Source organism: Akebia trifoliata, chromosome 9 (genome assembly GCF_017979445.1).
Source record: "Akebia trifoliata isolate Shusen 1 chromosome 9, ASM1797944v1, whole genome shotgun sequence".
Classification (NCBI taxonomy): Eukaryota; Viridiplantae; Streptophyta; class Magnoliopsida; order Ranunculales; family Lardizabalaceae; genus Akebia; species Akebia trifoliata.
The window spans coordinates 3,699,040-3,771,128 of NC_141383.1; the positions used below are offsets into that span (position 1 = coordinate 3,699,040).

At 32.8% G+C, this 72,089-nt stretch overlaps 2 protein-coding genes and 2 non-coding genes across 6 annotated transcripts; 2 read left to right on the forward strand and 2 right to left on the reverse strand.

Moving 5' to 3' along the window:
- The first annotated feature begins 11,880 nt into the window (after positions 1-11,880).
- LOC147394112 (PROTEIN TARGETING TO STARCH (PTST)) lies at positions 11,881-23,597 on the forward strand. 3 transcript variants are annotated; one of them, XM_086453740.1, is made up of 9 exons: positions 11,881-12,035; positions 14,123-14,165; positions 14,762-15,071; positions 19,671-19,760; positions 20,755-20,823; positions 21,499-21,604; positions 22,339-22,427; positions 22,639-22,751; positions 23,305-23,597. In XM_086453740.1, exons 2-9 carry the CDS (start codon positions 14,137-14,139, stop codon positions 23,405-23,407), a joined length of 909 nt encoding a protein of 302 aa, XP_086309866.1. In that variant the 5' UTR covers positions 11,881-12,035; positions 14,123-14,136; the 3' UTR covers positions 23,408-23,597. The 3 variants fall into 3 exon arrangements, with proteins under 3 accessions (XP_086309866.1, XP_086309868.1, XP_086309865.1); XM_086453742.1 differs by having other exon boundaries at positions 11,892-12,035; positions 14,101-14,165; XM_086453739.1 differs by having other exon boundaries at positions 11,898-12,086.
- A 23,867-nt stretch (positions 23,598-47,464) lies between these two features.
- Positions 47,465-47,573, reverse strand: LOC147394113 (small nucleolar RNA snoR97). The gene has a single exon (XR_015181888.1). It is a non-coding gene; the product is annotated as a small nucleolar RNA snoR97 (small nucleolar RNA).
- A 182-nt stretch (positions 47,574-47,755) lies between these two features.
- Positions 47,756-47,871, reverse strand: LOC147394114 (small nucleolar RNA Z278). The gene has a single exon (XR_015181895.1). It is a non-coding gene; the product is annotated as a small nucleolar RNA Z278 (small nucleolar RNA).
- Positions 47,872-54,822: 6,951 nt separating this feature from the next.
- On the forward strand, positions 54,823-55,929 carry LOC147394115 (uncharacterized protein At4g22758-like). Its single transcript, XM_086454558.1, has 2 exons — positions 54,823-55,486; positions 55,588-55,929. The coding sequence occupies exons 1-2, from the start codon at positions 55,252-55,254 to the stop codon at positions 55,773-55,775; spliced, it is 423 nt and encodes a 140-aa protein (XP_086310684.1). The 5' UTR covers positions 54,823-55,251; the 3' UTR covers positions 55,776-55,929.
- Positions 55,930-72,089: the final 16,160 nt, after the last annotated feature.

A 72,089-nucleotide genomic window follows, 5' to 3' on the forward strand; every position in this document is an offset into this window, starting at 1 on the left:
AACTGTTATAGATTGTCGTTGAAAAACAACTCTCTGAATTAAATGACAGCTATGAATAGTTATTTTTTCCAACAGACAAAAACTTGTTTTTGCTGATGAATTTTGCTAGTCGTTTTCCAAAGACGACTACATTTTTAACGATGGTATTTGCGGCGTAAGCAACCGTCGTTTTTGTGAAAAACGATTGCCTAGAGTTGTCGTTTTTGCTCACTTGTATCCGAACCAGATAACTCCTTTGTCTTGTGAGCTAAGTTTCGAACATCATCTAGAATTAAGATGCAAGAGGTATCTCCTAGAGCTTCTTTACAACACCTTAGAACTCATTTCTAGATATACTTAATATGACAAGAATGCAAAAGGTAGAGAAAGATCTTTCTTTCCGAACTATGGACCTAGATAAATTACAAATGACCATAGAAATTGAGTGATTAAAGAGAATTCAGGTTGATAACCCTAAATGTGGGTTGACATAGATGATGATGATTGTAATAGAGAATCACTACAAACAAGCTGTGATAAGTTGAACACGTCTTACCTAGCCTTCAAATCAAGAAGAGAAATATAGATCCATTTGTAAAATCATTGTCGGTTGGCCTGTGGTCCACAATTTCTATGCATGATAACAAGCTTGATTATTCTTGTAATTTTCCCTAAATCAATAGCGTTGGGAGCATTTGTGGTTGCAAGAAGATAAATTTTATGTTCATTATGTCTATTCCCTGTAATGTATAAGGCTCAAGTAAAAATTTGTATCTACAAAAGTTCATAATATACTTCATACTTGTTTGTTTGAACCAACACTCCAATAATGAGAGCATATGTGCCCCTTTCCTTTGTTGTTTAGTAGGGCCAAAAATATAAAAAGAGCGTATCGAAATCACTCAATCACACATAAGATGTTGGAAAAATCTACAGAATTTTCCAGGTTTTTGTGATCAAATGGGTCTATTTGAGCTACAATTTAAGTGGGTCCCACACTTTGTTTGGGGTGGGACCACTCGGAAACTTATTCTTCTATTTGAAGAGAATAATTTCATTTATTTAGTTGTCAAAGATCCTTTTTGAATGAATGAGAAATCGACTCCAAACAACTCCTACTAGCCATGATTTTTTATATGTGGTTTGTAGAACTATTAAGTTTGTTAGTGAAACTCTTTAGTCACACATCGGATAGGAATAAGAAATTTATTTAGTTCTTATATAGAACTTCTCATATCACTTAACTAAATATGAGATAGAGATTTGGATAAGTCCACTTATGCCTATGGGCTCAAGAAGGATTTATTCTATTGGTCCAAAAAATCTTTAATGTGTGTACGAGCACACGATATGCCCGTAAGGGGGTGCAAATTTTGACAATTTGACTTCATGTGGGTGTGCATGATAGGCCATTTTACTGATTTAAGTGTTGGGCTTGAGGTTAGGCTTCATTCAGATTTTCTTTTAAAGGGACGCACCCCTTAATTCTATCACATTTTTCATGGGTGCTTATTCGTCCAAGAAGACACCTATTTTCTTTTGGCTTTTGGGTTATTTTCTAAAAGACACTTTTCCTTTTTCAAGAAACATCATGTCTCTTAGAATCCTTGTATTTTCAAGAGATACCATGGCTCTTCTTTTTCTATAAATAGGTTATTTCGACCTGGATATTTTCATTAAAAAATTTCTCTTCTCTCTTGTTTTAACTTGCATTTTGAATTTTTCGTCTGCATTTTTTAACAATACAAACTTAGTATTTGGTTCGCTAGACATGTAGATTGAAGTACTGCCTCTGCACGTGTGATCGTTGTATCCTGGGAGACAATTGTTCATTGATCCGAGGGCACCAAATTATAAGAACAAAATTGTCCTTAAGGACATTGTGTTCATCACAAGCCTCGATCAATCTTTATTTTGTTCGCTTCTTGGGTATCTACCGATTAACATAAGATAGTAGCAATCCAATACAAAATGAAAAAAAAAAAATTGTGATTGCATATCTTGAGTTGATTGTGAGCATTCAAAATGCTTTAGAGGCGCCACCTATTGCACACACACACAAAAAGAAGAAGAAATATCCCATTGGTGTTTATTTTGCAAGTCTTTTTGTAGTGATTAATTTGAAGGTATAAAACCAAAATATATTACCTCAACTTGTTCTTACAAAAAGGGGAGTGTTTTTTAATGGTAAAATACATACATGTTATTTCACTATATATTCTAAATAAGATGCATGGATTGCCTAAGTCTATGGCTAACCATATAATCTTGGTAGAAAACTAGAAGCAACATTTGATATTTTGAAAAACCTTGATTACTTGATGCAAGAATGCCTAATCCATACTTTCAAGACCAAGTCAAACTCTTGATGAATCCTAATATTTTCTCAAAGTGAGTTTTGCAAAGAGGACCACGTTCTCTCCAAGATTAGTTATGATACCTTATTATCATGGGTAGAACGTCACTTCGCCATCAACTGAAAATTGACCAGCCAAAGCATCAAGCATATGGTTGAGTTGAACCAAATAATTTCCACCCCAGAAAGTTAGTTCTTAATGTGGGTTTGTTTAGAGAATACAAGAACTGAATAAAAAAGTTAGTATTAGAATAGTTACAAAAATGCCATTTAACTTAAATCAATTCATACAAGCTCTAAAGTGGTGAGTGAGGTGTGAGCCAATTGAATTACTGCTAGGTGGCTAAGTCCAATGAGTACTTTGATGCAACTTAAATGCTCTAAATATTGAAAATATCATACCTTCGGATAAAGCACCATGGTTTTGAATATGGAGAAAAGGTTTATAACTATGATGACAAGATAAAAAATTTGTAATGTACTCTGTAACAGTATAGCCATCATGACAAGAAAATAAACTGGAGTGAACTCATTGTTTTGTAGGTACAAAAAATTTGATGTTCTCCCCCTAAAAATGCCCTACAGCACTCAGGCCCATTAACCTACAGGCGAAGCTATTGGTAGACCATAGACCTAAACTCAAACCATTAACTTAATTTGTGACTTTTACTTATTAGATTTTAAATTTTCATCATTGATTCTTTGACATAATCTAATAATATTTTGTTATTCAAATCTAATATCTGACTTCTAGCCCCAGTTTACAAGTTGAAAAATCGTGAACCGTCCATTTTTTGTAAACCATTTTTGATAGGGTTAGAAGTTTTGGAATGGGCTGATTTTTGGTGATGATGATCTCCTCACCGTAGAGATCATCCTCACCAAAAATCAGCCCATTCCAAGACCTCTAACCCATGTTTTGAAAAATGTGTTTGCCAAACTGTTGGCCATTGAACGCTACCCTATATATATATATATATAGGGTCGGGTTCCTACGACACACATATAGACAACGTGTTTGTCTTATATGGGCAAAAATGTTTGGAATGGGCTGATTTTTTGTGAGGATGATCTCTGTGATGAGGGGATCATCTTGGCAAAAAATCATCCCATTCCATAACTTGTAACCCCATGAAAATTGATTTACAAAAATTGGACAGTCTATAATTTTTCAACAAAAATTGGATGGTCTAGAAATTTCATAATGAGCTGATTTTGGGCAAGGATGATCTACTCACCACAGAGATCATCCTCACAAAAAATCAGCCCATTCCAAACATTTTTGCCCATATAAGACAAAACACGTTGTCTATATGTATGTTGAAATGGTTGTCGTTTGAACCTGACCCATATATATATAGGATAGCGTTATTACGACCCCTATTACGACTCACATTGCGACACACCGTTTGTCTTATATGGGTAAAAATGTTTGGAATGGGCTGATTTTTTGTGAGGATGATCTCTGTGATGAGGGGATTATCCTGGCAAAAAATCATCCAATTCCAAAACTTCTAACCCCATCAAAATTGATTTACAAAAATTGGACGGTCTAAAAATTTTTAACTTGTAAACATGGAGCTAGAAGTTTCATAATGAGCTGATTTTTGGCAAGGATGATCTCCTCACCATAAAGATCATCCTCACAAAAAATCAGCCCATTCCAAACATTTTTGCCCATATAAGACAAAACGGTATATATATATATATATATATTGTTTATAGATCTCTCAAGAGGTGATATAAATATCATGAAGTTAGTGGGCTAATTGAGTGTGTACGAGCCCCAATGCATGTTTGGACAATTTAAACTTGTGATGTTAATGAAAAAGCAAATTTACAAAAAAAAAAAAAAAAAAAAAAAAGTACAAACAAATCTCTTTTGTTGGGTAAGCAATTAACGCTACAAGTAATGAAGCAATATTTACATTTCATAGATTCATTTTTTTTAAAGAATCACTAAATAATTTTTGAAGATTCATCCAAAAAAACAATCCCCCCGCCCCCCCCAAAAAAAAAAAAAAAAAAAAAAAAATTGATCACTACCCTTACAAGTACAAACAAAACACACTACCCTAAACAAAACTAAAACTCAAGTAAAAAAAGTGAAATGATTCAAAATCACAAGCCTTCGACTATGAAATGTAACTATTGCTTGTGATTTTAAATAAGCTCATTTAGAGTATACTCATATACTCAAAAAGAATAAACTTAGATTACATTATCACATATTGTTCACCAAGCCAAATAAAAATATGGGCAATACATATTTAAAATAAATTTGAAAAAAAAAACCCCTTAGAAGTCCACACATAAAAATTGGGGTGGGGGGACCCCAAAAGTTGTAACATCTTAAATCTACTTCAAAAAAAAAAGTGTAGAGAGAAAGGACTTGACCAACATTGAACAAGAAACCAAAATAACTATCTAGAAAGCCAAAAGAATCTTTATTGTTTCTTATTTGATTTATTTAGAGATGTATAGTAGACCAGAAACTAGAAGTTAAAACACAAATAGAGCACATAATAATGATTACACAAAAGAAAATATTAAATTTCTATTTAATAGATAACAATAAAGATTTCAAAGTATAATGCATTCTCTAATCCAATCTAAAGAGTTCAAAATATTAGTAAATTTAATACTAACAGGTGATAGAGAACATCAAATATGAAAGTCACGAAGAGAATAAAGGATCCTTACTTCGAATCGATGAACATGACTTGTAAAGAGAAGGAAGAAGATAACATAAGAATGGGTTAATTTTTTCAAGGTGAAATCCTTTTTCTCAAACAAATAAGGTGAAACCCTTCTTCTCAAATGATGAATACGAACCAGATTACCCTAATTTAACTCAATTAAGATCACATGGTTAATGAGTTATCCAGGGAGGTTTACAACTTGTATATATTCTCCTGTGTTCATATTTTTTTCTCCACAAAGAGGAGTCGAAGAGATGTAAATGGGTGAAATTGAATGATTGAAGAGGAGATTGTAAATTTCCTATGGTATAAAAGACGTAAATAGGAAAGAAAGTAGAAGAGCAATATTTATGTATTTTTTGTCATTCATGTACAATATGTATTTATACAAGAAAAGGAAAATAAAACTATGCCTAAATAATAGCAAGTTTCCCAAATTAATGGCTTAATTTAGGGAAAGTAATCTAGACAATAAAATAAAATAAATACAAAAAGTCAAATAAGAATCAAGGAAAATAAGGAACTAATTAGTTGTAATCTTGATTCTCAACACTCCCCCTCAAGTTAGAATAGATGTTGATCATTCATAACTTGCTGATGAGATTTGAAAATTGTTGCACACCCAATGATTTGGTGAAGATATCTGCAGGTTGTCTGGATGTTAATATATGGTAGGTCTTGACCACCCCAACTTGAACCTTTTCTTGAACAAGGTGAAAATCAATTTCTATATGTTTTGTCTGTTCATGGAAAACTGGATTAGAACCTATGTGTAAGGTGGCCTGATTATCACAGAACAACTTAACCTGTTGTGAATGATTTACGCCAAGGTCATGCAAAATGTTTTGGAGCCAAGTAACCTCACAACAAACAGTTGTCATGGAACGATATTTAGCCTCTACATTTGAGCGAAATACAGTGGCTTACTTCTTAGTCTTCCAAGAAATGAGGGAACACCCTATGAAAACACAATAACCAGTGGTTGACTTTTGTGTGTCTCGACATCGAGCCTAGTTCGCATCATAAAAGGCTTTCAACTATAATGAACTTGCGGATGAGAAAAAGATACCTTGTCCAAGTGTACTCTTGATGTAGCGTAGAACTCGTTGTGTCGCTTCTAGGTATGGAACTCGAGGCTTGTCCATAAATTGATTGAGGATGTGAACAGCGTAAACCAAGTCTGGCCTTGTGATAGTCAAATAAATCAATCGCCCAACAAGTCTTCAATAAGATGAAGGGTTTTCAATGCAATTACCCTCGTCCTTGCTGAGAGATAAATTTTGCTCCATTGGAGAATTTGCAGGCTTTGCTTCCAAGTATCCCTTGTCTTCTAATATTTCCTTTGTGAAATAGCAATTCCTCCTTTGGATCGTGATATCTCTATGCCTAGAAAATATTTCAAGTTACCAAGATCTTTGAGTTTGAATTGTTGCATGAGATAAGCTTTAATTCCATAAATTTCTTGGAGATTGTTGCCTGCCAAAATGATGTCATCCACCTAGACAAGAAGAGCAATAAAGGAAGAACCATGGTGTTAGGTGAATAAGAAGTGATCTGATTTGGATTGTATAAAGTGTAGAAGAGTGAGAACTTTGGACAGCTTGATGAACCATTGACAGGAGACTTGCTTGAGCCCATACAAAAATTTGTGAAGCTTGCAAACATATGTCTTCCCCTTTCGTCCAAAACCAGGAGGCAATGACATATAAACTTCTTCCTTCAAATCACCATGTAAGAAAGCATTATTAACATTCAGCTGCCGAAGGTACCAATTCTTGGAAGAGGCAACATCAAATAGAAAACGAACAATGACAAGCTTGGCAACGGGAGCAAAAGTCTCACGATAATCAAAACCTTCAATTTGACTATAACCTTTAGCAACCAAACGTGTTTTATAACGCTCAATAGTACCATCAGGATTGAATTTGATCTTATATACCCATTTTCAACGTACGTTTTTTGTGTGGAGGCAATGGTTGAAGAGACTAAGTACCATTATCATTGAGAACACAAAGTTCTTCTTCCATGGCAAGATGCCATTTAGGGTCTTGGATGGCCTGGACAAAAGAGGTGGGTGGCTCTTTGACAGTTGAAATAGAGGTAGTAAAAGCACGATGGATAGAAGAAAGCCTATCATAAGTAAGGACATGAGAAATACTTTGGAAGCAGCCAACACCGAATGAGATGATGGAAGAGAGCGAGCAGGCAAAGAAGCTTTTACATGATACTATTGAAGATAGTTGGGTGGTCATGTAGTTCGTTGGATTCGAGTATCGGTGTAGGAGAAGTAAGTGGGTGGATAGGCAGAGTCACAGCAAGAGTGTCTAAGGCCGTAACATTTGAAAAGAGGATGTGATTGGTCATCATGACGAGGGGAAAGTGGTGTGGCAGCGGTGAGAACCAGGTTTGGTGGCACCACAACAGGGTAAGTCAGGTGTTGCGGCGTGGGGTATTAGATGTGAAAAAAATGATCAGATGGTGGCGTTGTGGTGGGTAAAGGTGAAGCCACAAAGGAAAGATTGGGTTGGCTGGCGTCGTGGTGGGCAGAATCAGGTTGGCTGGTGCTGCGACGGGGAAAGGTGGCACCGCGGTGGGAAAAACAATAGGGGTAGAAGCATAAGGAAAAATGGTTTCGTGAAAAATGACATCTCGGGAAATGAAAATTTTCCTGGTGACTAGATCATAGATGCAATATCCTTTGGTACCGTAAAGATAACCAAGAAAAATGCAACAAAGAGAGTGATAATCAAATTTACTTGGTCTGTGGTGATGGGTGGAGGAAAAACAAAGATAACCAAAAACACGTAAATGATCATAAGTTGGTGGTTTGTGAAAGATTACCTCAAATGGTGTTTTCCATGGAGAACAAGGGTGGAGTTACGATTTATGAGGTAAGTGGCTATAAGGATAGCATCACCCCAAAAATGTTTGGGAAGGTTGGCTTGAAAGAGTAGTGAACAAGCTATATTGAGTAGATGTCGATGTTTACGTTCAACAACCCCATTTTGTTGAGGAGTTGAGACACAACTAGTTTGGTAAATAATCCCTTTAGCATGATATGTGTTTGGAATGGCAAATTCAAGACCATTATCACTACGAATGATTTTGATGCGAGAATGAAATTGGGTTTCAACAAGATTTATAAAGCTAAGTAGGCAATTTCTAGCTTCAGATTTTGCAAGTAATAGATAAACCCATATACATCGAGAAAAATCATCTACAATAGTAAGAAAATATTTTGCGCCCTGTCGAGTTGGAAATGATAACCACCCCAAATATCAACATGAATTAATTCAAAACAAGATTTTGTATTAATAAAGTTGGAAGGAAATGGTTGTCTAGTTTGTTTAGCAAGTAGACAAATAGAGCAATCATGGACAACATGAAATTTAACATGATCAAAACATAAAGAAATGCCTTGTAGGCTTTTATTTGAAGGATGACCAAGACGGTGATGCCAAAAATAAGGATTGGTGGAAGTGACAGTGGCAGTAAAAACAACAGACTTCAAAATATTTAAGTAGTAGAGTCCAGCTTACTCAGTTCCCATCCCAATTGTCTTCCCCCAAGTGTTGGTCCTACACAAAGCAAAGATTATTGGTAAAGATTGCATAATAGGAAGATGTTTGTGTCAATTTGATTTTAGATATCAAATTGAGTTTGAAATAGGGAACACAAACCACATTGTAAATAACCAATTTACTGGAAAAATGTATGGTTCTTATGTGCGTTACTTGACAACAGCATGATTTGGTAAGTGGACATAACGATTGGTTACAGGTATACAGGTGGTGAAAAATTTATATGAGCAAACCATGTGATCGGTGACACCTGTGTCAAAAATTCATCGAATATCATTATCATGTATGGAAGGTCTAGGAGAAATACCTGAGAGATAGCTTATTATGAACACTTGATTGGCAATACCAACCGATTTTGTTCGATCAATGAGTTCAAGGAGATCGCAATATTGATTAGCAGTCAGGCTATAGGAGGAAGGAGTTGTCTCAACTTTGTCGGATTTGGAATCCGCATGATGGGCTCTCGAAAAATAGCTTAAGGAACCTCTCATGTCCCCTTAAGCATTTGCTCGCTTGCATTTTCGACAAACGTTAATGGTATAGCCTTTATAACCACAATGATCACACTGAAGATGTTGGCGACAGGGTTCAATGGTGTGTCCAACAAGATTGCAATGATCACATTTGAATGTAGATTTCTTGGTGAGTAATTTTGGTTGGGATTTGGTGGTCCATCTTTGACAGCAAAGGCAGCAGCGTCTGACATTTTCCCAATCACCTATGAAGAGATATTTCGTTGTTTTTCATCTTGAATGATAAGTGAAAATACCTTGTTCAAAGGTGGCAAAGGATCCATGAGTAGGATCTGCCCGCGAGCTCCAGCATAAACAGGATTAAGTCTCATAAGGAAACGAATAGTGCATTGTGTTTGTTGGTACTCCAGTAATTTCTTTGTCATGTCGCCATCACAAGGAGGAAGAGGGCTTAGGGCATCACGTGCATCCCACAAGGCCTTTAATTTGGTGTAGTAGTCACCAATGCTCATGTCTCCTTGAACGCATTCATGAATCTCTTATTCAACATGGAATAGATGCACACTATTTGCATGGGAAAATCGCTCTTTCAACTCTTGCCAGATCTGAAGGCGCTATCATTGTACATCACACTTTGAGCGATGTTTGGTGAAATGGTGTTGAGGATCCAACCTTTGACAAGAAGTTGCAGTGGGTCCATTGCTTGTGTTCTTTAATGGATGTTTCTAGTGGCTTCGTGATGGATCCGTCCACAAAGCCATCCTTGTTTTTGGTGATGAAAGCCATGAGCATGGCATGGCTCCAAAGAGGATAGTTGTTCTGTGTCAATTGTTGAGTCACAAGAATCAAGCCTGATTGATCAGAATGATGGAGGTAAAAGGGATCGCTTGGATCGTCATACATATTGGTGGCAAGCTTAGTAGCTGCTGAAGTTTCATTATTATTTGCCATGGAAGCTAAAAAAAAATGGAGATTGCAGCGGGTCCATTGCTGAGGATCCAACCCTTGACAAGAAGATTGCAATGGATCCATTGCTTGTGTTCTTTAATGGATGTTTCTAGTGGCTTCGTGATGGATCTATCCACAGAGCCATCCTTATTTTTGGTGATGAGAGCCATGAGCATGGCATGGCTCCAAAAAGGGTAGTTGTCTTGTGTCAATTGTTGAGTCACAAGAATCGAGCCTGGTTGATCAGAATGATGGAGGTAAAAGGGATCATTTGGATCGTCATACATATTGGTGGCAGGCTTAGTGGCTGTTGAAGTTTCATTATTCTTTACCATGGAAGCTAAAAAGAATTGAGGTTTGAAAAATATGGGCTATGGAGAGTTCAATGCTCTAATACCATGTAAATTTCTTGTAGTAGGAAAGACGTAAAGAGGAAAGAAAGTAGAACAACAATATTTCTGTATTTTTTGTGATTCATGTACAATATATATTTATACCAAAAAAAAAGAATAAAACTATGTCTAAATAATAGCAAGTTTTCCCAAACTAATGGCCTGATTTAGGGAAAGTAATCTGGATAATAAAATAAAATAAATATAGAAAGTCAAATAAGGATCAAGGAAAATAAGGAACTAATTAGTTGTGATCTTGATTCTCAATAGAGATGGGTTGCAAAGAAGAAAAGTTAACAAGTATTAGGTTTGGAGAGAAGGTGATGAGGTAGACAAGGGTAAGGATTTGGAGAGAAGGTGAGGAGGTATGGAAGGACGTTGGAGATGAGACCCAAAAGTCATTGGGAGATAAATGGTGTTTTGATATATAAAAAAAAAAGGTCGTACTGCAAATTCCCTATTTATATAGGTAATAGATAAGCTTTAACCATTCCTTGATTTAGTAATTTGCCCTAACTTTAAGGATGATTTATCTAAACATGCACTGAAAATTGAAAATTGATCAAAATGACATACTTTTCATTTTAATTTCAAAATTAAAATATTTTCATTAAAATAGAAAAAAAATCATTGTTTTTAAAACAAAAAACATTTTTTTTTAACTATTTCACTGAAACTAAAATAGGGGAAGTATTTATTGTTTTATATAATAGGAAAAAAAATTATTCATTTAATTTTTTTTTTTTGCCATTTTGGTAATTTTTCAATTTTACTATGTCGCTTTGGTAATTCTTTTTAATTTAAAACCAATTTAAGTTACTTGATTCATCTCAAATGATCATATGAATCAAGTGAGCCAACTTGATATCATATTGGATGAGATGATACGTTGTTCAAAACCATTGTCCAACCATGATTTTGAATCTTGTCCTAGTCCAAGATGAGTCAGATGAGACATCTTGGTATCGCACCAGAACAAGTGACATATTCAATGAGAATCATCTCACACCATGTCTAGTTTGACAACAGAGATAACTCGGGCGATATTTTGAAATCTTGCCTGAGTAAACTAATTTTTTACTAAAATAATTAACTTGTATAATTTAATCATATACTTTTCAAATTATTATCTTCTGACTTGTGGTTAACATTCTTCTAATCCACCTAACTTTATAATCATGCATTCTATTGTCACACCAACTTTTGTTAACGCCACCCCAAGATGTGTGCAATTCTTTGGTGATTTAGATATGAATCGGGATGGCATTAGTAAAAGTTGGTGTGGCAATAGAATCTCTCTTATTTTAATGGTATATCGAGTTAAAGTACCTCAGCAGACAAGATGACGCGAACGCTTCAACTCGGTATCGGGTGGCGAGACAAGACAAAATATCGAGTTTTTAAAACCATGGGAGCAACACACACATATATATCACGTGCACTTTTTTCCCCTAACACTCTGAAATCTCGTTTGATCACGTGAGTGTATTCCAGCCACAAAGTGGGTTGGGACGCTGGTGTCGCCAATAATTCTTCTATCAGTGATGAGCACTTTGACTTGTAGTGTTCAAGCTCCTCGTTGAGCCTTAAAATTTCCTCTCTTTGTAAGTCTCCAAGAACTCTTTTTTATTGCAAAAAATTTCCCATGATTCATGGTTAGTTATTGATGCCATCTCTTTTCTTCTTCTTGTTACCTTAATTGCATCAACATCCATGTTACTAATAATCTCAATCACATTTTTACCAATCCATTTAGTTTCTCATGCTTTAACATGCCGCCATGTGTTTGAATAAATGTCTGTTTGAACAATCTCAATTGAAAAAATGGGGGAGGAAAGTATTAATTAGTATTCCCTGACCCTTTTAGAATTTAACAAGGTAGGCCCTTTGTTTTTTTGTTGAAATTATAGTTTTTCGTTTTGTTGGGCAAGCATGAGGACCTCATGGTTTTGTAATTTGTTAGTTAAGTAAGCTTTATGTTTGATTTTGTACCTTATCGTGGAACTTCGTACCAGGTATTTTCTTGATGGTCCATTTGATTACTGCTTGGGTATGGATAGGGGTCAAACTGCTGGACTTGATAGATTCCAACTATCTCAATTGAAAAATAAAAGAAAAAACTAAATTTGGAGACCCTTTTAGAATTTAGCAAGGCAGGTTCTTTGGGTTTTTATGAAATTGTAGTTTTCTTTTGGTGGGAAAGCCCAGCGATCTGAGTGCAAAGTTATTAGATTTGTTACCAAATCAAATGACCAACCCGGATAGTTCAAGTTAAAGAATGAATCTGTTCTTAGGAACCATTTAATATTGTAGATGTAAATGATTGTGATGATATTCATGGAAACTTTTTGGGATGCAAGTACCTGATCTTTCTCTTTGGTGGTACAAAATCTCTCCCATTGCACCGTTGAATATTTTACCTTATCATGGAATTTAGTAGCAGGAATATTCTTCATGATTCATTTGATTACTACATGCATATGGGCAGGGACCAACGTGACACATGGGATGCTCAATGCTAGGACTCGTGAGTCATACTCCAAATAAAGAAAGTTTCTAAATTTTTGGAAGTAGTATTTCTTAATAGATTAGGAGATTTTAAGAGATCTGATATTTGAATTTGAATGTATTCTAGGTTTGTTTTAGGTGCTGGTTAACATAATTTAGTGGGGAATGAGAAATTTTTTATGCTAGGCACATTTGGGAGGCTGGTTTATTTTAGAATTAACCCAAATCTACTCTCTCCTTTCATCTATTTTCTGTCTTTTCTCCATTGTGAGAATCTAGGCTCTGACAATTTGGTATCAAAGGTATTACCTGAGTGCATGGTATCGACTCGTTCTCAGTGGAGACAGTACCCCAAACAACCAGAAGTGAAACCATCAATGATGACAACTCCTTCACAATCTCCATCCTATGATATCTTCCAGTAGATCTCTCATGAGCACATCTGCAGTAAACTGTGAAAAAGTTAAGAGAATAAAGCAAAGTAAGCAAACAAAGAATCAACCAAATCTATACTGAATCAAACCAATTGGCTCATAATTAAAGCTCACGTATACTTCCTTTTTAACTCACGTTATATCTATGCATTTAGTTCTTCTTCAGTCTTTATGTTTTTCGTATTATTTCTTTGTATATCATTCAGTTGGATAATTTTTTCCATGTAGCTTTCTTGATTGAGCTTCAACAATATTTTCCAAGGGTCTCATGTAACTTTTACACCTTTTGGTGCTACACATGCCAATATCTAATAAATCAACCATTTTTGTTGAACCACTTATCTAAATAAGTGGCATTCCTTAAAGTTCCCCTTCTTTGTTTACTACATATTGTTTTTGTTTGTTTGTCTTTTTTATTTTCTTGATATCTTTACCATGGTTCTGTTATGGGATTTTCATTTGTAAGAGAACATCTTGCCTTAAATAATGTACAAAAATGCAATAATCCTTGACCAGCTATTTTCCTGGGATGATGTATGGACAAAACCTTGGCTCTCTTCATTTCTGCTAAACTACTGCCATATGGTTCTTCATTTATTTATTTAAAACCCTTTTCCTAAATTAACCACATGAATGAAAAATGATGTATTTGTATCCTAGTTTTAAAAGATAATGAAATGATTCCATTATGCTTCTGAGAATAAATGAGGCTTCTAATTTTTTTTAGTTTATTGTGCTTCCCTTTGTAGTTGTAACCTTTGAGATGGACAGCCATATGGCAGGTGTTGCGAGGTAAACACCCTGAACATGTGTTCAAACAAGTTAATATCTTTTTATTTTTTATTTTCTTGTAGACCACTTAAACTTACAAACGAAGGTAGATAATTAATGTATCTTTCAGTTATCAATTCAATCTGTATTTAACTTTATGGCAGATCCAATGAGTGATTTCTGTGCCATTTATTCTCCGGCATTGTACTTTGGCTTTCTATATGGGTCAGGATCCCTTGACTCATGAAAAAACACATGGTCCCAACCCTTTCAATGCAAAATCCAATGACTGAGATTTATCATCGGGATAAGTATTTCTGAGATTTGTGTTATCAAGATACTCATAAATCTCAACCATTGGATTTTGTGATTAAAGGGTTGAGATCATGTGTTTTTTTCATGAATCTTTCTTATGAGTCAACGGATCCTGACGCTTTCTATATTGGTACAATATACATTGCATCTCATATATTTTTATAATTGTGTTGAGAAGAAATTTTTGTTTCCACCATGCATTGGAAGGGTCCTATTGTATATGATTGGAGGCTTTTAGTTATGAATTTAGTTTTTCCGTCAGGTACTCCTAGATTTTGGTCACTTGTATTTAATTTTGACAGGTGCTCCAATAAACATGGATCATGCTTTTCTTGGCATTCAAGAAAGTTGGAGTCGGAAATTATTCACAGACTCCCATGTAATGTGGTTGCATGTAATATGAGGAAGGGCTCCCAAAGGTCAAGGTTTCTACATCATGCTTCTATTGGGAAATATCCCACACGCCATCCATCTTGGAGAATGTTTTCCGTGCATGTTGGTTTGGAGGATGAACCTTCATCGTCACCGAAAAATTACTCAAGTGATAATGATGAACTTGCGAATGAGGATTCATCGGAGGGGGTTCTTCCACAACGTTTGGACAGTGATAAGGTGAACCATCAATAATTTTGACTGGTATTTTATAAATATTAATCGGGAAAACCTATTTTTGCATTCAATGTATATGCTTCTTCCTCTAGGATTTTCCTATTTCATTTCTACCACAAATTTCCTCTCTTTTTCCCTATCATAAATAACACTTTAGTTCTACTCCTATACCACTTTTGACACCATTAAATAATGAGAGAGTGCCAAATTTACTCCATATATTTTGTTACTATTAATTTCCTTTGAATTAATACAAAGCCTCTTTCTTTTGTCATATTTACCATTATATACTCTCAGCAATTGACATTTTTTTGTGATATAATCCTAGGGTCATACATATGTACCAAAAACATCACAAACACACCAAGTGCCTCTTTCAATTTTGGGCATGGGGACTTATCGAGATTTAATGCCGTGAGGTTACTTAATCATTCTCTAAAAAAGGCTAATTGCTAAAAATGATATGGGATCTTTCAATGGGGGTAGTTTTTGAATGAGAGTTTGGCACGAATTTATATTAATAAAATAGTCAAAAGACAAAAATGCCCTTAAAAATTAGAAATAAATAAAAGCTATATCTAAATAATAACTAGAGCTAAAATAACTAGATTTTCCAATACTCCCCCTCAAGTTAGGGCAAATATATCAATTGAACCCAGCTTGGCAAAATGAGAATTAGTGATAGATAGACCAATAGACTTTGTAAGCATGTTGGCAAGATGATTTGAAGAAGGTACAAAGACTGTCTAAAAATCACTAGATTAAACTTTCTCCCTGAAAAAATGAATATCAACCTCAATATGCTTGGTTTTTTCATTAAGGATTGAGTCAGAAGCAAGCATGGTAGCGGACTTGTTGTCACAAAACAAAGTAGAAAAATCAGAGATGGGAAATCCCAACTCTGTCAGCAAAAAGTGAAGCCAAGTTAGCTCAAAAGAACCAAGGGCCATAGCATGATATTCAGTTTCAACAGAAGAGCGAGAAATCACATTTTGTTTCTTACTTTTTCACAAGATAATGTTATCACCAGAAAAGTATAAAAACTAGAGGTAGATCTCCTATCTATAAGAGAACCAGCATAATAAACATCTGTAAAACAAGATAAATGCGGCTAAACAGTGGAAGAGTGGAAAAGTCCAAGACCAGGACGTGACTTCTGTTAGCGAAGGATACGATAAATTGCATCAAGGTGAGAAGTATATTGAGTATGCATGAACTGAGTGACCACACTCACCGCAAATGACAAGGTTGGTCTAGTGTTAGATAAATCAAACAATCTACAAGTCTTTAATAAAAAGAAGGATTCGACAAAAGGTTATCAGAGTCAGCTTTAAGACGATGATTCTAATCCATAATAGAGGAAGCAGGATGCCAATAAAACATCCCAGTGTCATGAAGAAGATCGAATGTGTTATTTACGCTGAGATAACGAAATACCACAATGAGAGCGAGCCACTTCTATCCCCAAGAAGTACTTGAGTGGACCAAAGTCCTTAACCTCAAAAATAAGACCTAATAACACATTAACTCTGTCAATCCACTGTGTATCATCTCCAGTCATAATAATATCATCTATATAAATCAAGAAAATGGTGCAACGACCATCCACTCCTCGACGAACAAAGGAACTATGATTTGAGTGGTATCTAGAAAATTTCATAGATAAAATAACCTCAGAAAATCGTTGAAACTAGGCTCGTGGGGACTGCTTCAAGCAATATAGAGATTTAAGAAGGTGGCATACCTTCTTAGAAGGTTTTTCTTGAAGACGAAATCCTGGAGGAGGGTCTATATAAATAATCTAAGTCAAACCACCATTTAGAAAGTCATTTTTCACATCAAGTTGGTGAAGTGGCCAGGAGTTACACGTAGCTAGAGAGATAAAAAGTCGAATAGTAGAAAGTTTGGCGATAGGAGCAAACGTGACACCAAATTTTTTTCCTAGAGTCTATGTAAACCTATTTGCAAATAGACGTGCCTTATACCTATCAACAGTAACATTTGCAAGATATTTTATAGTGAAGACCCATTTACAACCAATAGTCCACTTCCCAGATGGGAGAGTAAAAAGCTTTCAAGTACTATTTTTCTACAAAGCATCCATCTCAGCAGTCATAGTTTTAGTCCATTGAGAGTCTCGCAAAATCTCTTATACAGATCGATGAACTCAAATAGAATCAGTGACTGCATGGTAGGCCTGATAAAAAGAAGAAAGACCCTGATAGGAAATAAACTAGGCAATAGGATGATCAATAAGACACCCCTGCTTACCTTTGCGAATGGCAATAGGTAAGTAAGAATCAAAAACAGAAGGGATAAGAACATGTATATGTTTGGTGGTAGGAAATGATATAACCTAAATCCAAGGAGGAGGTGGGTAAGGGTGGACAAGTCCTCCAAAATAGGAGAGTCTTGCAAAGTAGATATGACATGAAAGTATGGAACATTTTCAAAGTAAATAACATCAAGAGATTATAAGACTCGATGAGAAACTGGATCATAACACAGATACCCCATGGACATAAAGGAGTAACCCAAGAAAATGCATCGAATGGCTTTGTCATCCAATTTTATACGATTGGGCATCCTTTCTTGAATAAAATACGTGTACCCAAAGACTCGAGGGGCAATGGGAAAAAGTATACTATCAGGTTGAAGGACGTGAAGAGGCACTTATCCCTCTAAGGTGTGACTAGGGACGCGGTTAATAAGAAAAGCTATAGTGATGACTGTCATACTTGAGTCTTAAAAGAATATGTGAAAATCGTAGATAAGATGATGGATGAATACAAAAAAACTTGGATACAGTTAAGGGTTACCATTATGGTGGATGGTTGGAAGGATATTCGGGGAAGATAATTAACTTCCTCGTTAATAATCCTGAAGGGAGTGTGTTCTTGAGATCCATTGATGCGGTTAAAGATGCTAATTTGATGTTCGAATTGTTAGATGTGGTAGTTGAGGAGGTCGGGGAGGATTTAATTGTGCAGGTTGTAATAGACAATGCTTCTAATATGAAGGCAGCTGAGGCAATGTTAATGAAGAAGAGAAAAAGATTGTATTAGACTCATTGTGCAGCCCATTGCATCAACTTGATGCTTGAGGAGATTGGCGAGCTACCTAGACATGTTCTTACATTAAATAATGAAAGAAGGTGGCAAATTTTATTTTTGATCATGGATGGATGTTAACTTTGATGAGAAGCTGCACAGAAAAAGAGATTGTTTGACTTGCAGTGACTCAATTCACCACTGCTTAACATTGCAGAACATGATGCAATGTAAATAACCACTTGAAGCCATGTTTGCATCCGAAAAGTGGGCTACAAGTTCTTGGGCAAAGAAGAAAGAAGGAAAAGAAGTAATAGATTTTCTTTGAAAAACTAATTTTTGGTCTGATATTGCTTATGCAATAAAGACCACGAAGCTCTTAGTACGAGTTTTGAGAAGGGTGGAGTCAGAGAAAGTGTTGGCAATGAGTTTCATTTATGGGTCTATGGATGCTGCAAAAGAAGACATTGCAAAGAACTTGGTCGGTGATGAAGACAAATACAAACCCATATGGGAGATAGTTGATTGGAGGTGGGACTTTCAGTTGCATCAATATCTTCATGTTGTGACATATTACTTGAGCTCCCAATACTATTATGTGCCCAACTTCTCTACCCACCATGAAGTCAAGTATGTATTGTATAGTTATATGGAGAAGTTGATTGTAGATCCACAAGAAAGAGAGGAGGCTCACTTGCAGATTTATGACTTTACACATAAGAAGGGTTTTTTAGTCTCAATCAAGCAATATCTATCCGAAACAAGTGTAGTTCTAGTAAGTTTTAAAAAAGATTTTTTTTTTTTACATAATCAAAGACATTTATGAAAGAGTTGTGCTCAGTGTGAGAACAAATGGTGAAGAAACAAATGTAGGTAAGGAGTTATTCCTGAAGATTTTGTTTGTTTTTGTTTTTAATTTTCTGATATCATTTCATACTTTTAGGAGTTATACGTAGTATATATTGTGATGTATCTTAGAAACTCTAATTTTCTTGAAATGTCTAGAATATAATTGATAATTGTTTGTTGAAAGGTAAGATCCGATTGATACCAAAACCTCATATTTATGGTGCAGTGTCTACCAGCTGAGCAATAAGCAGAGCCATGTACAATTTTTTTTGTACGTGCATGCCTGCCTTTCTCTCTTGTTCTTTGCTACCATTGTCCATGATATACATTTGAGAGACTACTTCACTCATGGAATATATATTTATTTGTTTTTGGACAAACAAATAAATATATGTTCCATAAGTAGGTGATTCTCAACACCCACAGACTTAGCCAACTAAGCAAGCTAGCACCTTCAATGTATGTTCAACATGTTTAAACATCTTATCTTATATTATAATATTTAATAATGCTAGTTTTTTCAAAATTTGATATAAATATACAATTTTGTACCATTGTTTAATCACTTGCCAGTGATAAGCTTCAAGAATCTTTGCATTATGTCACTTTATTCCTAGTTTGCACTTCAATACATAATGTTCTGGTGGAAATTTTTAAGATCTTTATGTAGTGGGTTTTAAATGTCAACATATTTCCATGACAGCTGAAGTCACTGCTGGCTGATGTTGAAAGATCGAAACTTATCAAAAAACTTAGTGAAGCTAATCAACTCAATCGATTCCTCAAACGACAGGTTTGTAGTGATTTAATTTCGAGTACATCATCTTGAACTTTAAATCACACTTGGATTCATTTTGTGGTCTCCATCTGGTTTGTTAAGTCTTGCATTATGTGTGAATGCTTTATGACAAGCATTTAATTGTATTCTTTGCAAGGTTCAACTATTGCCTCGTCTTGGAATGTATCAGCCAAGAAGTATTTGTTTTTGAACATTCCGAGGCGATACAAGCCAAGATCAAATGCTTCGTTCAATATTTCATTCTCTATTGATTGTATTGTGATGTTTCAGAATATTTTTGCCGAACCATACTGAAATTACTAGGACAAATCAAAACCCTCAAAGAAATGTTAAAAAGCATAGAAACAACAACCCCAAGTATTCAATAATTCATTGCAAGAAACAGTGGTTCATTTTTTGTAGAAAAAAATTAAAAATCAAATCTTGGGGAAAAACCCAGGGAAAAATCTCTGCTTTTTTGCAAAGAGATGCCTTATTAAGATCCTTTCTTAGATATGGATTCCCATATATCTAATCCATCATTTTCACCCCTCTCATGTAATGCATGTTGTTGTCCTTCTATGCACGAACCCCTTGTATTATATTTTATATTACTACTTGGTATTATATTGACTTAATATTAACCATCGTTGTGTCATAATTAAGGTATCGGTTTCTGTAATTTCCAAAAATTAAATAAAATAAACGTTCCCTTCTGTAAGTACCAAAATTGGAAGGTACCAGCATTTCTTTTATGCAAAATTTCCATCGAAAACACTGTTCATTTTGCAAAATTTTCAATAATCAATGTGTTTCCACTGGAAATTTTAAATTGAATTGTATACTTTTTGCGAATTCAGTAAACAATGTTCTTCCATTGGAAATTTTAAATTGAAGCATGTAATTTGCATTATTTCTTTGAAATTATATAGAACATTTCAAAATTTAGGGAAGTAAAACTTCTCAGCCTGTTTTTTGCCACATGTATGCTTATTCTTGTATTTTGCAGTTGCAAGTAAAGGAGGACGCTTTGGTTAACTTCAAAAGTGAACTTGCTGTAATGGAACTCGAAGTTCAGGTTGCTTACTTTTCAAACTGCATTGTTTTCTGCTTGGTTTTCTATTAACCAAAGTGAGAAAATGAATAATAGTTCATGATCTACTTCTACAATTGGTTGAGCTCAGGTATCTTTAAGAAATGTTTTTTGTTGGTCTGGGGTCAAAACTAGGGGACTGAGACTACAGTGCCGAAGATAACAGTATTTGCGGTTCCCACCTTTGGTTTTTTGTTAATATCGACTAAATTTTTTCCTTTTAATCCACATCTTGGGGTGACATTAGCAAAAGTTGGAGTTGCAATAGAATCTCTCTTGATTTATCTGTCTTATGTTTAGATGCTTAATAAGTTATCACACTGGAGCAAATAGTTCCATATGAAACATCACTCACCAAAACTATTTTGTGCTTCACATGCTCATATTTAATTAATTCCTAGAGATACTAAGTTGTGTCCTTGTGATCCTAATCATCACAAGGATTATTTTGATTCTTTGACATGTTCATAGTTTATTCTCTGACCTTGTTAGTGGAATGCCAAGCATCTTCATCTTTGTTAACTAATGGATTGCAGCTGTCTTTGAAGGACTTGTGGGACAAAATCCACTCCTAACTTCCTTGTTCCCACTCAAAATTTCCAAGCAAAACTAATTGAACATCTTCACTTGAAGTTTTGATTCATGATTTTTCGTTGGTAGTCTTTGGTCACACTAGCAGAAGAAATAGCTAAGTCAAGCATTCAGCCAGGTTCAAGAAAGATCAATGGGAAATACATCCAGTCTCATCTTCTGTCCAGATTACAAGGTATTATTTATATTTTTTTATTTTTATAGTTTTAATTGTGAAGGTAAGATATAGTTAGCATTATATATCCTATGCACCTCATTAACAATTAATGTATCTGCATGTGTTAGGCATGCTATATGATGGATCTTGGTTTGATCATCTTCAGTTGTCTCTATAGCATAGTGTACGTGTGGCCCACCAACATTCGACCTAGATTTGTGACCCGGGGCCCAACTTTTAAATTGGGTGGAACCAAAAAATTAAACTAACCAATGATCTTAAAAATCTGACTAGAGCTCCAATTTTGAAGTCTGAAAATAATGTGTTGATGCCTAAGACCCACCAAAGGGAGATCTCACTACCATGGTTTAAAATGTCGTATCGATTGAGTGTTTCAGTTAATAAAAAAACCGATACAGTATCAGCCTATACATTTGATACAAACCAATACATTCCCGAAACATTCAATCTTTTCGGGTCTATGTTTCATATATATCTTGGCCAATACCTATAAATTCCAATATTTTAAATCATGCTCACTACTTAATAGTCTTGGACTTTGGCTGGTTGGCAACATGAATACCATTAGGATCCATCGAGGAAGATGGACCTCAAGCTTTCATAAAAAAAAAAATTATTTGTTTCTACGTACTCAAATTTATGCTTCTGGACTATGAATAAATTCATTCTTCTAAGGTGTTTGGCACGTCTCTCCTTTTCAACAATGATCCTGTTTTCTTTGTCTTGTGTAGCTGTGGATGAGAAATTGAAGGAACAGATAAAGGGTGTGGATGCTGTAAAATCGAAGGAGGTTCCTTTATCTTGGTATGGCATGGCCGAGGTAAGTAAGTGTATTAGCTGAATATTTGGATTTATTCTTCACTTACCATTCAAGAGATAATAAAAAATGCTGAACTGTTAGAATTTGACAAATTTCCATTATTTCGTTCTAAATTGTGGGGCTTTTGGTTGAATATTAGAACTGGTCTTGTGGGATGAACAAATGTTGATCTTTATTCTTTATCTAAAATTTGAATTTCATTGGGCATCAGAGTGTTCAAGTAATGGGTTCCTTTGATGGGTGGAGCCAAGGAGAGCACCTGTCACAAGAATATACTGGTTCTGTCAACAAATTCTCAACAACATTAATGCTTAGACCTGGACGGTATGTCTCTCTCTCTCTCTTTCTCTCGTATATATAGGCAATCTTCGACTGCCAAAATTTTGTTCTATATGGGTTAGAAGTTTCGGAATGACCGAGGAGATCATCCTCAAAAAATCAACCCTTTCCAAAACTTCTAACCCATATAAGACAAAATGAGTAGATTTTTATGAAGAAAAAAAAAATTGATTTTCAGTTGTTAACATCCAATGCTTGCATTGTACAAGTAGAGAAGTTGAAGGCTGATTTTTCCCTTGAAGATCCTTCCAAAAATCAGTTCATACTGAAACTTTAAACTCAACAATTATGGGTTCAAAGTTTTTGGTGAAATGGATCATGCAGATGACTTCGACTTCTAATTGACCTTTGATAGGGTTAGGATTTAGCTTATTTTAGCTTATAGTGGGTATGATCTCCATGACGAGACCATCTTCACCAAAAACTATCCCTAGACGTGTAAAATTCAAGTATGAAAAATATGTCCGCAAAAATAACCTTTCCACTTAAGAAATTATTTATACTTGGTATCTCTTCTCACCCCATCTCTTCAATGAAGGTACGAGATCAAATTTTTAGTGGATGGAGAGTGGCAGTTATCTTCGGAATTACCTACTATAGGTGAGGGTCTTATGGAAAACAATCTATTAGTTGTCAAATAGCTTCAGCTCCACTGAAACAAAACCATATCAAGAAAAGCTTCTGAGAAATTATTATGCATCATATGGTTTGGAAAACTGCTTGTTAATTGTTAAATAGCTTCAGCTTCACTGAATGAACAATGTCTTAGCTATGTTGACATTGGCATAATAGGCATTAGTTGGCAAGTTTTCTACAAAGCTGATGTTAAAACAGTCTCTAGTACGGAAAAATCTCCACTTAAGAAAAGAAGGATGGAAGAAAAAAAAAACCAAAAAAAACAGAAATATATATATATATATATATATATATTGAATATCTACACTTACACATTAATTATTGGGTTTGGTAGTGTGAATCCTTTTTTTTTTTTTTTTTTTTTTTCAAATAATGAATAATATCATGTTAGATATACCCACTTTTAAATTAACTTTAATATGTTATTCATGTTAGATATACCTGCATTTTTCAAACTTACCGCATGCGCACATATATATCCCGTTAAAGGACCATTCAACTTTATAAGAAATTAAAAATGAAAAGTTGATTTAGGCCCTCACGTTTTCATTGATATCAAAGAGCCCTATTGCCCCACCAAACAAGAAAAAAAAAACAAACAAAACAAGACAACAAATGTTTTGATCAATATTAAAGATGCCCCCATGTTTGAACCCAACGAAGTTATAAAAAAAATGGTGATTTAGCTCCCCATGTGTGATATAAATTAAGAGTTACTATTGCCACACCAACTGTTCTTTGGTGATTTACGTAGGAGTTAGTATGGCATTAGTAAAAGTTGGCATGGCAATAGCAGCTCTCTAAATTAAAGATGCCCTGTGTTTTTCAAATTGATGACATGCATGCATCCATTGGCCTCAATATTCCTAGACTAATGAAAAATTACTCAAGGATACTCGCCTTCATTATTCAATCTCAAGAAATATAGTAACAAAGTTCAAATCCATTAATTATTTGGAGGAGATTCAATTTTGGTTATTTCTGATAATTCGAATAAGTTCCATAAAGAAGATGAGAAATTTTTCAAAAATATAAAAATGATGTTTTAGAGTTTTTTGCCGAAGTCCATCAGCTTCAACTCCTTTAAAATCCTTTCCTATTCTTGAGATTTTAATGTTGAAGAAAATAAAATTTTGAAAGATCAAGCTCAAACTGAGTCACTTTACAAGTCCTAACATCTATGATTTTAGTAGAAATCGTCCACCACTCTTATGGTGATTATTGGCCAACCATCATCTATTGTGACAAGCTCAACATTTGCATAGAAGGAAACCAAGATTTTCGATCTAACAATTGTAAACACTTACCCCCCTGTCTAAATGGGCTCATAAACAGTCGTTCTTTCACAACTTTTACTTTTAAGAAACACAGAAGCAGAAGCCCGCAATGTTCTCAAATGAGCCCTTACTAATTTTTGGATACTCTTCAGTTAGCTATTTGATCCATTTTCATATTAGTCATGAATGTTCTCATAGAGATCTTTGAGATAAATACATTTTTATAGTAAATTAATTGTTTATTAGAAGTTAAGAATTTCTTTAAAGAAAAGAGCAGTATAATAAACGATACAAATTTTTTAGCAAATTATAAGAGAATTGTTTGTATGCGTATATGATTTTCTGTAGAAAAATAGAATAAATAATTAGAAACCTTCTTCTTTAAACAAGTAGGGTCGATCCATAGAGAGATTGTGACTAGTTACCCAAATTAAAGAAAATCGGAGGAAAAGAATTTAGTGCATGTTTGATTGCAGACAAAATATTACTTGAAAAATCATTTGCCAGGCAAATCTTTTTCCATTGTTTATGCACATTATAGTAAATTTTACGAAAAATTAATTTTTGTTATTTGACACAAAAAAAAATAACAATATAGCAAATCAAAAAATTTAACCAACACAGACAATCAATAATAACAAATCAATCATTCAAAATAATAACATAAATCATTTTATTTTTAAAACTAAAAGCCCGTCTATCAATAACAATTGTTCAACCCATAAAATATATCTATATATATATTATTCATGCAATTATAAACTAGCTATAAAAAGTTTCAATAATTATCTCAATAGTCTTCACGAAATAGATGACGAAGCAACCGCAACCCTTTTACTGCACCATCTAACCCTAGAAATATCCTTTTAGCAGTTGGGCTGTCTTCAAGGTAATCTACTGCATTAAAAAAAATATATCAATAGAAATATCAGGCATCTTTCACAACTCATCTTATATAACAGTTATATCTGGTAAATTAGTAGATTCCATTGATATATTTTTTTATGCAATAGATTACCTTGGAGACAGCCTAATTGCTGATAGAAATTTTTTTTTTTTTTAAATATGCAAAAATTTTCGAATTCTAGTTGGATTTTATCCAATATGCAATAGGATAACCGGATTCAAATTCGGATAGAGTTTTAGAACATCTTTTGGATTCGAATTTGAATTTGGATATCAGATAAAAATTTCATATTCGGATTCGGATATTGCTATATTTGAACCGATGAGCATCCGTTGACAGCCCTACTTAGGTTAGTGCCTCACAAGAATCCCGACTACAAAGGAAGGAGGTAACCACTACCCCAAATAGATCAGAGGTAGCAGGTAGTGGCCTCATAAGGTCAATAGTTCATCACTGCTGATGTTATAGCAGACAATAATGAAGGAGAAAAAAAAAATGAAAAGGTGAATGATATAGGAAAGAAAGAAGGGAGGAAGTGCTGCCAGGCAGCTGCATTGAAGACTTCTCCTTTCACAGAGGAGATTTTGGGATAAAAAATCCCCAAAACTTTCATTACTCTAAGTTTGATATATGTAACCTAGTAGAGCATGTCAGACATTTCAAGGAGAAGATCTCACTGATACCATATGGAGCAGAGGTAGTGATACCAAGTGAAATGACATGTCCAACCACTAAGACAAAAATAGGCAAACAAGATAATGACAAAAAAGATGGGCAAACAAGAGTTCCAGGTAGGTGATTTTGTTTGTTTTAATGATAGAAAATTGACTGATTCAATAAGCATTGGATTTCGATTGAAGTATGATGGTTATGTATATAATAAATAAATCAAATAAAATAATATATATTATTTCGAATCGGATTCAAAATGTTAATATTTGAATCCATATCTGATAAGGATTTGAATATATAAAACTATCCAAATTCGAATCCGATATCCAAAAGTTTTGGGATAATATCCTATTTTTTGGATTCAAATTTGAATCGGATTCAAATTTTCAATTATCCATTGACACCACTGAACCTTGGAGCTTTGTTCAAACCAATTTCTCCTCCTTCTCTATTCGAAGTACCTCACTCTCCTTTTTCTAACGTTCTATCATTAATTTCTTACATCTGTCCTATGATAGGTTTGAACATCTAGATGTGGTACATGAGCTTTCTCCCCTTCGTGCTCCTTTCCCTCATTATTCTATTCTTCCTCCATCATTTCCATATCTCTAGAGGTAAATCATCCTACTGCTACAAATTTCCCTTCATATTGGAGGTTGTAGCGCTTCTTGGACAAGGTGACATGAGCTTCCTTAGAGACATTTTTTACTTCTTCGTCCCTTACGCCCTATGGTGGGTGCCAAAAGATGTAGATAAAAATAATTACCTCACCCCTAAATTCGAATCTTGATTAAGATTCTCTTTCTAGTTCTTGCACACAAAAAAAAAGTCTTAAATTTGGAAGGATTTCGCAGATCAAGACCCTCCGATGATTAAGCTACTAAAAATTAAAGAGATGACTTAGAGAATGAGCCAAAAATCGTTTATTTATGTAATGATTTCTCCCTTTATAGACTTAAAGAGTTCATTTCCTTTTGATAACTTTTCTGGCGAGAATCTTGCCAAGTCTCCCTTACCTTCAATATCCTTCTCAATTAGGATCTTTCTATTCTTATCCTACAGATTTTGTATTAAGTCACAATTATATTTCTTAATTTGATTTATGTCTAAATTGATCTGAGAACATAATTTTAGTTTAATAAAAATTATCATAAAGGTCTTATCGTTAGCATACACACAAGTTTTTTCCCTTATTCGCATGATCTCCCCTTATCAACAAGGCCACTCAATTATGTGCTATTGAGTGCTTTGATCCTGTCATCTGTCACTCTAACTAAACTAAACCACAGTTAACCCGTAGATATCTCAGCTAAAATCACTCATCAACTAAATTAAATCTTTAGAATAAATAATGTAACATGTGTCCATTTTTAGAGGTGTCAATGGAGCTCTAGCCGAGGTTGTTTGAGCCCTAACTTGATCCTAAAAAGTGAATTCTACCTAGACTAGCTCTAGACTAGTACCGGGCCTAAGTTAACTGTGCCCGTGGCACGGCCTAATTGGCTTGGGCCAAATAAAATTACTAAATTTCAATATTCTTAATGAAAAAATTGTGTTTTTCAAATATATATATATATATATATATAATATATATATATATATATATCCAATCGGAGTTGAAATTAATGTCTTATTAATCTATAAAGGTTGTATATAAGAGTTTAATTTTAATTAGATAACATATTTTACTTTTATTAAAAAAATATTTATTTAATTAAATATATTATAAATATTTCTATAAGATTAAGTAGTACGCCGAATTGGACACTATAAAGCTCTAGCCCAATCCAGATTTAACGGGTTGAAAATTATTAAGCCCACCTTACCTCTGTGGGCTCAATATGAAAGGCCCTAATCCTTGTTTTGTTGGCAAACTAGGCTAGAGGGTCGACGGGCTAAATTGACACCTCTATCCATTTTAATTACTCAAGCTTTTTCATGCCTAATGGTCACGTGAATACTTCTTATTCATCCACATTAATGGGTGTAATTATGCCTCTATAAAACCTAAATACATTAATGGCAAAAAGGGTGCATTCAAAAGTACAAATTTGTCTCCCTATCATCCAACTTTTGTATAGCACACGAAAAAAAAACAAGGAATTAAAACAAAGGGTGAAAAACAGATTAGAAGAAGAGAGCAGTGGATGACAATCCCAAAATAATCGAACTTCCATTTCTTCTTTGATCACATACTCACTTTCGTAACTAATTCCTTTGGGGTTTAAAAAGCAGCTTTTTTAAGTCAAGTACATAACCAACAAAGAACTTTTTCAGATAAAAAGAACTGGAAAAGGAGTGCAGTCATCAAAAAGCCAAAATAGTTAATTACAGACAAAATTCATATTTAATTTCATGATTTTGTATGTTATTGAAAAAAGGAAGTTGGCGCAACATTATAACTACTGAAAAAGTTAAAACAAAAGGGTAATTTAGACATTTTCCTTCATGGTTTAGTGAATATTTGAGATACCCACTGTTTTTCAAACTAGTGATATGCCTCCCTTGACCACTTTCTTCTTTAAGTGACTAATGAAAAATAACATAAATGCTCGTGTCTTCAACCTCTAGTTAAAAACCCTTGATTTTTCTCTTAGAAATCAGTCATCTTTGAGATTTCTTCGACTCCCTGTGGTAAGTTGATTATATCCTATTCAATCTAGCGTTTTCAACATTGCCTTCATCTCTTGTTGGAAAACCATTTAATTAAAAGTCCTTATCTTGTTCTTGAGTTTTGAATGTCAATCGTGAGAGATGGAATCTTCAGATTGAAGAAGAGAGACTAAAAAATTTTACCCAAGAGATTGAAGATGACTGATTTTAAGAAGAAAAAAAATGGGATTTTAGGAAATTTCAATTAATTTTTCGTTAATCTTGAGAAGCGAAGTCAAGGCATTACAAATTTTACCAAAACATAGAGGGACATGTCTAAATGGTTGATTTAGACACATACCCCCTCTACGTTTTAGGTGAATATTTGATGTTCTTATGTTTTCAAACCGATGTCATTCTCCTTCGTGCTCAGTCGTCTCTTGTAGACTAATAAAAAATGATTTAAATGTCCTCATCTTCAACTTATAATTAAAACTCTTTGATTTTTCTTCCTAAAACAAATCATCCCCAAGGGGTTGGTTGGACTATAAAACTAGTCACGGAGGTTTTATCTCTCTCTATCGTGTTTTCAAAATTGGTCGACTTCTTTACTTACCATGTTACAAGTTGGGAAGTTTCCATGGGGTCTGGGCGTGTGATTGTAGGGACTAGTCCCATCCCAACAAATGTGGAGAAATCCTTCAATATCAAAAATAAATAAATAAATGAAAAAAATCTATAGACTAAAATACTTTTAGTCTATTTAATTTCATCTTCAATCCATCATTTTGAATCTCGACTTAATCCCTAGTAAAACACACTTGAATTTTCTATAAATAACAAAAAAAAAACTTGTCATTTCTACTTAAAAACACATCTCTTGTTCTTGAGACTTGAAAGTTGAAGTAGATAGAATTTTAATGTTGAAAATGAACGGTTAGAACAATTTTGAAAGTTGAAATATGATTTTTGAAGAAAATTAAGGTTTTCTCCTTATGACTGAAGACGAAGGCATTTTTACATTGGTCTATTGGAGAAGACCAAGGTCAAGGAACATATATATGTAAAGGGAAAATATAAAAAAATAAAAAATATGAGTGCTTTTTTTCAGACATGTAATATCGCTTTCAAAGCAGACTGGATCATCATGTTTAATGGTAACCGTACAGGAATTGGGCAGGCTTTTTGGTTGATAAATGTGGCTTTCAATCATTTTTGCATATTATATCAGACTCGTGAACCGTCCGAGTCATGATATTATTTATAGTTCTTAAACGATCAGGATTAGTCAATTGGGAATCTGTATTCTGTAATAAAAATTATTACTTTTTAAATATTTATTATCTAAATAAAAATAGCATCATTTGATTAAATATCTTTTATACCATCTTATATTTTTAAAATACTATAATTATTTTAATATTAATAAATAAAAAATTATAATCAAGTTAAATGATTTATCTCTTTAGATGAGGTGACTTTGGTGAGTCAACCCAACATATAAAAAATAAATAAAAATAAAAATAGAGACATAATACCAAGCTCTAAAACGAGTATGAATTTGTTTTTAAGAAATTTTTGTGCTAGGCCGATGAATCAATGACATGGCGTCAAGTGTATTGAAAAAGCATACATGAGTGGTTTGTGGAGAGAAAATTTCTCAACGGTTAGGAGTTCGGATTTTTAGTGTTTTTTAATATACCATGGCACAAACTTTTCTTTATCAGCAAATTCACACTCCTTTAAAACCATGTTACAAACTTGCCTTTCCCTTGCTAACTTCGTAAGATTTCAAATCTTACTAAGGGACATTCAGCTAACCTTGTAGCATTAAAACATAATCTTATATCAGAGGGATCTCTAGACTTCTAGAGAAAAAAAAAATTAAAAAATTGTTTTTCATTATTAAATTTTAACTTTAAATTTGGGAGTTCGGTGAGACTTTAGTAATCAACCACTTTTAAAAACCCTGGATCAAGTCCAAGGATGATTTTTTTCTTTGGAGTTCTTCCATGAAATCCAGAGGGTTGTGGTGTTTGATTGCTAATTTTGTAATCCATTTGAGGTTATTCATCCAAATCTTCCTAATTTAGTAAGGAAAATGTTTCTCATAAAATATTTTAATTTTTCTGCTTATCAGACGAAAATACCAACCTCACAAGAGGATGATGATCTCCATCAACATGACTCTTGGGATTGTAAGGATTCCCAAGAAAAAAGTAACCCCCACCCCCCCCCCCCCCCCCCAAAAAAAAAAAAAAAAAAAAAAAAGAAAAAAAGAATTATTAATATCTAGATAATAAGTATTGATCTAGAGGAAATTGGGCTTCTGTTTATCTTTCAAATGTAGGTTAGAAAAGTTGTTTGATAGACCAATAATTAGGGAATATTATTTAAAAATTAATTAATTAATTATTTTTTTTTTTACTAAATTATCAAAAAAGTAATAAATTGGCAGTTTGATTGTCAATTTTCATGTAGCTATCAAAAACCAACAAACCAACTGTTGATTTTCACTATAAGAATCAAATTTATGCTCCAACGGTAACATTTCCACCCTAGTAGTCATAAAAAAACCCACTATAAATAACGACATTTATGCTCTTTAATTTCTCTTACAAACAATTCTACTGATTAGTCTTTTTGTTTTCTTACACTCTAATTTCTCTTACTTGTTGGTATATAATTTTAAATTTTTTTTTAAGAAAAATTTATATTTTTGAGATGGCTAATCGAAGAATTATTGTATGTCGGTAGAGAGGTTCTTGTGAAGATCTAATGTTCATTGGTGGTAATACTCAAATTTTAATGGCAACGTCAAAGATTACATTGTCCGAACTACATATGATGATTACTTCAAATTGTAAGATTAGAACAACTTTTATATTGAGGTCAATTGTTACAATAGACTCTAATTTAATTTTAATTGATATTTATAATCAATCTACTTGGTTGATTGCCAAGAATTTAGGGCGTGTTTGATTGCCAAGAAAATATTTCTTAGAAAATCATTTGTCAGACAAATCTTTTTCCACTATTTGTGCACATCATGCAAAATTTTATAAAAAATTGTTTTTTGTTATTTAAGTGACATAACAAAGTAACAAAAAACAAATTATTATCAACCAACATATTCAATGTACAATAGCAAACTGAAAATTTAACCAACACAGTCAATCAATAATAACAAATCAATCATTCAAAATAATAACAGAAATTACTCTGTTTTGGTGAAACTAAAAACCCGTTTATCAATAATGATTGTTCAACCCATCAAAAATTAATATTATTCATGCAATTATAAATTAGCTATAAAAAATTTCAATAATTATCTCAATGGTCTTCACGAGATAGACAACAAAACAACCTCCTTCTAACCCTAGAAATATCTTATTAGCAGTTGGGTTGTCTTCAAGGTAATCTATTGCATTAAAAAAAAATTATCAATAGAAATATCAGGCAACTTTCACAACTAATCCTGTATAACAGTTATATCTGGTAAATTAGTAGATTCCATTGATATTTTTTTTTTATACAATAGATTACCTTGGAGACAGCCCAACTGCTGATAGAATTTTTATTTTTATTTTAATATACAAAATTTTTGAATTCTAATAGGATTTTATCCGATATCCAATAAGATAATCATATTCAAATTCGGATAGAGTTTTAGAAGATCTGTTGGATTCAAATTTGAATTCGGATATCAGATAAAAATTTGAGATTCGGATTCGGATATTGCTGTATTCGAACCGATAAGCATCCGTCGAGAGTCCTACCTAGGTTAGTGCCTCACAAGAATCCCGACTATGTAGGAAGGAGGTAACCACCACTCCAAATAGATTAGAGGTAGCAAGTAGTGGCCTCATAAGGTCAATAGTTCATCACTACTGATGTTATAGCACAAGCAATAATGAAGGAGAAAAGAAAAAAAAAAAAAGATGAAAAGGTGAATGATATAGGAAAGAAAGAAGGGAGGAAGTGCTGCCAGGCTGCTGCATTGAAGACTTCTCCTTTCACAGAGGAGATTTTGGGATAAAAAATCCCCAAAACTTTCATTACTCTAAGTTTGATATGTCTAACCTAGTAGAGAATGTCAGACATTTCAAGGAGAAGATCTCACTGATACCATATGGAGCAAAGGTAGTGATACCAAGTGAAATGACATGTCCAACAACTCAGAGAAAAATAGGCAAACAAGATAATGACAAAAAAGATGGGCAAACTAGAGTTCCAGGTAGGTAATTTTGTTTTAATGATAGAAAATTGACTGATTCAATATGCATTTGATTTCGATTGAAGTATGATGGTTATGTATATAATAAATAAATCAAATAAAATAGTATATATTATGTTATTTATATAAAAAATAAATCAAATTAAATAACATATATTATTTCGAATCAGATATTATCGGATTCGAAATGTTAATAGTCGAATCCGTATCTGATAAGGATTCGAATATATAAAACTATCCAAATTCGAATCTGATATCTAAATTTTTGAAAATATCCTATGTTTGAATTTGAATTCGAATCAGATTTGAATTTTCGACTATCGATTGACACCACTTAACCTAGGAGCTCTGATATCTCGGGTCCATCCTTTGAACCAATTTCTCCTTCTCTATTCGAAGTACCTTGTTCTCCCTTTTCTAACGTTCTGTCATTAAGTTCTTACATCTGTCCTATGATGGTTTGACCATCTAGATGTGGTACATGAGCTTTCTCCCCTTCGTGCTCCTTTCCCTCATTATTTATTCTTCCTCCATCTTTTCCATATATCTTTAGAGGCAAATCATCCTACTGCTACAAATTTCCCCTCATATTGTAGTGCTTCTTGGACATGGTGACATGAGCTTCTTTAGAGACATTTTTTTACTTCTCCGTCCCTTGGGCCCCATGGTGGGCGCCAAAAGATGTAGATAAAAACAATTACCTCCTAAACTTGAATCTTGATTAAGATATCTCTCTTTAGTTCCTACAAAAAAAAGTCTCAAATCTAAGAGGATTTTCCAGATCAAAGCCCTCCGATGATCAAGCTAATAAAAATTTAAAAGGATAACTTAGAGAATGAACCAAAAATTGTTTATTCATGTGATGATTTCTCCCTTTATAGACTCAAAGAGTCCATCTTCTTTTGGTAAATCTTTTGGTGAGAATCTTGCCAAATCTCCCTTATCTTCAATATCCTTCTCAATTAGGATCTTTCCATTCTTATCCTATTGATTTCATATTAAGTCAAAATTATTTCTTAATTTGATCTCTGTCTAAATTGATCTGAGAACATAATTTTAGTTTAATAAAAATTATCGTAAAGGTCTTATCGTTAGCATACACACTAGTTTTTTCCTTTATTCGCATGATCTCCCCTTATCAACAAGGCCACTCAATTATGTGCAATCAAGTGCTTTGATCCTGTCATGTGTCACTCTAACTAAACTAAACACATTTAACACGGGGATATCTCGGCAAAAATCACTCATCAACTAAATTAATTCTTTAGAATAAATAATGTAACATGTCCATTTTTAGAGGTGTTAATGGAGTTCTGGCTGAGGTTGTTTGAGCCCTAACTTGGTCCTAAAGAGACGGGTTCTACCTAGACTAGCTCTATCTTAGTACCGGGCCTAAGTTAACTGTGCCCTGACACAGCCCTAATTGGCTCAGGCCAAATAAAATTACTAAAATTCAATATTCTGAATGAAAAAATTGTCTTTTTCAAATAATTTTTTTTTTTTTTTTTTTTTTAACATATTGGAGACTATCCAATCGTAGTTGAAATTAATGTCTTATTAACCTATAAAGGTTGTATATAAGAGTTAAATTTTAATTAGATAACATATTTTACTTTTATTAGAAAAATATTTATTTAATTAAATGTATCATAAATAGTTCTATAAGATTAAGTAGTACCAAATTGAGCATTATAAGGCTCTAGCCCAATCCGGATTTAACGGGTTGAAAATTATTAAGCCCGACCCTACCTTTCGGATTCAATATGAATGCCCTAACCCTTGTTTTGTTGGGCAAACTGGGCCAACAGGTCGACGGGCTCCATTAACGCCCCCATCCATTTTAATTAATTGAGCTTTTTCATGCTAATGATCACGTGAATGCTTCTTATTCATCCATGTTAACGGGCGTAAGTATGCCTCTATAGAACCTAAATACATTAATGGTAAAAAGGGTGCATTCAAAAGTACAAATGTGTCTCTCTATTATGTCATCAAAGAGAAGCTTTATTTAAATAAATAAAAAATTCCATCTATCATCAATATTCGACCTATCTCTTGTATTACCACACCAACCTTTTTACAACACACCAACTTTATACGAATACATATGAAATATCGGTTATACTTATATCACCACACCAACTTTTTTGTAACACACCAAAAAAAACAAGGAATTAAAACAAGGGGTAAAAAAACAGAATAGAAGAAGAGAGCAGCGGATGACAATCCCAAAATAATCGAACTTCCATTTCTTCTTTGAGCACATACTCACTTTCGTAATTAATTCCTTTTAAAAAGCAGCTTTTTTAAGCCAAGTACATAACGAACAAAGAACTTTTTCAGATAAAAAGAAATGGAAAAGGAGTGCAGTCATCAAAAAGCCAAAATAGTTAATTACAGACAAAATTCATATTTAATTTCATGATTTTGTATGTTATTGAAAAAAGGAAGTTGGCGCAACATTGTAACTACTGAAAAAATTAAAACAAAAGGGTAATTTAGACATTTTCCTTCATGTTTTAGTGAATATTTGAGATACCCACTAGTTTTTTCAAACTAGTGATACGGCCCCCATGACCACTTTCTTCTTTACGTGACTAATGAAAAATAACATAAATGCTCTTGTCTTTAACCTCTAGCTAAAAACCCTTGATTTTTCTTCTAGAAATCAGTCGTCTTTGAGATTTCTTCAACCCCCTATGGTAAGTTGATTATATCCTCTTCAATCTATCGTTTTCAACATTCTGATCACCTCTTGTTGGAAAACCATTTAACTTAAAGTCCTTATCTTGTTCTTGAGTTTTGAATGTCAATCCAAAGAGATGGAATCTTAAGATTGAGGAAGAGGGTAAAATTTTTTCCAAGAGATTGAAGATGACTGATTTTAAGAAGAAAAAAAAGGATTTTAAGGAAATTTCAATTAATTTTTCATAAATCTTGAAGAGCGAAGTCAAGGCATCACAAATTTTACCAAAACGTAGAGGGGCATGTCTAAAGTTGATTTAGACACATACCCTCTCTACGTTTTAGGTGAATATTTGATGTTCTTATCTTTTCAAACTGATGTTGTTCTCCTTTGTGCTCAATCGTCTCTTGTAGACTAATAAAATATGATTTAAATATCCTCATTTTCAACTTATAACTAAAACTCCTTAATTTTTCTTCCTAAAACAAGTCATCCCCAAGGGGTTGGTTGGACTGTAAAACTAGCCACGGAGGTTTATCTCTCTCTATCGTGTTTTCAAAATTGGTTGGCTTCTTTACTTACCATGTTACCAGTTGGGAAGTTTCCATGGGGTAAGGGCATGTGACTGTAGGGACTAGTCGCCATCTCAAAAAATGTGGGGAAATCCTTCAATATCAAAAATAAATAAATAAATAAATGAAAAACATCTCTAGACTAAAATACTTTTAATCTATTTATTTAATCTCATCTTTAATTCATCATTTTGAGTCTCATTTTAATCCCTAATAAAACACACTTGAATTTTCTATTAAAAAAAAACACATCATTTCTACTTAATAACACATATCTTGTTCTTGAGATTTGAAAGTTAAAGTAGATAGAATTTTAATGTTGAAAATAAACAGGTAGAAAAATTTTGAAAGTTGAAATATGATTTTTGAAGAAAATTAAAGTTTTCTGTTTCATTTTTTTTTTCTTTATAGATTGAAGACGAGGGCATTTAGATCATTTACATTGGTCTATCGAAGACGGCCAAGGACAAGGGACATATATATAGGGGAAATGTTCAGCAACAAACATTTTGGCAAAACATTTTTCAAAACATGGGTTAGAGGTTTTGGAATAGGCTGATTTTTTGTGAGGATGATCTCTACGGTGAGAAGATCATCATCACCAAAAATCAGCCCATTCCAAAACTTTTAACCCCATCAAAAATGGTTTACAAAAAATGGACGGTTCACGATTTTTCAACTTGTAAACTAGGCTAGAAGTTTTGAAATGGGCTGATTTTTGGTGAGAATGATCTCCTCACCGTAAAGATCATCCTCACCAAAAATCAGCCTATTCCAAAACCTCTAACCCATGTTTTAGAAAATGTTTTGCCAAAATGTTTGTTGCTGTACATTTCCCTATATATATATATATATATATATGGGTAGCGTTCAATGGCCAACTTTTTGGCAAAACATTTTTCAAAACATGAGTTAGAGGTTTTGGAATGGGCTGATTTTTGTTGAGGATGATCTCTACAGTGAGGAGATCATCCTCACCAAAAATCAGCCCATTCCAAAACTTCTAACCCATGTTTACAAGCTGAAAAATCGTGGACCGTCCATTTTTTGTAAACTGTTTTTGATGGGTTTAGAAGTTTTGGAATGGGCTGATTTTAGGTAAGGATGATCTCCTCACCGTAGAGATGACCAAAAATCAGCCCATTCCAAATCCTCTAACTCATGTTTTGAAAAATGTTTTGCCAAAAAGTTGGCCATTGAACGCCCTCCTATATATATATATATATGGGTTCCGTTCAGCACCCAACCATTTACCCAACAATTTGTCCAACATGTTTTGTCCTACATGAGTTAAAAGTTTTGGAATAAGCTGATTTTTTGTGAGGATTATCTCTATGGTAAGGAGATCATTCTCACCAAAAATCTGCCCATTCCAAAACTTCTAACCTCATCACAAATGGTTTACAAAAAATGGACAGTCCATGATTTTTCAACTTGTAATCATGGGGTTAATTTTGGAATAGACTGATTTTTGGTGAGGATGATCTTCCAACCGTAGAGATCATCCTCACCAAAAATCAGTTCATTCCAAAACTTCTAACCTATGTAGGACAAAATATGTTGGGCAAATTGTTGGGTAAATAGTTGGGTGCTGAACATTTCCCATATATATATATATATGGGAACGGTTCAACAGCCCTAAAGTTTGCCAAGTTTGGTACCAAACATTTTTCAAAATATGGGTTATAAGTTTTGAAATGAGCTGATTTTTTGTGAGGATGATCTCTATGATGAGGAGATCATCCTCACAAAAAATTAGCTTATTCTAAAACTTCAAACCCCATCAAAAGTGATTTACAAAAAATGTTTGGCACAAAACTTGGCAAATTTTAGGGCTGCTGAACCGCTCCAAATATATATATATATATATATATATATATATATATATATATATGGGGGGCGTTCAATGGCCAACTTTTTAGCAAACTTTTTGGCAAAACATGAGTTAGAGGTTTTGGAATGAGCTGATTTTTGGTGAGGATGATCTCTACGGTGAGGAGATCATCATCACCAAAAATCAGTCCATTCCAAAACTTCTAACCCCATCAAAAATAGTTTACAAAAAATGGACGGTCCACGATTTTTCAACTGGTAAACATGGGTTAGAAGTTTTGGAATGGGTTGATTTTTGGTGAGGATGATCTACTCACCGTAGAGATCATCCTCACCAAAAATCAGCCCATTCCAAGACCTCTAACCCACGTTTTGAAAAATGTTTTGCCAAAAAGTTTGCTAAAAAGCTTGCCCTTGAACGCTACCCTATATATATATATAAGGAAATGTTCAGCACCAAACATTTTGGCAAAACTTTTTTCAAAACATGGGTTAGAAGTTTTGGAATTGGCTGACTTTTGGTGGTGAAGATCTCCTCACCACCAAAAATCAGCAAATTCCAAAACTTTTAATCCCATCAATAATGGTTTACAAAAAATGGACGGTCCACGATTTTTCAACTTGTAACCATGGGACTAGAAGTTTTGGAATGGGTTGATTATTGGTGAGGATGATCTCCTAGAGATCATCCTCACCAATAATTAACCCATTCAAAACTTTTAACCCATGTAGGACAAAAATGTTTGGTGCTGAACGGGGCCCATATGTATATATATATATACATATGGGCCCCATTTAATGGCTAACTTTTTGGTAAAACATTTTACAAAACATGAGTTAGAAGTTTTGGAATGAGCTGATTTTTGGTGAGGATGATCTCTACGGTGAGAAGATCATCATCACCAAAAATCAGCCCATTCCAAAACTTCTAACCCCAGTAAAAATAGTTTACAAAAAATGGACGATCCACGATTTTTCAGCTTGTAAACATGGGTTAGAAGTTTTGGAATGGGCTGATTTTTTGTGAGGATGATCTCCTCACCATAGAGATCATCTTCACCAAAAATCAGCCCATTCCAAATTCTAACTCATGTGTTTTGAAAAATGTTTTGCCAAAAAGTTAACCATTGAACGCTACCCTATACATATAGGGAGCGGTTCGGCAACCCTAAAGTTTAACAAGTTTGGTGCCAAACATATTTTGTAAATCAATTTTGATGGGGTTAGAAGTTTTGGAATAGGCTGATTTTTTGTGAGGATGATCTCTACGGTGAAGAGATCACAAAAAATCAGCTCATTTTGAAACTTCTAACCCTCGTTTACAAGTTGAAGAATCGTGGATTGTCCAATTTTTGTAAATCACTTTTGATGGGGTTAGAAGTTTTGAAATAGGCTGATTTTTGGTGAGGATGATCTCCTCATCATAGAGATCATCCACACAAAACATCAGCTCATTCCAAAGCTTTTAACCCATATTTTGAAAAATGTTTGGCACCAAACTTGGCAAACTTAGGGCTGCTAAACCGTCCCATACATATATATATATATGGGAACGGCTCAGCGGCCCCAAAGTCTTCCAAGTCTCATGCCTAGCTTTTCAGGCCGTTAGATTATAACGCATCCGATGGTTCAAATCTATTATTACACTTTTATTATAAAAAGTCTCGTATTTATAATTGGCTCCCTCAAAAATGATTTTATTCTATTTTAACTCCTCTCTCCTATCAAATCACTTCGTCTGTAACCCTTTCTCTTCGAAGATAAACAGAAAAAGAACGACGAAGATGTGCTCTCTCTCTCTCTCTCTCTCTCTCTCTCTCTCTCTCTCTCTCTCTCTCTCTCTCTCTCTCTCTCTCAAGTTTTAGATCCTCCACTCCCGATGCTTCTCGTCGTCTTCGAACCTCTCTCAGCCCTCTCTCGTCGTTGCCGTCAATCCATCTTTATTTCAATCGAATATGTATATATTTAACTTCTTTTTTTAATCAATTGGGTTTTTTTGTTTTGTTTTTTTTTTATTGTTGTTCTTGAACTTAAAAGATAATGTGGATGGTTTTTTTTTTTTAAACAATTTTTTGATTTTTTTTTCTGAACTCTCTTGATTTGTTTTGTTATTTGGATCTTGATTTTTGTAGAAAAAACGACCCCAATTTTTGTGCTAATGCCAATCCAATTCATATGTAATCGATTGGGTTTTTTATTGGGATGGTAAATTTAACTCTTTATTGTTTTTTATTGTAGTTCTTGAACTTACGTTTTTTTAGGAAAATCAATTGTAGTTTTTTTCTAAAGAAATTAGGCTTTTTTTTTTTGTAGTTGTTACCATTGTAATTTTTGTAATTGTTACGATTTGAAGAAGAGGGTTCTTCTCGGTTTTTTTTTTTCCTTTTTTTTTCCTGTTGATCTCAAGAACAATATAGGGTTTTGAAGATGATTCAAAACCCCACAAGCAGAGTATAAATAAGAAGTGTACACAACTTTTCCTCCATTGTCAGAAACAAATTTTAAACCAAAAACTATCATTGATTGCACTCTTAATGATCTCGGATGGACAAGTATGCATCTGTTGTTGGAATTATCTATTAAATTGAAAATTATAATAGTTTGAATTCTACATGATGGGCATGCTTATGAGTGCACTAGTGAATCGATCTATAACAGTAGAAAAGTATATCTGCTGAATTATGTTCTGCATGTTCTAGGTATTTGGAATTCTAAGTACATTGATCAGCATTGGCCAAAATATCATAACTTAGTAGAAAGTTTGTTAGTCTGATGCCTTAGATGCATTTCGGCTTAGTTGGGTAGTAACTTCGGTGCAGACCTAATGCACAAGGTGCACTTAGTTAAGTCTCCCAATATGTGATAATTATTTTTTTTTTACTTCTTTAATTTAAGTATTGTGTGTGTTTAGTTTATATTATTAAAATCCTTTTTATAGGTATTTTGTTCTAGTTACTATTTATAAATACTATTGTGTTATATAACTTAAAATTGAATCATTTGTAGTTTATTGGTCTTTTTTCAGTTGTAATAGTCCATTATGGATAAGATTGGTGTTGACAAAGATGATGGCATGCCTATTGATGACATTGTGGGATTGTCGATAGTTGAAGTAGATAGTGATGAATATGTTGATTGTCAGAGTCCTAACAAGGACATTGAAAATCTAAAAGTACCTTATGTGGGGATGTTGTTTGACTCAAGTGAAGAAGCTCAAAAGTATTATGAGGATTATGGACGTCGGCAAAGATTTTGGATTCGAACTCGAACCACTACTAGGTCACGACGGGGTTCAGATGAACCAACTGGAATAACATACGTTTGCTCACATTAAGGTAAATTTAAACCAAAGAAGGTAGAAGAAGAAGATGAAATCGAGAAAAAAAGAAGTTGTTCTACTATTAGATGTGGATGTAACGCAACTATGCGTATTTTAAACGACAGATGAACCACTAGATGGAAAGTATCGATTTTTAATGATGACCATAATCATAAGGTAGTTACACCAGCTAGGAAAATGAAGATGAGGTCAAATCGAATCATGCCAAAAGCAGCTAAGAATTTAGTCGAAGCATTCCATAGAGAAAACATGCCAGTTGGGAAAGTGGCATCAATTTTAGGTGGGAACATGATCGATTTTAATAACAATGATTGTTACAATCATTTGAGAGATGTAAGACACATGAAACTACAAGGGGGTGATGCACAATCAGTATTGAACTATTTCAAGAAGAAAGAAGTTGAAAATTCACAATTTTTTTATGCGATACAATGTGATGATGAATGTTGGGCAGTTAACTTTTTTTGGGTTGATTCTCGATCACGAATGGCATATGAATATTTTGGGGATGTGGTGTCAGTTGACACAATTTATCGAACAAACAAGTATAATATGCCATTCGTCCCATTTACTGGAGTAAATCATCACCTTCAGTCAATACAATTTGGGGGTGTTCTTCTACAAAATGAGACTGAGGTAACCTTTATATGGTTGTTTGAGACATGATTAGAAACAATGGGAGGACGTCATCCAATATCTATAATCACACATCAAGATTTAGCAATGCGGAATGCAATTGCCAAAGTATTTTCCAACACCCGTCATTGTCTTTGTATTTGGCATATTGAGAAGAAGTTTGCTGAGAAATTGTCTCATATACACTTTCAAGATACTAACTTCAAAGGTAAAATGAAAAATTATATATGGTTGACATACACGATTGAGGATTATGAAAAGCAATGGAAGTCAGTGATCGTGAAAAATAGATTGGAAAACAACGAATGACTTCAACAATTATTTGAAATAAGAGAGTCGTGGGTGCCAGTTTATAATCGTCAAATATTTTTTGCTAGTATGAATACCACCGGTCGTAGTGAAAGTATCAATGTATTTTTCGATGGATTCGTTACTTCAAGGTCAAATCTCAAAGAATTTATTGTTAAGCATGAGCAAGCGTTGCAAAAGAATGTAAATGCAGAGAGTAAAAAAGATTTTATTTCAGAGCATAAGTTTCGATGTGTTCATAAGGGTGAGTTACTTTTAAAGCACGCAGTAAAATTATACACTAAAAATGTGTTTGAGAAATTTAAGCAAGAATGGGTCAAAGTGATTCAATTTAGAATTGAAGAAGAATGGACAATCGATAATGGATATCAATTGTATGTCGTGAAAAGTAAATATGATGCACCTGAGGAGTTCATGGTGAAGTTTAATTTGAAAACATACGAGGGTACCTATGAATGCAAAAAATTTGAATTTCTTGAAATACTTTGTCGACATTTTCTAAAGGTTTTTGCTCGTCATGACATTGATAATATACCATCTCACTATATTCTTGGAAGATGGAAACAAGAAGCCAATCGTAAATTCAGAATCACGGGTTCACATACAATGGGCAATGAAAATGAACAGTCGGATCCAATGAGAATTAGCTTCTTATGTCAACAAACCACTAAGTTAGTTTGTATTACAGGAACTTCAATCGAGGGATACAAAATCTTTTTGGATGACTTAAATGAAACATTAAAAAAAATTGGAGAAATGAAACTTACAGTTGACGTATCTGATAATAAAGATGAGGAAAACAGTAATGATCAAATGGATTTGTTACTTTTGAATCTAAATGTCTCACAAACAAAGGGTAGGAAGAAGGATGAGAAGGGAAAATAAAAGGTTTAGTATGTTGGTAGATTGAAAAGCAGTGTTGAGTTGGCCCAACAGAAGAAAAAAAGAAAATGTGCATTACGTCAAAAACTTGGGCATGACAGGCGGATTTGTCCTGAAAATCAAAACAGAAAGCGAATTGGATCTATCGAAGGTGATTAAATTTATATTTGTAAGATAATACACATTTATATATATTGAAATATGACATAAGGTTTTTTTTTCCTTCTTTGTTATTTTTAGTGAATGAGGAAGTGCAAGATTTAGATCAAAAAACTGATTGCAATTACGATGCATTGCCTTTGGGGTAGGACGTCGCTGCTATGTGACTATAACAATAGAGGGGCTGTGGTAGTGTCAATGGACATCAGAGACCAAATTTCAAACTTTTTTTTGGAGTGGTTTATATATCTCTGTACTTTTATCTAATTTGAAGCATCTTATGTTTATGTAACAGATATGGAGGGGCTACAGTAGTGCCAATGGACTCATTTCATTTAGACACTTTTTATTTTTTGTTTTAACAATTTAGAACTTGAATTCAAGGTTTAACAATTCAGAAACTTGAGTTTGACAATTAATTGATCTTTAATTTGGTTTGCCATGCGTTGGGAAATTTATATGGAGTAAAACAATAGGATTTTTCAAGGAAAAGAAAACTCACCAAAGGTTTTTTTTTTTTTTTCCAATGAATTGGATAGAGGATGCCATTTTAAATAAATTGTGATATTGTGCAGGTGGGAAAATATAGAATTTCCATTGCCTTTTGGTAGAGTTATGAGACCTACATAAAGCTTTATTCATGTATTGGATGAAAAGGTAGCTACATATATATACAAAGTTGTGTTTTGATATTTTATCAGTTTTCTTTTGATTGTATGTAGATCATGCTGTTCAAGATATCTCTATTGTTAGATTATGAGAGATTTTCATGTCACAATGAACAATTGCTGACAAGATATGCATGGAACCAAAACAGTGATTTAACAATGCATGGAAGTCATCACTAAGGGTACCATGATTGAGGTGATTCTAGTCCTTTAATATCTCTATTTGATCCTTATTCAGAAAGTTGTTCCTAGGCTTATTTGTTAATGGAATTTCTAACTGGAAAATACAGGTGAATGTTAGTGAACTTGGTCTGGTTACACCTGCTGGGAAGGTTATATGGGGTGAGTGTCTTCTTGCAGTTTTTGTTGTTTGGCGAATAGTATTTGTATCTTCTTCAGAATCAATCATTTATTTATTTGTTTGTTTATTTTTTATTTTATTGTCGGTTGCAGGGAAATATGATGGTTGTATAAATGCAGTTCTGCTTGTCTGAGAGGTCACTAACTGCTATTTGGATTTGACTTGGTTTCATGCTTAATTTTTGTTACCTAGAACTATTTTTTAAGATTTTCTCTCACAATGCCTTGCTTGAAGGTTACTGTAGTGCTGATAGATTCCGTAAAGCAAATGATTTTCTTGAGAAGATGGTTGAGAGGAATGTAGCCAATGTGGAGTGGGCAAGTATGAAGATGCTCTAGAGCTATTTCATAAGGTTCGTATAAGAAATGGGTGTTGTAGGTATGCTTGAAGGTTGCATATGTATAGTATGTTTGAAGTTTTCATGAAAGTGAAATGGGTGCTGTAGGTATGAGTTCCAAATGCAATATGGATCCATTGGATGGTCAGTAGGAGCAACACTTTGGGTACGCTCAGGCTGCACCAAATAAACGAGTGCTTGCTTTCATTGGTGATGGAAGCTTCCAGTTAACAAACTAGTTAACTGTTGTAGAGGTTATGCCCTACTCATAGGTAGCCATATTGTGCTGATTTTGAACCTCTTTGGAAAATAAACTCTTTTTAACATTAGGCATGTTGTGGCCATTCCTCAATTGCCTATTAGATTATGGTTCCTAAATTTCTTGTGTCTATGATCCAGTAATGTTTATGACTGTTATTTTGATTTTTGATCTAATTAATTTAGCTATTCGAATTCGTTTCCTTTCTTATTGTAGATATTACGAGATCTTGGTGTCCGCAAGATGAAGCTGACGACCAATCAACGTGTGCAACCTGTAGTATGCCATCACACATGTATGAGTGTGCTGAGTTCAGTTTTATGTTGGAAGTGAGAACATCCTTGAGAGTTAGAAATTGAACTATTTCATGATGGAGATAGGGAGGGATTCTGAAGAAATGTTGGGATGATTGTCTTGTAAAAACCGTTTTCAACGATTGGATTTGATCAAAATGAAGGCAATACTTTTATAAAAAATCTATGAAAAAAAAGAAGAAATAAAAGAAAAATTTGGAAATCTTTGTTGGATGATCATCATTTTGGGTTTGGGTTCTATCTATACGTCTAGATATAGTTGGATAATGTCACCCTCATCATTTATTTTCTCATATCAGACTCTAGGGTGAGTTATCAAGTCTCACTTAAGTAAAGAGACTCCTTATAAAGTAAGAGTTATGAAATGTTGGAGAGTTCCAACTTTGGACAGTTGATGAATGTTTCAAACTTGTACAAAATATGGTACTTTGTTTGAGTTGCTCTACAAAACAGATCACTTTTTTTTAGTTTTGGCTAAGCAAACAAAATAGAACACTTGCTATACTAAAACGTGTAACAATAGAACATTCCCAAATAAACAAAACCATGGCTCTTCATCACGTGTGGGTGACTACTTTCCTTCCCACTCTCACACATACCTTTCTAATGCTGAAGTAGGAAATTTTGAAATCTCAGCTACTAATTAGGAAATTGAAGATGCAACCATGTTAATTATATTTATAGACGCTCTAATTGTTGCCAATGGAACTCATTATAACTTGAAAGCTATAAGCTTGGAAGTGTTTTCAAGAAGTGGAGAAACATTATGAATAAACAATAAATTTATACAAGTCTTCTATTCGATAAATTTACCAAGGGCTGTTGCCAAGAAAGAGAAGTGTTTTGTGAACACTAAATTTATACAAGTCTTCTATTCGATAAATTTATACATCAGATAAACTTCTATTCGATAAATTTATACACCATTAACACAACCATAAACACAGTAAAAATAAAAATTATGTAAAACAACGGACATTCGCAGTTATGCGATCTCTTTATTGGCCCTTGACTTTCTTCAAGAATTTGTGATTTCTTCTCGTATCCTTGACTTTCTTCAGGGAATTGTAGTGGGTTTCCATAGTGAAGTTGATTGTAAGCCAAAAAATGTCTTTCGACTTCTTCAAATGTCTCAAATGCTTTAAAACAATTACCCCTGTATCCATTTGTATTCTTGTGATATTCTTCCCACGTTGTGTAAATCCCAGGTCTACTCCCAATAAAAACAACGTAAAACTTTATCATCCTAAATACCTATAACAATGTGTGCAACATATACCAAATCATCAATTGGGATTTTCATATTTTTTTTACTCATTATATGTCCCCACCTAACATTAAAAATAGACTTTATATTTGATTATTCAAAAAACAAGCAATTTTATACATGTAGGATTAGATGAGAACACAGATGTGATGATGAATATAATATTATTATTCCTACTTTGATCAAATCAATATAGGATTTAAAAGAGAGAGAGAGAGAGAGAAACATAAACAATATTAGAGAGGTTTGATTTAGACTTTGCCATCATCCCCACAAGAGCAACCATGATTCCAAAACCATAGGACATTATCGCACAAAATAAATCTTTAAGCCTCTTGATTCCTCAATCAATGTACTACATTGTCCCCAGATATAAAAACAAAAAATGGTAAAAAAGAGTGAAAAGAACTTGACATGTTCAAAATATATGAAATTTCCATTAAACACCAAAAATTCAACCCTTCAACAATTGAATTATATGTCTGTTGATGAAAGTGGATAGGACCACAGTATCAAACCAGAACCCTGCAGTATTAGTCGAGCAAATATAACAATAATCACAGTATATGGCTAGAAATTAAAACCAATTACCCATTAAAAAAAAGCTAATTGTTCAACTAAAACACAACATATCTAACTAAAACACAACACCAATGATTCTTAAAACCAATTAACAGCATACATGAGATACTACTGACATGTTCCTAACCTCAACCAACAAATAAAAATGTTAATGCAAATTAAAGTCTAAAAGAAATGTAGTGTTGTTATTTAACTCCAAGCTCATGTAAGATGCAAAGAGAAGAAGCCGATAGACAACACAAACTGTCTGAGTTCTTCAGCCTCCATGCCCACTTTGTAAATTCTAGCCTGGAGGATAATGAAACTCAATTACATGCCATAATATGCTCTGTAATCAATATAAATGGTAGAAACGACTTGTCTTAACAAACAAGCTAGACATGATTCCTCAAAAAAAAAAAAAAAAAACCACTGCCATACTTCCATTCAACAAAAATGAAATATGAAAAGTAATCAAGACAAGTCCTCAGAAGATCCATTGATATCATGTGAATGTAGCTTCTCCAAGTAGGTTCACCCTGTAAAACAAGGTCTTGGTTTCACCACACCTCAAATAAGATGGATATAATCATCAATGGAAGCTCAACAAAAATAAAAAATTAAAAACCATGAAATAAGTATTTTATGCCTGAGAAAAAAATGAAATAAAGCAGGGTGTTAAAAGATACCACAATGTTTGGGCATAGGAGCAAGTAAATGAGAACATAAATAGAGATCTAAATGGTGTTAATGGATAGAATCACCTGGAAAACCCTAATTTCTTGGATTTGCAGAAGAGAAAATCAAAACTCCTATAGATAAAATCAAGGTCTCGGAAATCTATAAAAGAAATCCAAAAATGCGAGTAAGAACTAAGAAAGATTAAAGAACATTGGAGCAATCCTGAATCTGAGATTTAAATCTGGAAATTTACCTTCAATAGTCCGAAAGACGATCGAATTCTTGGACAACCAAACGTTACAAAAAAAAATCCAATTAATTAACGCTCCTCTAAAGAAAGATGGACTGACAATGACGGCCGACAACGACGACAGAGGGCTGAGAGAGGTCCAAAGACGACGAGAAGCGTCGGGAGTGGAGGATCTAAAACTTGAGAGAGAAAGAGAGATGGTTGAGAGAGCTCCGAAGACGAGAGAGTGATGGGAGCTGTAACTATAGAGAGAGAGGAGTTAAAATAGAATTAAATCATTTTTGAGGTGCCGATTATAAATATGAGACGTTTTATAATAAAAGTGTAATAATATATCCAAACCGTCGGATGCGTTATAATCTAACGGCCTGAAAAGCTAGGCACGAGACTTGGAGGACTTTGGGGCCGCTGAATCGCTCCCTATATATATATATATATATATATATATATATATATATATATATAGGGGGCGGTTCAAGGGCCATATGTAAAAACATATGAAAGAACAATGGTTTTTCAAAAAATGGGTTAGAGGTTTTGGATTGAGCTGATTTTTTGCAAGGATGGTTACTATGATGAGAAGATCATCCTCACAAAAAATCAGCTTAATCAGAAATTTATAAATCCATCAAAAGTGATATACAAATTATTGACAAAAATTGACAAAAAATCGATGGTCCACATTCTAAATCACTTTTAATGGGGTTAGAACTTTCAGATTGGACTGATTTTTTTTTTTTTTTTTCAAATGATCTTCCCATCATAGAGATCATCCTCACAAAAATTCAGCTCAATTTAAAATTTCTAGCCCATATTTTGAAAATTTATAAATGTTACATTGATTTTACATATGTTTTCTCATATGGCCCTTGATCTTGACCCACAAATATATATATATCCGTAGACACATAAAGCTACTCATAAAGCTAGAATATTTTTGTCTTATATGGTTAAAAAGGTACGGAATGGGTTGATTTTTTGTGAGGATGATCTCTATGGTGAGGGGATCATCATTGCAAAAAATCATTCAATTCCAAAACTTCTGACCCCATCAAAAGTAATTTACAAAAATTGGACGATCTAAAATTTTTCAACTTGTAAACATGGGGCTAGAAGTTTCATAATGGGCTGATTTTTAGCAGGGATGATCTCCTCACCATGGAGATCATACTCACAAAAAATCAGGCCATTCCAAACATTTTTGCCCATATAACACAAAACACATTGTAGCTTTATGAGTAGCTTTATGTGTATACGGATCCTAATCCTATATATATATATATATATGGGGACAATTTAACAGCCCTAAAGTTTGCCAAGTTTGGTGCCAAACATTTTTCAAAATTTGGGTTAGAAGCTTTGGAATGAGCTGATTTTTTGTGAGGATGATCTCTATGATGAGGAGATCATCCTCACCAAAAATCAGCCTATTCCAAAACTTCTAACCCCATCAAAAGTGATTTACAAAAATGGGACGGTCCACGATTCTTCAACTTGTAAACTAGGGTTAGAAGTTTCAAAATGAGCTGATTTTTTGTGAGGATGATCTCTTCACCGTAGAGATCATCCTCACAAAAAATCAGCATATTCCAAAACTTCTAACCCCATCAAAATTGATTTACAAAAAATGTTTGGCACGAAACTTAGCAAACTTTAGGGCTGTCAAACCGCTCCCTATATATATATATATATATATATATATATGGGAGCAATTTAGGGTTGTATATATATATATATATATATAGGGAAATGTTCAGCAACAAACATTTTGGCAAACATTTTTCAAAACATGGGTTAGAGGTTTTAGAATGGGCTGATTTTTGGTGAGGATGATCTCTACGGTGAGGAGATCATCATCACCAAAAATCAGCCCATTCCAAAACTTCTAACCCCATCAAAAATGGCTTACTAAAAATGGACGGTCCACGATTTTTCAACTTGTAAACTGAGGCTAGAAGTTTTGGAATGGACTGATTTTTGCTGAGGATAATCTCCTCACTATAGAGATCATCCTCACCAAAAATCAGTCCATTCCAACACCTCTAACCCATGTTTTGAAAAATGTTTTGCCAAAATGTTTGTTGCTAAACGGGACCCATATATATATATATATGGGTCCCGTTCGCCACCCTTAGTTTTACCACACACTTTAACAAACACGTTTTGTCTTACATGGGTTAGAAGTTTCGGAATGAGCTGATTTTTGGTGAGGATGATCTCTATGGTGAGGAGATCATCCTCACCAAAAATCAGCTCATTCCAAAACTTCTAACCCCATCAAAATTGATTTAAAAAATGGACGGTCCACAATTTTTCAACGTGTAAACATGGGGCTAAACATTTCGGAATGGGCTGATTTTTGGGGAGGATGATCTTCTAATCATAGAGATCATCCTCACCAAAAATCAGCTCATTCCAAAACTTCTAACCCATGTAGGACAAAAAACGTTTGTTAAAGTGTGTGGTAAAACTTAGGGTGCTGAACATTTCCCTATATATATATATATATGGGAGCGATTCGGCAGCCCTAAAGTTTACCAAGTTTGGTGCCAAACATTTTTTGTAAACCATTTTTTATGGGGTTACAAGTTTTGGAATATGCTATTTTTTTTTTTTTTTTGTGAAGGTGATCTCTACGATGAAGAGACCATCCTCACAAAAAATCAGCTCATTTTGAAACTTCTAACCCTAGTTTACAAGTTGAAGAATCATGGATCGTCCAATTTTTGTAAATCACTTTTGATGGGGTTGGAAGTTTTGGAATAGGCTGATTTTTGGTGAGGATGCTCTCCTCATCATAGAGATCATCCTCACAAAAAATCAGCTCATTCTAAAGCTTCTAACCCATATTTTGAAAAATGTTTGGCACCAAACTTGGCAAACTTTAGGACTGTTGAATCGTCATATATACATGGGAAATGTTCAGCAACAAACATTTTGGCAAAACATTTTTCAAAACATGGGTTAGAGGTCTTGGAATGGGCTCATTTTTGGTGAGGATGATCTCTACGGCGAGGAGATCGTCATCACCAAAAATCAGCCCATTCCAAAACTTCTAACCCCATCAAAAATGGTTAACAAAAAATGGACGGTCCACGATTTTTCAACTTGTAAACTGGGGCTAGAAGTTTTGGAATGAGCTGATTTTTGGTGAGGATGATCTCCTCACCGTAGAGATCATCCTTACCAAAAATCAGCTCATTCCAAGACCTCTAACCCATGTTTTGAAAAATGTTTTGCCAAAATGTTGGTCAAAATGTTTGTTGCTGAACGGGACCCTATATATATATATATATATATATATATATATATATATATATATGTATGTGTATATGGGAAATGTTCAGCAACAAACATTTTGGCAAACATTTTTCAGAACCTAGGTTAGAGGTTTTGGAATGAGCTGATTTTTGGTGAGGATGATCTCCTCACCGTAGAGATCATCCTCACCAAAAGTCAGCCCATTCCAAAACTTCTAATCCCATCAAAAATGATTTACAAAAAATGGACGGTTCACAATTTTTCAACTTGTAAACTGAGGCTAGAAGTTTTGGAATGGGGTGATTTTTGGTGAGGATGATCTCCTCACCATAGAGATCATCCTCACCAAAAATCACCCAATTCCAAAACCTCTAACCCATGTTTTGCCAAAATGTTTGTTGCTGAACGGGACCCTATATATATATATATGGGTCAAGTTCAAGGGACATATGAGAAAACATATGTAAAAACAATGTAACATTAATAAATTTTTAAAATATGGATTAGAAATTTCGGATTGAGCTGATTTTTTGTGTGGATGATCTCTATGATGGGAAGATCATCTGGAAAAAAAAATCAGTCCAATCTGAAACTTCTAACCCCATTAAAAGTGATTTAGAATGTGGACCGTCGATTTTTTGCCAATTTTTGTCAATAATTTTTAAATCACTTTTGATGGATTTAGAAATTTCTGATTGAACTAATTTTTTGTGAGGATGATCTTCTCATCATAGTGACCATCCTTGCAAAAAATCAGCTCAATCCAAAACCTCTAACCCATATTTTGAAAAACCATTGTCTTTTCATATATTTTTACATATGGCCCTTGAACCGCCCCTATATATATATATATATATAGGGAAATGTTTAGCAACAAACATTTTGGCAAACACATTTTACAAAACATGGGTTAGAGGTTTTGGAATGGGCTGATTTTTGGTGAGGATGATCTCTACGATGAGGAGATCATCATCACCAAAAATCAGTCCATTCTAAAACTTCTAACCCCATCAAAAATGGTTTACAAAAAATGAACGGTCGACGATTTTTCAACTTGTAAACATGGGGCTAGAGGTTTTGGAATGGGCTGATTTTTGGTGAGGATGATCTCTACGATGAGGAGATCATCATCACCAAAAATCAGTCCATTCTAAAACTTCTAACCCCATCAAAAATGGTTTACAAAAAATGAACGGTCCACGATTTTTCAACTTGTAAACATGGGGCTAGAGGTTTTGGAATGGGCTGATTTTTGGTGAGGATGATCTCCTCATCGTAGAGATCATCCTCACAAAAAATCAGCCCATTCCAAAACTTCTAACCCATGTTTTGAAAAATGTTTGTTGCTGAACGGGACCATATACATATATATATATATAGGGAAATGTATAAATACGAAAAATATGAGTTCATTTTTCAGGCATGTAATATCGCATTCAAAGCAGACTGGATCATCATGTTTTATGGTTACCGTACAGGAATTGGGCAGGCTTTTGATTGATAAATGTGGCTTTCTACATTTTTGCATATTGTATCCGACTCGTGAACCGTCCGAGTCATTTAATTATTTATAGTTCTTAAACGATCAGGATTCGTTGGCTGTCCCGAGATCTTAAAGAATTATCAGATAATGAGTCAATTGGGATTCTGTATTCTGTAATAAAAATTATGACTTTTTAAATATTTATTATCTAAATAAAAATAGCATCATTTGATTAAATATCTTTTATACCGTATTATATTTTTAAAATACTATAATTATTTTAATATTAACAAATAAAAAATTATAATCAGGTTAAATGTTTTATCTCATTAGATGAGGTGACTTTGGTGAGTCAACCCAACATATAAAAAAAATATAGAGACATAATACCAAGCTCTAAAACGAGTACGAATTTGTTGTTAAGAAATTTTTGTGCTAGGCCAATGAATTAATGACATGACATGACATCAAGTGTATTGAAAAAAACAAACATTAGTGGTTTGTGGAGAGAAAATTGCTCCTCGGTCAGGAGTTTGGATTTTTAGTTTTTTTAATATACACATGGCGTCATGCTATTGATTCATTAGCTTAGCACAAAATTTTCTTTAACAGCAAATTCACACTCCTTTAAAACCATGTTACAAACTTGCCTTTTCCCTTGCTAACTTAGTAAGATTTCAAATCTTACTAAGGGATGTTGAGCTAACCTTGTAGCATTAAAACACGATCTTATATTACAGGGATCTCTGGACCTCTAGAGAAATTTTTTTTAAAAAGTTGTTTTTCACTATTAAATTTTAACTTGAAATTTGGGAGATGGGTGAGAGTTTGGTAACCATCCACTTTTAAAAATCCTGGATCAAGTCCAACGATGATTTTTCTTTTCTTTTGAGTTCTTTCATGAAATCCAAAGGGTTGTAGTGTTGGATTGCTAATTTTGATGTGATGATTATGATTTTACTCCTGATTAATTTTCAATTGAAAAATATCGGTTAACTTATGCAACTTCTTTGGAGAGAATTATGAAGTGCAAAATCATTCGCAAAGAGAAATTTCAATATTGTTACCATTAACTTGATGTTGTCATGGTTGACCTAAAGTTAACAAATGAAATATTGATGTTAGAGATGCACGACCATTGAGTAGTTGTGTTCCTGTTGGACATAGATTAACATTTAGAAATTTTTTTAAATATACTTTTTTATTTTTTTTAACAGTGATATAAAATAATAATTAAAACATTATATTTATTTGTATTCTTGAAAATTATTCCTATTAATAACTATAAATACTATATTATATTATATATAGTTTTTATAATTATTAAAAATAAGATAAAATTATATTATTATCTAACAATAATAAAAATATTATTTAATAATTATAATTATTTAATTAAAAATTTGTAATTAATACTTACAAATATTATTTATTATATTTTATTATATTGTAATAAATATATTATCAATATTATTTGTTATATTAATAATTATTATTTGTAACCATATAAATATTAATATATATATATATATATATATATATATATATATATATATATATATATATATATATAAAGTAGTAAAAATTATTATTAATTTAATGATTATTAATTAATTTTTCCATGTGGACTCAACTCAGCCAATCTTGGATTCAACTCGAAAAGTTTTAAACTCATGTCATTATGTACAGTCATCTACAGTTTTATGGTAGCTGTACCTCAGATTTCGGCAGGCTTTTCTGGATACGTTCACATCATATCGTATCGTATCGTAATCGTATCAAATTCGTAGACCATTACTCACTTACGTATTTGCCTTTCGCCTCAAGTTACGCTAAAGGAATAATAAGTTGAAGATGAAACTCCTATAAATATTCCGATTTTGCTTCTGTAACTTCTTGTAGAGCGAGAGAGAGAGAGAGAGTCAGTTTCCTTCCACTTCGTCTTCTCCACAGATCCAAGTAACCTAACCGAGAGAGTAAACCCTAACCCTACTTTCTGAATCTCACAATCACAGAAACAAAAACGCCGAATCTCACTCCCAAAATCAATCCAATTTCGTGTTCAACAGTTGTGAATGTTAGAAACCGAGCTTGATTTCATGATCTTCCCCTTCTCTTCAATCCCAACTGCGCGTTATCCTTACGCGCACTCCTATTCTACTATCTTCAACCAAGGCTGGTACTACCGCTGTCTCGGCCTCGATCCCTAAATCTCACCATCTAAATTGATCGATCGAACGGTCGATTTTTTTTTTCTTTTTCTGAAACCCTAGATTTTCTATTTAGATCAGAAATAATTGAAACGATGTTGCTTCAGAAATCAAAGAAGAATTCTCAACAATCGAAAGGAAATCGTCTCTTGATCACTGTTACTGTTCTTGGTAGCGCTGGTCCGCTACGATTCCTTGTAAATGAAGAAGAACTCGTCGCAGCTGTTATCGATACAGCTCTTAGATCTTACGCTCGTGAAGGTCGCCTACCTGTTCTCGGATCTGATCTCAATAATTTCCTCCTTTATTGCGCTAATTCAGGATCTGACGGTACTAATTCTGTCACAGTTTTGATTTTTCTCTGGTTTTTTTTATTATTTAATTTATAAAAATTACTTGAATTTTGATTTTGATTTTTTTTTTGGTTACAGCTTTGAATCCATGGGAATCGATTGGATCTCACGGAGGAAGGAATTTTATGTTGTGTAAGAAACAAAGGAATCCAGAAGAGATTGCAGGAGGAGAAGGAAGATCGACGATTACAACACGAAAGGGGGGGAGTGGTAGTTGGAAGGCATGGTTGAACAAATCTCTTAATTTCAAGATTTCTTCTCATTGATCTATGAAAATGTTTATTTGAAACTCGAAAGAGGTTAGTTTTTCAATCGAATTTCTTTCTGTAATCCCTCAGTAATCGATTAAGTAGTTGCTGTTGATGATGATTAAATATCAAATTTCAAAAATCATACATTGTTGTTTGGGATTTCTCTTAATTTGTGGATTCTTAGCTCCAGTGGATTTCATAATTCGTCAGAACAGTTGGAGATTGGTTGGAATTTTCCCTTTTAATTTCTAAATTGGATTGTTTTCGAAGAGAATTTCTTGAAAAATACCAACCGCAGAGATTGCAGAGGAATCTAATAATTTGAAGAATTGTATTCGTCTCTATGTTGGAAGAGAAAGCTAAGTTCATAATTTTTAAAAAGCGGCCGAGTCAACTCGACTCAGTTGTATTTACACCAAAAGTCGTGAACTCAACTGACTCATCTCGTAAATATAATACGAATTATTTTTAAATACAGAGATTTACCGAGCAGTCCTATCTGTTGCAGTTTTATTACAAAAAAGTTTGTCACTGAGATGTTACTTTATATGAATCAGGCTAGCATGACAAACATAGTAGGATTTGAAATCTTACTAAGAGTCTTTGGGCAATAATCAAACTGGCAATCTAACACCACAGCCTTTTAAATTTAATAGAAAAACTCAGATTGAAAATAAAAAATTTGAAAAAAATATCCGTTTTGAACTTGATCAAAGGATTTGAAAATGGATAGCTACCCAACGCACAAATTAAAAATTAAAATTCAATGGTGAAAATTAACTTTTTTTATCTTTTTTTTTTTTGGTTCAAAGTGCTTAGAATGTTATCCTTTGTAACCTTATGGAATCAGATCATGTTTTTTTATGTTACAAATTGATTTGATTAGGATCCACTCCATGGTGTGTTAAGTAACAAATTAAACCCATCAATTTCAAAGGAAAACTCAAAAAAATGATAATAGTTGGGTTTTACAATGTTGAGGTACACAATTTTTATTTTAAGTTTGATAATTTTATAATATTTTTTTTTTGTCAAGATCACCAATTTTTTAAATTATTATCGAGGTCACCAAATTTTTTAATCATTATTGATCTCATCAATTTATTATTATTATTGATATCAACAACATTTTTTTTTTTTTTTGAAGTTACTGGTGAGGATAATTAAAAAAATTGATGACCTAGACAATAATTTTAAAAAAATTGGTGCCTTCGACAATAATTTTTTTAAAAATTGTCGACCTTGATAATAAAAATACTAAACTCAACAATAAAAATTATCGATCTCAACGTTGTAAAACTTACCCAATTTCATTTTTTTGAGTTTTTCCAACTAAAATACATGGAAAAATCAACATAACAACTTGTGTAGATGATTTCAAACTAAAAGAGCCATCATTGATCGATTTTCATCCAAAAAAGAAACAAAACAATTGAGATACCCTAGTTTTTACATACATCTTCAAAATGTTTGAAAAAAAAAACCTTGAAAATGGCTTCTTCTTCCTTCTCAAATCCTTTTCATTGGAACGAAATCGCCAAAACTCAATCGAGACATCAGAAATCCAATTTTTTGGGACGAAAATGGTTAGTTTGAATGGTTAGGACAATTTCGACATTTCAATCATAAGAAATGTCTAGAGTGAGGGTTATAGACTATTTTGAAAAGAGAGATTTACTAAATGAACTATTTTGATAATCCGCAAAAGTCAAGGACTAAATTAAAAAAAAAATAAGTGTCAAGGATTATTAAATAATTTTTCCTAAATAAAAAGTTGTGAACTCAATCGAGTTCCTTCTAATGAGGGACATTAAGAAATAAAAAAATTTACTAAATGTCTCGTCAAGCTATTTTCAAAACTTTGGGACTTTTTAAAAATAAATCCCTCCATCAAAGTCCTTTAAATAATTTTCCCTAATTTAAATTTATGACATGGATTTCCATTCTTTGATTTGTTGGGTAATAAACTTCGTAAAGTAAGGATCTTTGGAGTTGTGAAGGGACTTTTTGTAATAAAAATGCCACAAATGAGTCGGGAAAATCACAATCACTCTTTTACATATTTATAAATTTAATATAATTTTATTTTGACTCGTCTAAGTTGAGGTGATTCAAATGATTTCTAGATGACTTGAAACAAAACTAATCACAAAGTCAACTGAGTTATTCTGTTATATATAATACTTCTGTCAAAAATAAAAATAAAAAAATTAATATTTTTATTTAGCTAAATGATAGAATATTATTTTAAAATATTTATATAATAAAGATTATTTTAAAATATTTTTATTTAACTAGTCGGAATTGACTTGCAAGTTTTTTAGTTGACTCAATGGACATTTGAGTCAACTTTTAAAACTATAGATAGATTATGAGCAAATTAACTCAATTCGGTTGCTTAGACATACCCTTACAGATTTTGGTGAATATTTGAGGTACCTATGTGCTTTGAAATTGAGAGAGTGAGAGAAATCTTCAAAAGAAATATTTTATTTTTCCTTTTAAAATCTGTCATAGTCAACCTTTGCCTAACGTTAAATATTTTAAACAATTCAATCTGGTCTCCAAAGTTCAATTCATTGTCTTTAACGTGATTCACGCACAAAAGTGCGACTTTGTTGACGCACGTATTGCAAACAAATTGTATTTTCTCTTCCGTTCTTTATCTTGTATCCTTGTTTTTATCATTGTTTAAGATTAGAGAGGTTTTATTTTCTTGAGTTGTAGTTGGTCTGGGTCTACTTTAACCCTATTGATCTTTCAATATAAATAAAAAAAATAAAAAATCTTGACCTACCTTAACCTTATTGATCTTTCAATATAAATAAAAAAAATAAAAAATTACACACAAATGCTCTGATAAAAAAATTATAGAGGTTTTCTCTTCCTGAGATTGTAGTTGGTCTAGATCTACCTTAACCCTATTGATCTTTCAATACAAATAAAAAAATAAAAACTTACACACAAATGCTCTGATAAAAAAATATAGGGGAAAGTGGGTGAACAATGGCCTGCAGATCTCACTTTGTAAATGGGTTTTGTTAACGTGTGCCACTGTGCCCTAAGGTCCATTGTTTCAAATCTCGATTGGACATCTTGTCTCATTCATGGACGAAATCGAGTTTCTCGGACGAGTCATCCTAATTGACAGCAAAATCATGATCTTTTTCCTTAGAATTCTACAAATTTTGGAGGAAAAAAATTCAGAATCCAAAGACATCCTAATCCCAACAATCAATGTTTTTTTTTTTTTTTTTCAATCTCACATGTTCATAGAAAAATTTGTTGAACTTAGTGACCTAATCCTTCTGTTAAGAGTGTCGCTTCCGCCCTTAAACCTCGCTCTAGCACTCTAGGAGCAAATCCTTTCCCAATGCCCACTCTCAAAATATGGAACTCCCTCCCAAAATTAAGAAAATTTGTTAGCAAAAAAAATATAATTTCATCTATCATATTAAGTTTTTTTTTTTTTATAAATAACTATTAGTAATGTATTTGCTAAAAAAATTATAATGAAATATTATTGAGTATTACAATAAGAGACAACAATAGTGTAATGATTAAAAATTAAAATATTAAAGTAGTTATAGCATCAATCTTAATCCTTCAATCATTAAAATATATATATGGATTATTTACTTTTTAATTATAATATTAATTGAGAATTGTTTTGTTGTAATTAATTGAAAGTGGTAAGTAGCATAGTAACACCGGTGATATAGTCAAACTATATAAATATTACAAAAAAAAAAAAATGCAACCAAGCAATGTACGTAGGGTAGGTGAAAATATAACAACTATGGACCATAGTGGCGCCTTGTGCAAAATTTATTAATAATATATTTTTTTATTAGAAATTATTAATTCTAAACTGTAAAAAAAGTTCTATTTTCTCTGAAAAAGAGATTAAGTATTGTTGGATTAAGTAAAGTAAACTAAGCCTACAATAATAAAATTGATATTTGAGTATATTATATGTAACTCAATGGTAACTCTTTGGAGGCACACAACACCTTAGGATATTTTTTTAGCTTGGCGCTCTCTTGTTGCCACTCCCGCTCCATATGCTTCAGTCACCAAGTTGTTGAGTCCATGAGAGTTGTCCACATGCTTTGAGATTGATTTTTGCAATATTTGAGAGATATCTTAGAGCCTCAAATCCAATCTTTTGTTTCTAAACCACAGAAATCTTCAAATCCCAAGAAGAAATCGTGATTTTAAAGAAGAAAGTGACTAGATTTTGCTTCAAAACATCTACAATGTTTCAGAAAACCCAAACAATTCAGCTTCTTCAAAGAAAACCATTTATTTTTACGAGATGGCTAGGCAAATCTCATTCAAGATTTACAAAATATCGTCTGAGTCAAATCATGAGATATTGTGAAATCTAAGACGCAATGTAAATCTGTCTCGTTCATGGGCAATACCAAGATGATTCGAGCGAGTCATCTCGATTTAAAGTGCAATAACTATACTTTGGGAATAAGCATCTAGGGGTTATTTTGGTATTAAAAAAAAAACATAAGACATTTTTGGTACAGAATTCAATTTCCCAAGTATATTTATTGCACTTTAACTTGTGCCCCCTCAAACATTAACAATATTCTATGTAAATTACCCAAAAATTACATACATCTTAGACTAACTTTAGGAAAAGTTGGTGTGGCTATAAGACATGTTAAGATGCATTAAATACACCTTGGAAATAAACATTAGAGGGTATTTTGGTAGAAATATATCTTTTGAGGGTAATTTAAGTAGTAAACTTTTTTTTCTTTTCAGAGGTGTATGCACGTTACTTGAACCAAAAAAAAAAAAAAATGATGATTTAGAGACATGATTAATGCTGGAGTGACCTCAATTGAGGATACATGGGGGACATCTTGACGTGATGACGCACGTATGTCTGTAGATGTGTTTTCTCTGAGATATGAGTAAAACACATCTATGAACATGCGCATGACACCACGTCAATGTATCCCCCCCACTCCCGTTGAGGTCACTCCAACACAACTCTTTAAACATACAGTCCATGTAACTAAAAAAGACTCGTGATAAATGCATGTGGCTGATGTGGCAAGGGCACAAAATTATAAATCTTTTTCATTGGGATACACAAGAAAAGACCTATAGTTTTGTGTTCTTGCCACGTCAACCGTGTACCCAACCACATGCATTTATCATTATTCAACCAAAAATTCATTATTCTTTTTTCCTAAAAAACGGTCATCTTTGAGATAAAATAAAATTTACCGAATTCTGCAATCTTAAGATTTTTTTATGGTGATGGATTTTTATAATAGAAAAATTCAAGGGTTTTTTTTACTAAGAATTAAGGCGAGTTGAAGAGATGAATTAAATATTTAGATTAATTTTTCATTAGTTTCAAAAAGAAGAAGGAAATTAAGGAAGGGATGTCTTCATTTTGAAAGAATGGGCATCTCAAATATTCACTAAAATGTGGGGGGATTGTCTAAATCAAGCCGGCCCACCCCTTTAAAGTTTGAATTAATGTACCTTCAGGCATGTCAAATCATGATTTGAAAGCTTAGACAAGTTAGATAGTAGTGGCACATGGGAGGAAAACTAGAGGCCAGTGCAAGAAGCCATAATCGTTTTTTTTTTTATTCCCTCCTTCGTTTTTATTTTTATTTTTATTTTTTAAACCAAGGTACACAGTCGTGTTAGAGTACCCAACTAATCATCGGGGCAAGAAAGTGATAGGTGAGGTGTCCCCTCTCAACATCTTGTCTAGAGTCCATTCTCCATCGTCCATGAGTTATGATCATTTCCATCAATTTTTGTTTATGATACTCTCAACCTTCAAGATCATCCTTACCTCTAATTGTGTTAGACTTGTTTGGTCATTTTCATTCAATATTTCTCAGGATACGTGATCTACCTCGTGCACTTGTTTGTTGTCGAAAACTTGGATTCTTTCTTTGTCACTAATGATCGCACCTAATATGCCCTTTCATTTTCAAAACGCCCATTTGTTCAAAGCGTGCATTGCCTCCCACATTACCATATACTTATCTCCTCTTCGGGCATCAAGAGGTATCCCATCTTTCTTGCTCGTGAAATCGTAATGGGTCAACTTTTTATTATTTTTATTATTATTATTATTATTTTAATTTTTTTTTATATTAAGGCTTGTGGTTGAATGTGACCTACGTCCCCAGTATGGCCACTCTCTTTTCTATCCTTAGACTAGAAGCACAACATCCACATCAATATGATGTAGTATATACGCGGAGAAATACTACCAATCGAGATCTTTATGTTCATTTTTTTTTCGGAAACAAAGCTTGTATTCAGACACCAATCTTTTTACATACCAATTAAGAATATTATGTTTAACCTATGGGGGGAAGAAAATTTAAAAAAAAAAAAGAAAAAAGAGATATATAGCTGCAAAAAGATTTTAAAAATAAAAAGAGAAAGAGAGCTGTTATTGGCACCCCAATTTTTACTCATTACACTCTAATTTCTCAAATTATTTCTCACACCACAATTAAAGATTAAAACACTCTTCATACATTACAATGGGAGAAATGTTTGTCACCCTACATTTTGCCTTACGTGTTTTGTCTTATATGGGTTAGAGAGGCTTTGAAAATGATTGATTTTTTATGAGGATGATCTTTATATCAGTTCATTCGGAAACTTCTAATCCCATGTTTACAAGTTGAATAATCGTGGACTGTATATTTTTTGTAAACCACTTTTGATGGGGTTAGAAGTTTTGGAATAAAGATCATCCTTATCAAATTAAAATCAACCCATTCCAAAACCTCTAAACCATGTAAGACAAAACACATAGGATGTCAAACATGACCCTTACAATGGTTTGGCACAAATTATAATTTCAACATTATAAATATCATTTAAATAATTTCACTGTTCTTTAGAATTATGATTAGGCTCAAATAAAATCCTAAACCCAAACAAAAAAAACAGAATCTAGCAAAAAGAAAACAAGAAAGCTTCTATGGTCACCCCAAATTTTACTTATTCTCAACTATTTTCTTATTTTCTTCATTTTTTAATTGGGGTGTAATAAATAAAAGTTGGGGTGGCAATAGCAGCTCTCAAGAGAAAATAGGAGGGAAGGAAGCAACTGCAACGAGTTGGACAGTTGTAAACTTTTGATTTCTTGACATTCCACTCTCATAACCCTTTATAGTTCGAAAAGGTTTTCTCAATAACATAAATTTACATATATCAAAGAGGTTCTTAAAAGATGGAAGAAATAAAAATGGGTGTGGCCATTAAAAAAATTGTTGGTCATCAACACGTAGACAACCTAATTAGTTTCATTGTTTGGTGTGGAAATTATCCTTTATTTTTTAAAAGTTTATTTTTGTATAAAAATCTTTATACAAAAAAAAAATGTTTTGATGAGCCTCTCCGTCTTGGGTTGAATAAAAAACCATGGAATAAAAAAGAGGAGAGCTGTGATTGGCACCCCAACTTTTACCTCTTACACTCCAATTGTTTGAATGAGTGTTATAATTTTTTTAACGTTAAGATAATAATTTGAGGCAAAGCTTTGCAATGTTTGAATAGCTTGTTTTAATCTTTAATCAAGTCGTGAAATAATTTAAGAAATTCAGGATGTATGTACCAAGTAAAAGTTGGGGTGCCAACTCTCCAAAAGAGATCTTATGTACACCGTACACCAAGGGCCTGTTTGGATACCAGGAGCAGAACTACTCTTCCAAAGAACAGGAGCTGAAGTACTCTATGGAGGAGCTGGAAAAGTAATTATGTGCAGAAATGGTGTTTGGCAATCAATTGGCAGAAGTACTTTTGTGCTGGAAGTTTGTTTGGGAACCATACTGACTTCTCATGACTTCTAGAAAAAAGACTAGAATACCCTTATATTATACCAGTTATTGTTTTTTATCTTTTAGTGTCATAATATGCCTTCAAACTATATTGTTTTTGACATTTTAACTATAAATATTAATATAATATAATATGTTTAAATCCATTATACTTAAATTTTAAAAAAAATTTGACTGACTGTTTTTGACATAATATGACATAATATTAAAAAAAAAATTGACAGACTGTCTTTTAGTGTCATAAGATGCCTTCAAACTATACTGTTTTTACATTTTAACTATAAATATTAATATAATATAATATAATATAATATTTTAAATATTAAATATTAATATAATGTGTTTAAATCCATTATACTCAAAATTTAAAAAAAAATTGACAGACTGTCTTTTAGTGTCATAATATGCCTTCAAACTATATTGTTTTTGACATTTTAACTATAAATATTAATATAATATAATATAATAAATATTAATATAATATAATATAATATTTTAAATATTAAATATTAATATAATGTGTTTAACTATAAATATTAATATAATATAATAAATATTAATATAATATAATATAATATAATATAATATTTTAAATATTAAATATTAATATAATGTGTTTAAATCCATTATACTCAAAATTAAAAAAAAAAAATTAATATGAATAAATGTTTCTTTTGTTTGATTTAAGGGCAAATGAATTAGAAATATTTTCATAGAAAATTAATAAAGTTAGGGGTATTTTGGTAAAACGAACCGTTAGATTTTGACTCCCCGCAAGAAGAGTTTTGAGAAATAGGTTTTCTTGACTTCTTCATAAAGAGTAATTTCTTGCTCTTGCGCGGAGTAACTCTTCGAAAGAGTAGTTCATACAAACGCATCCAAACGACTTCTAACTCCCCGCAAGAGTCAGAAGTAGCCAAGGAGTCCTATCCAAACGCCTACCAAACTTTTAATAGTATTCCAATCAATCAAACTATGTACCACACCCAAATTAGGATATAAACACCCATGAAAAAGGTTTTTAAAAAAAGATTAATGGGGGAATTCTAATAGCAATTTCTTTTAGAGAGATTATATTGTCACACCAACTTTTGCTAATGCCACCTAAATTCATATGTAAATCACCAAAGAATTAGTACACATCTTAAGAGTGGCATTAGTTAAAGTTGATTTGACTATAAAAGCTCTATCTTTTTTTGAAATTATTTTATCTATTCTAGTGTGGATGACAAGCAAACTTATTGATTAGTAAGTTGATTGTAGTGGTTAGTAATTAGTAGGTGAAGACGAATTTTGAATCCAGATCATAACATCACAATAATCATTGACTTTAATACCTTTGAGAGATTCTATTGGCACACCAGTTTTTATTAATTCTCCTCTAATTCATATATAAATCATCAAAGAATTAACACACAATCTTGTGATCAGTTCGTAAGAATTCGAAGTTGTTTTTCTTGATTGGATGGTAACTCAAATCTAAAAACTTAAGTTTGGGAAGATAAGAAAGGGAACCCACATTCAAATTCCAAACACCATATATAATTTAATTATTTGATGTGTTATAAAAGAAAAATGGTGTGGGAATATCACTAACATCATAACAAAACTTTGAAGAGAAGTTTGGTATTGGGGACCCATTTCACATGCAATACTCCAAACGAGATATTTGAAAGATAGCAAGACAATGACGCAGGAAAAGTCGGTGCACATGCATGAATGATAAGATGTTTTTTCATCTTTCTCCATCACTGAGATGGTACAGAAAGTACAGCCGTACAAAATTCTGAGGTGACGTACTCTTAACACGTGAACGATATCCCCTTAGCACGTGATTCTATTTCCACTTTTAACAAATTTGGAAAATTTTAGATAATATATAAATAATGTTTTTGAATTTATTTATGGGACCATGATTACCCCCAAAACCCTATTTTATTCTTGAGATTTGAATTTTGAAATAAGTAAAATTTTGAAGTTGGGATGGTGTGTACGGCTCACAAGGTAAAAAAATAAAAATAAAGAATAAAAATATTATTATATTTAGTGATTAATTTACAAACCATTGATTAATCTGTTAATTCCTCGATTTAATTAGCTAGTCTTTTATTTGGAGAATTTTATGATTTTTTGATAAATTTAAATGTCATTACCACTATGCTACTAGGCTACCAAATTTGATTAGAATTAAAATTTGACCCATTTTGGTCCAATAATCTTAGATCCGGATCAAGGATTTGGACAAGGACTCGATTTGATAATAATATGATTTACTAATTTATCAAGTTCATTTTGTTTCAATCTCTTGGTTTGATAATGTTTTTTTTTTTTTTTTCAAATAAATTAAGTCAATGAAAAATTGTAGGCCACTTGTTAGTTGCACTCCAACCTTAAAAAAAAGATCACTCCAGCACAACTCTAAAATAAATACCATTGTGTTGATAATTTTAATCTTAATCTACTAGTTGCACTTCATCTCGGTAGCCGTAGTTTTGTAGACATTAGAATAAAGGGCCTATAAACACCTCATTTTGTCTAGATTGAGCTCAAAAGATTCAAAAATCTTATAGAAAAGGACTTGGCCCAAAGATCTTTTCAAAATGGCTCAAAGGCCCACCAAGAAAAAAATAAGGCCACAATAGCCTTCCATTTTGGCTTAAACTAAGCATGTCTGTGGGTAAGTCAAGGACAGTGCAATTGCCTCGTCCTTGACTAATCCACAGACAAAGTGATTTTTACTCTGTCCCCACCTCTTAAGGACAAGGTTTTTTTTTGCATTGTCCTCAACTAGGGGTGTACATTTCGGGTACGGTTGGGTATACATTAAATTGAAACTGACCCATTAATTTTCAGGTACGGGTAAAGATCAAAAGGGTATACCCGTACCCTACATAAACCCACTTTTTCGGGTACAGTTTTAGGTCAGGCATATGGTAAAATTTAAAATTTAATTTATTTATATATAGTAGCTAAACTTTAAAGTTTAAATCTAAACTCAAGTTCAAATTTATAAATACTAGCGGATGCTCATGCCTACGATACTTGTGCGAGATGTGTATATGTTCCTTACGCATTGAAGAATTAATTAACTAATTTGTTAAAATATAAAATTCTAATTGAGTTTAAGTTCATTTAATCTAGTGAATAATTGAAGCTAAGTTTAAAAATTAAAGAACATTCCCAATGCAAATGTGGATTGGATTTGGTCCAAATTCTTGGTAAGAATTTATAACAATGACTGTTTGGTCATTTAGAATGTAATTAAATAAGATAACTTTATAAAAATGAGCTTTTGGTCATTTAGAACACATAAAAATACTATTGTATAGATTATAAGAATACGAAAATAAAATCCAGAAAAGAGAGAGTAAATTAGGAATTTTGGGGGGTCTACAAACATGAAAAGAGAAAAATATCTGCATATTTTTTGGCAATCTGCACCCCTTATGTTCTTGTTGGTTTGTTTTGCAAAATTACAACAACAATAACAACAACAAAAAAATACAAAAAATCCTTTAAATTTATTGACTTGATAATATTTTAGAATCCAATTGAGTCAAATGGACTTGGTTGAGTAAATAATCAAAGATTGAAGATGACAAAATCCAATAATATTATTTTAAAACTTCAAAATTGAGAATATATATGTTATATTGGATGATATCAATTAACCTTATTAAGAGACTTGTACAACTGATGAAAGAAACATGGATGGATCAAAGTGTAATTTACCCTTACATAAAATCAAACAAATAATTGTAGGACCATCCTCAATTAATCAATTAAGATCGTCGTTTGATTTATTTTCACATTAAAGTCTTTCATGCTTAGAATGATTAGGAGTTTGGAATATCTAACTTTGAGGTTATGGGGGCATCCCGATGGATTGGCAGCAATGTGGGATCAATTGATTGAAATTTTCTATTTGATAAGATCGTCATATTAATTATAAAGTTATCAAATATAATATAAGCCATTTGTAACCCAAAAGTATTAGGACCTATTTGGGCTCATCATTTTTTGAGTCCAAAGTACCTATAATTTTTTAGAGCCTTTGTAGTGAAAAAATCAAATTTTTTTTGGGTTAAAAATGGTCATTATAGGGCAGTCAACGGATAGATATCCGATCAAATAGTACTATATCCGAATTCGAATCCAAAACTTTTTAGTGATATCTAAATTCGAATTCGAATCCGATATGATATCACTAACCAATATTCGAATTCGTATCCGAATAAATTATCGAATATCCGATATTATCTGATTCGAATCCAATTGCAAATCGAATTCGAAAACCATCCAAAATTTATCCGAAACTTATTTACTATTCGAAACTTATTTACTATTAAAAAAGTATCCGAATTTTATTTAGAAAAATTCTATTGCCACACCAACTTCTTCTAACATCACCCTAGTCCCATTCTGTACATCAAGTTTTCACCTCAAAAACCAACTATAAATCTCAACTTTCAACAATTTTCAACTAGAAATTATGAAAAATTACTCTAGAATCGCAAAAAGTTATAAATTTTCAACTCAAAAAGACTCAGAAATCGCTTAAAATATGGAATTCCCACTAGTTGAGATGGAAAAACTTTTGCCAACCAAAAAGTTTTCTCACCCAATAATCAATCACAAATCTTAAAGAGAATATCTAACATGGGCGATGTTGTTAAGAACTTTTAGAGAGAGAGAGAGAGAGAGAAAGAGATTCTGATGCCGATGCTGAAGGTGAGGTCATGACAACGAGGGGCTGAGGTCGTGAGGCGATGAGGGGCTGAGCCATTGAGAGAGATTCTGATGGTGAAGACATGACCGTGAGGGGGTGAGGTCGCGGGAATGGGATTCTTGGTTAGTTGAACCAGTAGGTCATTAGATCGACTTCCATTCCTGCCTGGACCGGTGATTCAACTCTTGCAGACCCTTCGATTCCCGCCCCTACCTCGCTGAAAAGATGAGTATTGGACTGTGAATCTACGATGCCGCGATGAGGAGTTGAGCCGCTGAGATCGTTGAAAACGATGAGAGGCTGTCAGGTTAAGGTCTGTAATCAGTTCGACTTCGACAGAACTTCTAAGTTCTAACCCTAAAGGAAAAACAGATTCATTTATTTTAAAATTAAAATAAAATAATATTTATTTATCATCATTTTCGGATCGGATATTATTGAATCAAATTCATCGATATCTAAATTCGAATCGAAAACACTATCACATATTCAAAACTATCTGAATCTGGATTCGAATTTGAATTTCGACTATCCATTGATAGGCCTAGGTCATTAGTCCTCTCAAACACTCATTCATTTTTCATTAAAAAAGTATAATTAGTTTTTGTTAAGAAAAAAAGAATTTGTATCGATGTTGAGATAATTAAATTAGTGTTTTTTTATTCGTCGTATAAGATATCTCTTAAAAGGACAAAAATAAAATATATAATTAAAATTAAAAACCTAGTTTAGATTGACAAGTAGGGTCGTTTCATTGATAATTGGGGTAGGGATGTACATTATACTCGTAACCCAAAAATCAGACCTAAATATTGGACCGAACTCGTTCAAGTTAAGATCAGTCCTAACCCAAAAAAATTCGGTCAGAGTCTGGTTTTAGCCCTCTTAGACCGAACTAAACCCGGACTGAACCCATTTTTGATAGCGTTACCCTAGACCTAACCCAAATCGATAAACTCAAAATTTTCACAAAAAATAAAATAAAATTGAATACTTTTAATTCCCCCCCCCCCCTCTCAACGACTAACCTGAACCTGAACCCCATTTTTTTAAACAATATATATATTAAAAAAAAATTGAAAATTTTGAAATCATCCCCCCCCCCCCCCCAACAGATTTATGACCATTTCCGTTGGGAAGGGGTGAGGGGAAAAATTCAATTTTTTTATTATTATTTATAAATACCCCATAACATTCTACATAATTTACCACTTCAAATTCTCTCAATCTCTCTAATTTTTTTCATAATTTTATAGTAATTCTCTATGGTCTCTATTAAATTGAAATTTATTCTCAATTAATTTGATCATCAAGTGATCAAGAATTTCTTCTACGTGGTAAGATCAAGATCAAGTCATCATCAAAGTGATCAAGATCAAATTATCATCAAATCATCAAGATCAAAGTCATTATCAAGTGATCAAGAATTTCTTCTACGTGACAAGATCAACTGATCAAATCAACACGTGACACGATCAACCAATCAAAATCAAATATTTCGACATTAAGGTGTAGTGATTCTAATTTTTTTTTTCTTTATATTATTAGTAATATCTTCTTCTCTCATTTTTTATTTCTTCTCTATTTTCAAGTGAAGTATAATCAACCTCTATTATTTTTTATTTTAGTGTAAATTTTCATATAATGGATCCCCAAAATATTAATAATCAAGATTTTCAAAATTGTGATGATTCTCAAAATTTTAATATTAATTTTAATTTATTTGCTTACAAGGCTAGCAATGAGCCCGAAGCCTCTGATCATAATCTTAATCTCTAGAAAAGATAAAAAAGATTTCGATCCAAGGCATTACAACATTTTACATTAATAGATGGTGTAAATCCGGACAAAACTAAAACGGAAAAGATTAAATGCACTTATTGTAGAAAATTTTAGTTTATTCTATTACATCTATTGGATCGATTACAATGAATAGATACATAAAAAAATATGTGTTCAAGAAGGGAATAATTCGATATTATTCAAAATCTACTTAATCAATCACCAGTGAAATAAATTTATGGTCATATGATGCCGAAAAAGTGCGCCAGGAAACCGTTAAATTTTTTATTATGGAATAAATGTCATTTTTAGTAATTGAAAAAATACATTATAAATAATTTATTTAAAAAGCATATTTTCCTAATTTTGAAAGTATTTCTAGAAATATATTGAAAAGATATATAATGAAATTTTTTAAAAATAAAAAAAATAAAAATTAAGAATTTATTACAAAATGTGCCTAACTTCTGATTTATGAACTTCAATTTAAGGTATATCAAATATGTGTGTTACGACACATTTTATAGATGAAAATTGAAATTTACACAAAAGAATTATATATATATTTTTTTATTAAATGTAAAACATATTGACTTAGTAATTTTTGAAGCTTTACAAAATATTTTATTAGACTATTAAATTACTAATAAAATATTTAGAATTACATTAGATAATGCTAATAGTGATAACAATATTATAACTTACCTTAAAAATATTTTATTTGACGAACCAATTTTAAAAGAATTATTACATGTTCATTATGCGACACATATTTTAAATTTAATAGTACAACACGATATTCAATGTATAAATAATATTTTTGAAAATATTAAAAAAATGATTAGTACCATGAGAGTATCACATATTAAACAAAAACAATTTTATTAAGATTATATATTATTTGGTTTATCACCTACTAGATTATCATTAGACGTGTCACATCGATAGAATTCTACTTATTATATGTTACAACATGCGGATCGTTATAAAAATCTAATAAAAAAAATAGTAGACATGCATAGTAAGACACTATTAAAAAAAATTATTAAAATAATGCATCAAATATTTATGATTATTTTTAAAGTTTTGTCGAAATTTCACCCAACCCTTATCACGTTTCTGTTTGGAGATGTGTGTTGATGGTGCAGATAAATAGTCCAGATGGGAGTGAATTTTTATCCCTCCACACATATGGTGAAAATTTTAAAGATGTATTCAATCTATGGATGCATTATTCCTAGAGTTTCACCAATAAAAATAAGCTCTCATTTGAGCGCAATTTCATTTTATAAAATGCTTAAATATTTTAGAGTGAAATTTACATAGATTTGCACTCAAACTCAAAGCAAACAACAAATTTCAACAAGTGGAACATTTCATTTTTAATTTTACTCATTGCACCCACATGCATATTAGGAGTCATGCTATACCTCCAATGCACCCATGCATAACTATTAGCTTTCAAACTGAAAAATTCTCCAAGAAATTTATTACGAGAAGATTTAATGTTGATTGTTTGATGTGGTGCATATGACATACGCAACGTGGTATTGGAAAGTTAAGGATTGATGATTGTTTGCACTTGTTATTTGGAATTTCTCATGAGGATTCAGTAAAAGCTCTTGGTCACTACGTTTTCAATTTGGGAAATTAGAAACATTTGTCTACAATTTGGTAGTCTCAATCGCTATTGGTTCTGGGTGATTCTTTATAGTTGGAGGTGATGATTGGTATCTATTATGGGGATATGGCACTTTTCTGAAAACATTTGGATCGTCCAATTGCTTTTTTTAAGACTCCTTATCGCTCTAATTTTCTGTTTGAATTTTTTGAAGTTTCACTCTCTGATTGCTATTTTTCTTGGCAATTTTTCTAAGATTCACTGCCCGATCATTAAAGTCTCGATCGTTATAGTCTTGATCGCTATAGTCCGAATCTCTATAGTTAAGAAATTTATGTGCAAAGCTA

Bases quoted from the DNA above. Each gene is read 5' to 3' on its own strand.
- LOC147394115 (XM_086454558.1), top strand. From the start codon at position 55,252: ATGTTGCTTCAGAAATCAAAGAAGAATTCTCAACAATCGAAAGGAAAT. The intron at 55,487-55,587 runs GTACTAATTCTG...TTTTGGTTACAG, and splicing joins CGCTAATTCAGGATCTGACG to CTTTGAATCCATGGGAATCG.
- LOC147394112 (XM_086453739.1), top strand. The intron at 14,166-14,761 runs GTAAACACCCTG...TAATTTTGACAG, and splicing joins CATATGGCAGGTGTTGCGAG to GTGCTCCAATAAACATGGAT. The intron at 22,428-22,638 runs GTAAGTAAGTGT...ATTGGGCATCAG, and splicing joins CTTGGTATGGCATGGCCGAG to AGTGTTCAAGTAATGGGTTC.